Source organism: Humulus lupulus, chromosome 6, assembly GCF_963169125.1.
Source record: "Humulus lupulus chromosome 6, drHumLupu1.1, whole genome shotgun sequence".
NCBI lineage: Eukaryota > Viridiplantae > Streptophyta > Magnoliopsida > Rosales > Cannabaceae > Humulus > Humulus lupulus.
Window position 1 is genome coordinate 216538077 of NC_084798.1, and position 72089 is coordinate 216610165.

The 72089-nt window shown below is 33.9% G+C and overlaps 5 protein-coding genes and 3 non-coding genes across 13 annotated transcripts; 1 reads left to right on the forward strand and 7 right to left on the reverse strand.

The window, feature by feature from the left end:
- Window positions 1-6470: 6470 nt before the first annotated feature.
- Window positions 6471-6588, reverse strand: LOC133787214 (U5 spliceosomal RNA). Its single transcript, XR_009872248.1, has one exon. It is a non-coding gene; the product is annotated as a U5 spliceosomal RNA (small nuclear RNA).
- Window positions 6589-26761: 20173 nt separating this feature from the next.
- On the reverse strand, window positions 26762-26880 carry LOC133787213 (U5 spliceosomal RNA). Its single transcript, XR_009872247.1, has one exon. It is a non-coding gene; the product is annotated as a U5 spliceosomal RNA (small nuclear RNA).
- A 2543-nt stretch (window positions 26881-29423) lies between these two features.
- Window positions 29424-29542, reverse strand: LOC133787212 (U5 spliceosomal RNA). The gene has a single exon (XR_009872246.1). It is a non-coding gene; the product is annotated as a U5 spliceosomal RNA (small nuclear RNA).
- Window positions 29543-30701: 1159 nt separating this feature from the next.
- On the reverse strand, window positions 30702-33154 carry LOC133783265 (small ribosomal subunit protein uS10c). Of its 2 annotated transcripts, none has more exons than XM_062222828.1 (4): window positions 32842-33154; window positions 32227-32286; window positions 31361-31693; window positions 30702-31048 (listed from the first exon to the last, which is right to left on the reverse strand). In XM_062222828.1, exons 1-3 carry the CDS (start codon window positions 33076-33078, stop codon window positions 31382-31384), a joined length of 609 nt encoding a protein of 202 aa, XP_062078812.1. In that variant the 5' UTR covers window positions 33079-33154; the 3' UTR covers window positions 30702-31048; window positions 31361-31381. The 2 variants fall into 2 exon arrangements, with proteins under 2 accessions (XP_062078812.1, XP_062078811.1); XM_062222827.1 differs by having other exon boundaries at window positions 30702-31054.
- Window positions 33155-36132: 2978 nt separating this feature from the next.
- LOC133786058 (pectinesterase QRT1) lies at window positions 36133-38251 on the forward strand. Its single transcript, XM_062225273.1, has 5 exons — window positions 36133-36428; window positions 36521-36716; window positions 36891-37094; window positions 37251-37486; window positions 37597-38251. The coding sequence occupies exons 1-5, from the start codon at window positions 36133-36135 to the stop codon at window positions 37742-37744; spliced, it is 1080 nt and encodes a 359-aa protein (XP_062081257.1). The 3' UTR covers window positions 37745-38251.
- On the reverse strand, window positions 38027-42628 carry LOC133783267 (uncharacterized). The gene is made up of 7 exons (XM_062222829.1): window positions 42022-42628; window positions 41314-41724; window positions 40973-41061; window positions 40764-40886; window positions 39560-40342; window positions 39101-39314; window positions 38027-38998 (listed from the first exon to the last, which is right to left on the reverse strand). Exons 2-7 carry the CDS (start codon window positions 41606-41608, stop codon window positions 38409-38411), a joined length of 2094 nt encoding a protein of 697 aa, XP_062078813.1. The 5' UTR covers window positions 41609-41724; window positions 42022-42628; the 3' UTR covers window positions 38027-38408.
- Window positions 42629-49805: 7177 nt separating this feature from the next.
- Window positions 49806-55899, reverse strand: LOC133783269 (uncharacterized). Of its 5 annotated transcripts, XM_062222831.1 has the most exons (7): window positions 55747-55837; window positions 54487-54647; window positions 54236-54364; window positions 52391-52549; window positions 52071-52266; window positions 50567-51151; window positions 49806-50484 (listed from the first exon to the last, which is right to left on the reverse strand). In XM_062222831.1, exons 2-7 carry the CDS (start codon window positions 54501-54503, stop codon window positions 50293-50295), a joined length of 1278 nt encoding a protein of 425 aa, XP_062078815.1. In that variant the 5' UTR covers window positions 54504-54647; window positions 55747-55837; the 3' UTR covers window positions 49806-50292. The 5 variants fall into 5 exon arrangements, with proteins under 5 accessions (XP_062078815.1, XP_062078817.1, XP_062078818.1 ...); XM_062222833.1 differs by lacking the exons at window positions 54236-54364; window positions 54487-54647 and having other exon boundaries at window positions 55747-55899; XM_062222834.1 differs by lacking the exons at window positions 54236-54364; window positions 54487-54647; window positions 55747-55837 and adding an exon at window positions 54969-55196.
- A 7958-nt stretch (window positions 55900-63857) lies between these two features.
- LOC133783268 (receptor-like protein 7) lies at window positions 63858-67386 on the reverse strand. The gene is made up of 2 exons (XM_062222830.1): window positions 64220-67386; window positions 63858-64076 (listed from the first exon to the last, which is right to left on the reverse strand). The coding sequence occupies exon 1, from the start codon at window positions 67250-67252 to the stop codon at window positions 64268-64270; it is 2985 nt and encodes a 994-aa protein (XP_062078814.1). The 5' UTR covers window positions 67253-67386; the 3' UTR covers window positions 63858-64076; window positions 64220-64267.
- Window positions 67387-72089: the final 4703 nt, after the last annotated feature.

Consider the following 72089-nt stretch of genomic DNA (forward strand, 5'->3'; position numbering starts at 1 on the left):
CAGTCATAAGATCAATTCTTGGGTCATTAGTGATGCGATGAGTTCAGAGAAGTGGAGAAAGTGATCAAAGAGCTAAGAATAAAATATTATATTCGAATTTTTTTTAACCAAAATTGGGTATATAATACTATTTTGATCTATTTTATAAAACACATGGTCCAAATTGTTATTTAACAAAATATACAGATCGATCGCGTATTTGAGAAAAATATAAGGACCAAACCTTATTATTATTATTATTATTATTATTATTATTATTCAACCAATTATGTCTGTCATACAAAAACACAATTATTCAAGTTGAGTGAGTGAACACAATTCCTTTACTTAGAGCATAACCTTATAACTTGTCCAAGAGACATTCTTTTATAAAACTAATCAATCATAACAATTTCCACTCATATTTTTATATATATATTATTCTATGAAAATATACATGTCCACTTGTGTGATGTTACCTACAAAACCAATGGATCACATTGCTCAACCTCATAAATATATATATATATATATATTCAAATTTTTTAATATAGCATATTCTATAAAAGATATCCACTTTTTTATTAGCTCTAAGAATCACTCAAAAAAAATTTATACATTGCAATTGTTCTAGTTGGACAAGAGAATGTCTGTAAAATTATCTTTTTAGCCCTGACATTTATGGCCCTAGAATTCTATGTGTGCATACAATTATCTCACCCCCCCCTCTCAAACTCACCCTCCATTGGTAAAAAATTTCTACAAAACTTAGTGTTATTCAACTCTGTTATTTTTATATAAAAAAAATTATCAATAGTGTTTCTATATTCCCATCACACTTTGATTATTTTTGGTTAATTACAATTAGGAATTTAGGATGTAATCTTTTTTTTGAGACCGATCTCTGGCACATATTGTAAGTAATACATAGTATTATTTGTACAAATTTTATTTTTAAATTTCTTGAATGAAGAATAAAATTGAGGGAAAGAGGTTTTATTAATTATATTCTTTTAATAAATTATTTATATAAAAATCTCTATAGTTATATTTTATAAAGCATCACTACCTTGGTATTGATTGGTGCAATTAAGTATTGAGTTTCGTATTTTTTATTTTAAATTAAAATATGTAGATTCAATACTAAATTGTACCAAAAAAAGATTTGCCGTGTCAAGAGATATTAAGTACTATTAGTGTCTCTTAGTAATACTTTATTTTATATTACACCTCTATTTTTTTATAGGATTTATATTATTTTAGGTTCTTCTGTTTCCTTTTAATAATAGTTAGGATCCTCAATTTTCAACAATTACAAACAATACCTTCTATTTTGTAAATTGGTGTAAAATAGTATACTCATCTTAAATTTGGTCAATAATAAACTAAAAAATCTTCTGAATTTTCGTTGATGGTCTTTGGAGTGAAAGGAATTTGAGGGAGAAAAAAGATAAAAAGTGAGAAGAAAGATTCTAAATTGTTGAGCTGAGGGTATCAATTTTTTACTAATGTACAAAATAGATAGTCATGTTTGTAATTATTTAAAACAAAATACTACCAAAAATCTTACTTTTAATAAAAAAAATTGTGACTAAAAGAAAAAAAAAATTGTAAGAAAAGAACATCATTATTTCTATGTCATCACTAAAAAATTCGTGGCTAAAAGTATCAGTTACAAAAGTTATAATTTATTGTGACTAAATATGTTTTTAGTCACAATAAATTTTATCACTTTATATATTAGATTTAACTAAAACTACATTAGTGACAACTTTTGACTAAATGTTACTTTTTAGTCACAAGCAAATTTTTATGGTGACTAAAAGTGACTTTTAATTACAATTTTTTTATGTTGTACGTGACTAAAAAAATTTCACTAAGTGTAACGCCCGCATTTATCCAATAAAATCATATAATAAATTCAAGTGTTGAAAAATAATAATAAGCATTGCCCTCTTTATCAAAAAACAATGCAATAGGGTTATCTCTTAATTAAAAATAAATAAACAAAACTAAAAATCGTGTGTGCCCTTAGACCACCATCGGCTATATGATCCTCACTAATACACACACCGCTGGTTGGAATCAACTTGCACTCAATCGTCTAAGGTTCTACTTGGTTTGATCTGCATATATAAAACATAAGGAGTGAGTTTCTAAGTCAAGTAAGGAAATACATATAAACACATAAACATAACAATCACATAACTCCCAGCAAAAAGTTATCTAATAAGTCTTATATCACATACATATACATATTAAACATAATCATGCGAAAACATACAATAACCTTACTAGTACCAAAACTTAATCCAAAAAGTGAACCTAGGAAACCCAAGGATATCCTTACATACGTAATAACGAAACAAACAACTTATGAGGGTAGAGATAACCGTAATAGGCAAACCAGAGCCAATTTACCTCGCTTACAAGTCCCTCATGTTCCTGCATTGTTAGCCATACATATACCATACCATACCATACATATCACACTTACATATTCTAATGTAAAAATCTACCTAATTTCCTTACCTTGGAAGTGGAGATAAGAGAATGATTGTAATAAGATCCTTAGAACCACTCAGTCAAAGTACCCTTTAAATCATAAAATTTACATAAACTAACATTAGAGTCTAAACTAGCATATTTATATGTATATATATATATCTTAAATCGAACTCTACACCTTAATAATGATACCTTAACTTCGTGGATCAATACTCTAGTCTAGACTATGAATGAATCCCAAAACCTTGAATAATAATGCTGTCTCCCGAATGCCTTGATATAGTTTCATCCACTAGAAGCCTTAGGGTTTCAACTTTTGTGAAGCTAGGATTTCAACTTTTGTGAAGCTAGGGCTTCAACGTAGAAATGTGTTTTGCATGGGTGTGTGTTTCAGATTTGGAAGAGAATGGGACAAGTGCTAGGGTTCGAAAATATGATGAAGGCTCGGGGTGTAGTGTGTCTCGGCCAAGAAGACTAAAAGATGAAGAAAGAAGAGAGCGTTTATGCACCTAAGCTTGTTCGAAATGGTGAGTGAAATGGAAAGCCTTAAACTCTATTTAGAGGCTCCAAGCTCAGCCTCTACACCTAGTTTCTCTCCCCACATTTGTCAATCTCATTTCAAATTTTGAAAATTCCCTCCAAGCCTTCCCTTCTCTTATGTTTCAGCCAGCCCTAGTTTTGTTGCAATCAAATCCTCTATTTTCTCTTTTGATCCCACACACCCCTCACTAGTGTTCAAGACCAAGTCAAGTCCACTCAGTTGCCTGATTCTAGCCCTACACGCCACCTTGCCTAGTCTTTCTCTCAAGTTCAAACTTTCAATTTTATTCAAACTTCCCTCCATAAAGCCTACATACTAAAGCCTAAAAATTCAAATTTAAATCGTTCAAACTTAGCTTAAATCTCTCCCTTTTTCTCTCTATGACTCACGACTAGCTTAAGCTAACTCAAAAATCAAATTTTGTCTTCTTAAATCAATGCACACTTGTATTTCTAAGGTTTATTCACTTGACCACCAAATTTAAAAGCTATTTAATTTATTCTTATATGTGTGACATGTCTACTTATACTTATATTGTCTTAAATAATAGGCTCTTAGTCTAACTAATAAATTCCAAACTTATTATGGACTTAAATAAATTTCATAATTAATCATAACTTAGAAAATTGCCATACTTGAGCAATCATCTCATATCCACATTTAAAGTAGCGAAACAAAATAATTTTAGAAAATAGAATAATAACTTGGTTATTACACGAAGTGTTGACATTTTTTGTAGTAGAAGGTCCAAATTTGTATTATTTTAGGGACTATATTAACCCTATCAAGTGTTGCGTTTACTCACACGAACTATTCATTAACACAAGCGTTTGAATTTAAAATTCATTCTTCAACATGATTGTATGGAGGATCAAACCCTTGAACAAATAAAAACAAGACAAAAATGCTGTCATTTTTAATGTGTACATGTAATAGCTAAGTTAACGAGAATTGATAAGGGGTACCACTAGTGTCCAACATCACAAAGAGGTAGCATATCGTTATTGGTGAAATCCAATATCGAGTCTCATACAATTTAATTTAATAATTAACAAGGGTATCTCTAAACAATTAAAGGGTGATACATCTTAAAGTATTGGGCACCTTAATCCTAAGTTAACAAGCTAAAGTGTTTAACCTAACTAGTTGTTGACTACAAGGAGAACTAAGCAATGTTAATAGTTTCCTTTGAAAAAGTTGGACCATCCATTTTTCCAAGTGATGTGTGAGCATAAATGTCAGAAATGATATTTAATCCTCAAGTACTATTATAGCTTCGCTTAGGACAAGATGTGATAAAGTTTGTCTATATAGAAACACTAATTGGAAAACAGAATCTAACTTTGAGTGACACAAGGGAATTAGAAGCCGGGGACCCTTATATCACATTAAAATATATATATATATATATCCGTTATATTTATAATAAGATTTATTATATATTTGAAGCATATTAAAAAAACTTTCCTCCATTGAGGTCATTATAAGAAAGTGAACTTTTCTTAGGTATATACCCAAGCAATCAATGCAATCATTCCTTTGTAACACACTTTTAAGGTGAAGTTAAAATTTAATATAGCTTGATAGTGTGATTGAGAATCAACTTGAGGTCATAGCAACCTATCAATAAATATATATATATATTAATATACTAAGATTCCAAATACACTCTTTACTTGATTAGAGTCTAAGAACCATATTTTTAAAAGAATCTCAATTGGGGTTGTTTAGCTAATGGATTACATAATTATGGTGTCTAAACTATGTAATTTAGAGTCCATAATAATGACCTTGCAATATCTTCAAGTATCAAACTTTCAATAACCATATATATGTGACTACAAATTTGCTATTTTCCTCTTCCATGTAAAATAACTTAATAATTGAATTGTTTATGGAGTGAAAGTGTTCCCATTTCAATAGAGTCCATTGAAAATTTATTTTAAAAAAAATGCATGAAATCTTGGTGGGACAGCATGGGCATATGTTGTCATTTGTCAACTAATCAAGAATTTCACTCCACTACAGTCAAAAGATAAGATGCCATCAACCATAAAAATTAGACCAAAATGTGTAAAAGTGGTATAGGAAATTTAATAAAATAGTTAAAGAAAAGAAGAAAAAAAAACACTCAGCTTGTTTGTTACTTTTCTAGATTTCCCATATTTCTAACAATATACAGTACAGAAAGTATAAAATCAACTTTTTCTAGAAGCAATTCCCAAACATAACAAGAATTACTAGTAACTCAACTAGTCAATTGAGTCATTCTCAATTGGTTAGCACATCCCAACTTGGTCCACATCTCCATTATTGAAGAAGTCCTTGCTTGCATTATTCAAACAAACTCAAGCAATAAGGAGTAAGGTGTTACACTTCACTCTCAGAGACTAGATTTTTTGGCATGTGTTAGCTATCTCTACACTCAAGTACCATACAATAATTATAGGTGTCTCAAATAGTTCCTCTTTGTGTTTGTGTGAGGATTCCCATCCACCAATACTACAATTTTAAAAGTACCAACCAATGCATCACAGCTATAATGAAAGCAAAGGCCAAAAGTATCCGAAAATCTTATATGAAGTAATATTAGTCTTGTTTGGTCGAGATTTTGCTTTAGCTTTTAGCTTTCTTAATAAGTTTTTTCTGATAAAGTTAATTGGTTTAGATTCTTCAAAAATAACTTTTTAGAGCTAAAAGTCAAAATACATTAAAAACCCAATTAATTTCAAAGTTTTTTTGACTTTTTGGCACCAATTAACTTCGTAATCAATAGTAACTTAATTTAATGTGAATAGGATTAACACATAATATGGGCAACTAGTTAAGTCTATATGATATTATATGTGGGTCATGATAGGATGGACGTGGTAAACATTAAAATATGAAATTTCACATTGGATCAAGACACATTTCTTCATGAGCCGGTTAGACTCGTTGTAATAAGCTTTGGGGCCTAGAGTACCCTTATGTGCTTTGTGTGTAGATGGCTTGCAATTTTGGAGCTAATAGAGAGGGAGAGACGAGGGGGTCCATCGCCCTCTTATCTATATATTCTCCTCAACGACCATTCATGTACTCTAAACTTTACCATTATCTATCCTCATGTACTCTATTACAGGATTGAAATTGAAGATCGAAACTTTATAATTATCTATCCTCAACGACCATTCATATACTTTATTATAGGATAGTACTTTATTATAGGATTGAAGATCGAGGCGATACTCTATGAAGATCGGGTCAGATTAAAAAGGTTCAACATTTTGCAAAATATTATTTTTTTAGGTCACCTACCATAGCTCATGAGCCGCTGAGTATGACCGTTTAGAGCAAGAGTGGTTCACTATCACCTACTTGTACTCAAGCCTAAACTCCCAATCAACCACTAATATGAATTGAAGAACTACGTTACTAGAAACAATTTTGAACTACATTATAGAGATTTCTATGAAGAAATCTCTTTAAAAAAATATGCGTATGCCACTGGAAGTGACAAGCACACGGTATTCTTTAGTAAAAGGCGAAAGAATAGTTCGCTTTGTGCTTAACACATGGCTGCGTGAGTTTGAGTGGCGTAGTATTAGATATATTATAGGTAGTCTCTTGGAGAATTTCTTAAGCTCTTTCCAATGTGGGACAATACCCAATAGACTTGCCAAGCTAAGCTACTGTCTCTCTCTGATGATGATACCATACTACCGGTATAATCAATTGAACTTTATAATATAATAAGATCATTCACGCAATGGTTCTATTTTTGGTCTATGATCACATATTTTGTTCACTTAAAATCTTCAAATATTTAGAATTATATTCTTGGATTACATATATGGCCTCACATTAGCTCAATAAAGATAAGTTCTTCTATCTATTATTAGGTACTATAATCAATCTACAATATTCACTTTATTCCAAAATAAATATATATATATACATGGTAATTAAGAGTTAATTATAAGTTAGCATGCATTTTTTTTAGATCTCTATGAAAATAAGTTTTAGTCTCATTTATTCATTATAAATACAATTATAAATCATATTTAATTAGGGATATATTATGATAAATCCATTATTTAAAGCTTCTGCGTTCAACAAAGATGGCGGAAAGGTTATTCACCGGTGTTCACTGAGTTAGACCGGTAAGAACAAGACAAGAGCGGCGAACCTCTTCTCTCCTTTTCAACAATTTTTCATCGTTGTCTGCTTCTTTTGAAATATCTTGGTTCAGTGATCATTGTCGTTTGAGCTCTTGAAGTTTTTAAACATGTTATTGCTTCGAATGCTCTGCTTTGTATGGGAGTGGGGCACTTGACAGATACTAAAATGAATTGGGGAACAATATAAGAGGCAGACATGTTTTGAACAAAGAGAATGGTTTGAAAGGAAGATATGAAGTTGGGTTAATTATATGCATGGTTAGAAAGATTGATTCCACTTAAGTTTCCCGGGAAAATGAGAAAAGAAGGAATGTGGGAAAGTAGTATATAAAACAGAACATATTGATTGTTATATCAGAAATGAGTACTGATTTGCTTTGAGGATCAAGAAGCTAGAGTGAGCTATCTATAATCATAGTACTTAGTTTTCTTGGCCCCAAAACAGAATGAATAGTGGGTTAAGTAAAGAAAGAGTCACAACAAGCCAAACTATATGATTCCAATCACAATTCTATAAGATGAAAAAGCTAAGGAATATGATGAAACAAATAATAAATATTCAATTGAACTGAATAAGGTCTCTACGAATTTGTATAACATTGCATGTTAAGACATTGATATAATCAAAACATGTTATGATATGTTGTCATATTCATCACAAAGAAAATTAACAGAAATACAAGCATACATAAACTACAGCTGACATACTCTTTATGACATTTCCTCGATTAACAGGCAGTGTCGTGTTCACATACAAATGTTGCCTACAAAGACATCAAAAAGCAGAGAGATTTCTGAGAAGGTAGAACTGGTTTGTACAAACTTGTTCTTGTGGTCACCCTCGACAAAATAAACCGTTCTCCTTGTTTCAAGAAGACTTCCAGCACCTAACACTTCAAAGATCGATTCAAAAACTGTGAGGGAAGGCTAAAAACATGAACTGGGAATAGTAACATACATTAGAAGAAAGATACCATGCATGATGACAAACCAGAGCCACATTATCTTGCTTACGAATCCCTCATGTTCCTGCAACGTTAGCCATACATATACCATACCATACATAACACACTTACATATTCTAACATAAAAGATCTACCTAATTTCCTTACCTTGGAAATGGAGATAAGAGAATGATTGTGATAAGATCCTTAGAACCACACGCCCAAAGTACCCTTTAAATCATAAAATTTACATAAACTAACATTAGAGTCTAAACTAGCACATATATATATATATATATCTTAAATCGAACTCTACACCTTAATAATGATACCTTAACTTCGTGGATCAATACTCTAGTCTATACTATGAATGAATCCCAAACCCTTGAATAAACTATAGTTTCGGCCACTAGGAGCCTTAGGGTTTCAACTTTTGTGAAGCTAGGGTTTCAACGTAGAAATGTGTTTTGCAAGGGTGTGTGTTTCAGATTTGGAAGAGAATGGGACAAGAGCTAGGGTTAAAAAATATGATGAATGCTCGGGATGTAGAGTATCTCGGCTAAGAACAATAAAAGATGAAGAAAGAAGAGAGTGTTTATGCACCTAAGCTTGTTCAAAATGGTGAGAGAAAGGGAAAGTCTTAAGCACTATTTAGAGGTTCCAAGCTCAACCTCTACACCTAGTTTCTCTCCCCACATTTATCAATCTCATTTCAAATTTTGAAAATTCCCTCCAAGCCTTCCCTTATGTTTCGACCAGCCCTAGTTTTGTTGCAATCAAATCCTCTATTTTATCTTTTGATGCCACACACCCCTCACTAGTGTTCAAGACCAAGTCAAGTCCACTTAGTTGCTTGATTCTAGCTGTAACGCCCTGGTTACCCCAGAACAGTTACGATGAACGATGAACCGTGAATTTAACTCGCTACCCGAGTTCTTTGGTTAAAAATGTGCTTCTAGGTATTATTAACAGGTTAAGGTGGAAAATCGATCAAAAGGGAATGATATATTTTATTTAAAACATAAAAATGTTCATGGGCCCATAAAAACATTTACAAGTTATTTACAACTCAAAATGGGCATTACTGTTTAAACTTACAACCCGCCGACCTAAGTAGCAAAAATAGGGTAAACCCCCTAGTTCCTCTGAGAACTCCTTGGCCGTGGCAGTCAAATAGCCGCATATGTACACAGCACCACCTAAGCTCTCCACTCAAGGCTGGGTGAGCTTTTCTTTCCCTTTACCTGCACCACATAGCATCCATGAGCCAAAGTCCAGCAAGAAAACACAATAACGCATGAATATAATATCAACAATGATCATAATAATCATTCAGGACTTTCCGTCCAAAATAGAGGAGTGACAGTTGGAAAAGTCACTAAAGTGGGTTCTGCTTCCATTAGCCATGTGACGATAGGGTCACCTGGGCTTTACAAATAAGTGATCCTTTTACTAGCTTATCAAGATAGGTGCTCGATGAACTAGTCACCAATATAATCTACCACATGACCATAGAGTTACAACCATGGGATTTCGCTCCCTAGCCACGTGACAACCAGTCACCTAGGCCTTAGGCCCTGACTCTGAGTAACTAGTCCTAGACTAGTCAAACGCTTATAATTTTCATCGACCTTAGGGTCGGTCCAGCATTAATGCTCCTAGAGTTATTCAACGCTGATATCGATTAAAATATAATCTTTTATTGGCCCTGCGTTCATGACACTTATGCCGTTTCTGACTCCCAGGTCAGTAATACGCGACCAGTGCTGATTCTGAATAGTCAGTACCATACACAAGTAAACGGCATCTGCTAGCATTTGATATGCAATCCATGTCCACATTTAACAACCAACATGCCTCTATAACAACCACGCATGTCATATACACAGGGTGCAGCTTTCTTACCTCTGGTTCAAGCGAAAAATAGAACAAGAACGACTCCTGAAAACGATCAACATTTTGATTCCTTAGCTGTTACCTAATCATAACCAATTATAACCTCCATTAATGAAAATCAACAATGAAAGGGTCTTGACCTAAACCCCACTCTCGAGATCTCAAAACGTACCCACACGGTGAGTAGATTCGATCCCGGGCCTTAAGGATTGAAACCCTGAGCCAAAAACCCTTAAAAACACTCAAAACGGGATTCTGAAGGAACAGAGTAGCGTTTCAGCGCTACTCACTAGCACCCCAGCGCTCTTCTTAGAACCCCAAACCGCCCATCACAACCCTGGGTAGCGCTGTAGCTCCCCCTTGTGGGCGTTGTAGTGCTACACCGAGCCTGATCAGCCCCTGAAACCTCTTCCTTCGATTCCTTCAATTCCAACTCGATTCCAATGCTTCCAAACCTCATATTTGGTGCCAAATGAATCCAAAAACCATCCCCACAAGCCCTAAGCATCACAACCACAAGAACCCTAGCCAAAAACTCCCAACAAAACCAATCATCCAACCTAGAAATCTCAACTGAAAACCAAAGCTAAAACAGAGAAAACTAGGAATTTTAATGGCTAGAAACTTACATCAAGTTCAGATTATGATGCTCTTCAATGGTGGAACACACTCCCAAGCTCTCGAGACTTATTCCCCAAGCTTGATTCCCTAACTTAAGCTCAAAAATCCAAGAAGAAAATAGAGAAAACAGGTACGGGAGAAGTGCTTAAAAATGCTCTGTTTTTCCCTTCCTTCTACAGCCTTCAATGGCTTAATACTATCCTAGGGGTGAAAAGAAAAAAATACCCCTAGGTCAAATAAAGATTTCTAAAGGCTCCCAATGGAAAAATTGACATTTCCCACCTATTTCGTTAATCATAATTAACGCTCTCCAATTCCCTCTATTCTCAAAATACTCAAACACAAATAATTCATAACCTGCTACCCTTTAACTCCCGACAACACTCTAATCGTTAAAATCACCCCGAGCCCCGAACTTAAACCTGCTATGACTAAACCGCTAATCAATATTCAAAGATCGTCTCATGCTGAATAGCTCGAAAAAATCCACATTATAATGTGGTCTCAACAATATGTCACCAACATGCATACAAATATACAATTACGCCCTCAACGGGCCAAATTACCAAAACACCCATGTAATGAAATGTGGACCCACATGCATGCATTTAACATCATATTATAATATAATTCACATAAACAAGCATATAATCATTTAATGGCATAATTAAACAATTATGGCCCTCCCCGCCTACTAATCCAACCATTAAACCGCATTAGGGATTTCGAGGCATTACACTAGCCCTACATGCCACCTTGCCTAGTCTTTCTCTCAAGTTCAAACTTTCAATTTTATTAAATTAAGACTTTCCTCCATAAAGCCTACATACTAAAGCCTAGAAATTCAAATTTAAATCGTTCAAAATTAGCTTAAAACTCTGATAACAGGAGGAACTCAGAGTTAGGCTCTGCGGTCCGTGGTCCCCAACGGCATGATAATGCACGGGGACCCAACGACCAACGCAGGACATCCTCTAACGCTCGGGACGTTTCAGCCTGGGACGGAAATCGAGGGAACAATCGATCCCATCATGGCCAGTCACGATTCAGAGATGGCAATGGTTATGATGAAGCCGATTCCGGCAGAGGAAATTCCGGTCGGGGGAATGACGAAAGAGGTGGAGGTAGGAGCTAGCCACCTCAGGATGACCAACCCAACAGACGGGATACTGGGGGGCAGCCCAGGGAAAATAACGTCACCAACCAGCTCGGAGCTAGCGAGCAGCGGAGAAGAGACGAGGATTTGAGAGATGTGCTCAATGATCGCCGTGTGCGACATGGCGAGAACATCCCCCCAGCAACAGAGGCCACATCGATTCCTCTCGCGGTGCAGGCCCAGATGAATGCCCTCAACCAGGCAGTGCAACAGCTGGTCGGGGGAAGAACATCTTACATCGACCACGACAGGAGGAAAGGCACTCCTTTCGTCCAAAGAATAGCTATGGCAGAGACTCCTAGCAAGTTTAAAATTCCTACGCTTCCCAACTTTGATGGGTACGGTGACCCAGTATCTCACGTCAATAAGTTCGAGATACAAATGGACATTCAGAAAGTGTCCGAAGACGCTCGGTGCAGGATCTTTCCTACAACACTTTCTGATGCCGCACATGAGTGGTTTTTCAAGTTCCCTCCTGCAAGCATAGTTTCCTGGGAGATGTTCGTAAGGGAGTTTTACGGACAGTTCTACGCAGGTCGGGTGCATCCGACCGAGGCAAACCAGCTGGTTGAAATACGCCAGCAGGATGGAGAATCGCTTAAGGATTACATCCAGCGCTTTATGCGAGCAGCCACTGGAGCAAAAACGGTGGGGGACGAAGGCAAAATGATGGCCATAACCGCAGGGGTTAGGCGTCGCTCCCCCCTCTGGAAAAGCCTCCGAAAGGAAGGGGTTAGAGCAACCCAGGAATTCTTGGACCGGGCTGATCGTTACATCAAGCTCGAAGATGCCACTGCCGACGATGGAAAACACCCGAGCAAGGGTAAGAAGGCTACCGAGCCCGCCAAAGCTGCCAATGGGTCTAAACCTAACGGCAACGGCAAAGGCAACGGGAACGGCAATGGCAATGGCAAGAATGGTGGAAAACGGCCACACAATGAGCCTTCCACCTCTGACAATAAACGAGTCAAGGGTAATCGTTATGAACCTAGGTTCACTAACTATACTGCCCTTGTTGAGTCTTGGGGAGAGGTTTATCAAGCCACGAGTTCCAGTGTGCCCTATAAGAAGCCTGCCCCCATTCGAAAAGATATTTCGAAAAGAGACACTTCCAAGTTCTGTCGTTATCATAACGACTACGGACATGATACCAACGAATGCAACCAGCTGAAAGATGAGATCGAGTTCCTTATTAGACAAGGACACTTGAGAAGATACGTACGGGCCTCAGGAAATTCCCAACGAGAAGCTCCAGGTGGCAACGAGCAAGCGCCCACGCGCCAACGCTCGCCACCTTTGCAGCCTACCCCCATAACTGGCACATTGTTAACCATCTGTGGAGGCCCGCACCTCGCGGGAAACAGCGGAAAGGCCAGAGAATGATACGCTCGAACTCTGCGCCACAACCAGGACATCGAGATAATGACTGTGGAGGACCGTGCGCCAAAAAAGGCTCGATCAGAGGAGGGAGAGATAACCTTCTCTGATAGTGATGCCCAACATGTCCGGTTCCCACATTCCGATCCGCTGGTCGTGGATATCCAAATGGCCAACATGATGGTGAAGAGAGTGCTGGTCGATACAGGAAGTTCAGTGAATATCCTGTATAAATCTTCACTGGAACGCATGAAGTTGTCCGTGAAGGACCTGGAGCCTTGCAACCAGACGATATACGGCTTCTCTGGTGAGGGACTCACCCTCGCAGAATCAATCAAACTACCAGTGACGACAGGTACAGCGCTTGCTACCAGGACATTACTCGCTATTTTTATAGTAGTCGATTGTCCTTTGGCGTACAATGTCGTCATTGGGAGACCTATACTGGTTGATCTACGGGTCGTCACCTCTATGTGGCACTTGGCCGTAAAATTCCCGACAGACGCAGGAGTAGGATGCGTATTGGGAAACCAGAGGGAGGCCAGAGAATGCTACAACGCCTCAGTCGCGAAGGCAAAAAAAGGGATGTCAAAGAGCACTACCTTGGATAGGTTGCAGATGGCAATAGATACGCAAGCCCAATCTGGTGATGAAGTCACCAAATAGGGTGTTTCCCAAAGGGAGGATAGAGATCTAGATCCTCGCTTTGGGGATTTTGAAGAAAACATTGGACCCGTCGAGGACCTGGAAGAGGTCCAACTCGACGAAAAAGACCCGACTAGAATCGTAAAGGTCGGGAAAAACCTAGAACCAACCACGAAGCATGCACTGGTGGAATTTTTGCGGAGGAACCAGGAAGTTTTTGCCTGGTCGCACAAAGACATGGCTGGGATAGACCCTGCAGTTATCAGCCATGTCCTGAACTTAGACAAAACTTTTCCACCCGTGCAACAAAAAAGAAGGCTGCTCGATAAGGATCGATTGAAAGCCTTAAAAGAAGAAGTTGAAAGGTTAAAGGAGAATGGGTTCATCAGGGTGGCATTTTATCCATCGTGGGTCTCCAATCCAGTGCTGGTTCCTAAGCCTAATGGCAAATGGCGAACCTGTGTGGATTTTACAGACCTTAATAAAGCCTGCCCAAAGGACTGCTTCCCACTCCCCAGAATCGACCAGTTGGTCGATGCTACTGCAGGACACGAGATCCTCTCATTCATGGATGCATATTCAGGCTACAACCAGATTAGCATGCATCCCCCTGACGAGGATCACACCAGCTTTTGGACCGATACGGGCTTGTACTGCTATAAAGTAATGCCCTTCGGACTGAAAAACGCAGGTGCGACTTACCAACGGTTAGTTAACCACATGTTTAAGGAGTTGATCGGAGTGAACATGGAGGTATACATGGATGACATGCTGGTAAAGTCTAAAAAGGCAGAAGGACACGTGAAGGACTTACAGGAATGTTTCGACGTATTGAACAAGTAACAAATGAAACTGAATCCTCTTAAGTGTTCCTTCAGAGTCAGATCAGGGAAGTTTTTGGGGTTTATTGTTAATTCAAGAGGAATCGAGGCCAACCCCGACAAGATAAAAGCCCTGATCGATATGAAGTCGCCCGAAAAGATCAAGGATGTACTAAGTTTGACCGGGAGGATTGCAGCCCTAAATAGATTTATTTCAAAATCAACAAACAAATGTGTCCCTTTCTTTAATCTACTTAGGGGCAATAAGAAATTTGAATGGAAGGAATACTGCGAGCAAGCCTTCCAGGCTTTAAAAGCCCATATGGCGCAGCCTCCCGTTCTATCGAAGCCCATAGAAGGAGAAACTTTGTTTGTTTACCTGGCGATCACTGAAGTTGCTGCAAGTGCGGTACTAGTACGAGAGGAAGAAGGCGTACAAAAAGCAGTTTACTATGTAAGAAAAAGGCTAATCGGAGCAGAACAGAGGTATCCACCCATCGAAAGGTTAGCGTATTGCTTAATTTTGGCCTCTAGAAAACTACGTCCTTACTTCCAAGCCCATCCAATCATAGTTTTGACCGACCAGCCCCTTCGACAAGTCCTCCTGAAGCCGGAGGCGGCTGGGCGTCTGTTAAAATGGGCAGTCGAACTAGGGTAGTTCGATATCACATATTCACCGCGAGCAGCAGTGAAAGGATAAGTCTTGGCTGATCTCATTACGGAGTTCACCGAACTCCCAGATGACGAGCAATGCGAAAAACCTGATGCACCTGAACCTCATGATGAAGCTCCCTCATGGAAATTGTTTACAGATGGACCGTCAAACGAATCCCACGCAGGGGCAGGAGTGATATTGATAACGCCGGAAGGGCATCGATTTCACTGTGCCATCAGGTTTGACTTCGTAGCCTCGAACAATGAAGCAGAATACAAGACCCTCCTCACAGGATTGAGATTGGCAAAAGATATGAATATTAAAGTGCTCGATATTTATAGTGATTCACAACTGGTGGTGAATCAAGTTCTAGGGGAATATCAAGCGCGGGGTCTAAAAATGGGGGCCTACTTGAATAAAACTCGAGATCTATTGGCACAGTTCCAGAAGTATACTCTCCAGCAGATACCTTAAGACCTGAATTCAAATGTAGATGCCTTAGCCAAACTTGCAAGCTCAAAAGATGCTGACACTTTGAACATCGTGCCAGTAGAGAGATTGAGCGAGCCGAGCATCCGAGCATATGTGACTAGTATGGAAATCCGGATGGGAGATACCTGGATGGCACCATACTTGGAGTATCTTACCAGCGGTGCCCTGCCAAAAGATAGAAACAAAGCCAGAACTATTCAAAGGCAAGCCGCGAGATATATACTGGTCGATGGTATTTTGTACCGAAGAGGTTATTCCATGCCACTGCTCAGATGTGTCACGCCTGAGAAAGCTAAGGAACTGATGAAGGAGGTGCATGAGGGCTTCTGTGGAGATCATGCTGGGGGGAAAGTTTGGCGAAGAAGATCCTAAGGCAGGGCTATTTCTGGCCAACTATGAATTCCATTTCTGCAAGAAAGCAAATGCCCCGAATTCTTCGATGTGTTTAACGGCGTGAATAGTAGGCCAGGAGGGCCATACTTGCTTAATTGTGTTATTAATTGATAAAATGTGTGTATATGTTGATTATATTATGATATGATGTGAAATGCATACATGTGAGTCCATATTTTTAATTACAGGGGTGTGATGGTAATTTGGCCCGTTGAGGGTAAACTGTTTATTTGGATGCATGTTGGTGATGTATTGTTAAGGCCACATTATAATGTGGATTTGTTCGAGCTATTCAGCATGAGACGATCTTTAAGTGTTAAAGTAGCGGTTTAGTCATAACGGGATTAAGTTCGAGGCTCGGGGTGAGTCTCGGGATGTTTTAATGATTAAAACGTTGCCGGGAGTAAAAGGGTAACGGGATATGAATTATTGGTGTTTGGGAATTTTGAGAATAGCGGGAATTGGAGAGCGTTAATTATGATTAACGAAATAGGTGAAAGATGACGATTTTACCCTTGGGGGGACATTAAAAGCTTTAAATGACCTAGGGGTATTAAGGTCATTTTGCTTGGGTTATATATGTTTCAAGTGGCTGTAGAAGGATGTAGAACAAAAACAGAGCAGCTTCTTCACCTTCCCATACATCCATTTCTCTCTATCTTTCTTTGAGGGTTTTGGTCCCAAGTTGAGGTAGCAAGTTAGGAAATCAAAGCTTGGAGGTTGTGGACTTAGTTCATCATCTTAAGAGGATTCAAAACCAGTTGGAGGTAAGGAATTGTCTTTGAATTTCAAGTGTACTCTGTTTTTCTTTTATAGTTTTCAGCTCTAGATTTTGATGTGGAAAGTTGGAATCAAGGGAAGTTTTTGTGAGTGGTTGATTGGGTTTTGGTGAGGAGGTGATGTAGGTGAGGTTTAGGGGTTGAATTAGATGTTTTGGTAAGGTTTGGGATGTGTTTGGAAGGTTGGTTTCAAGAGGAATCGCAAGAATGGAGTTTCAGTGCAGCTGCTCGTCTGAAGCTGGCGCCCCAGCGCCAGCCCTAGCGCCCCAGCGCTACTCAGGGCAGAGAGCAGCCCTCTCTGTTTCTGGGACAGCGCCCCAGCGCTGGTGGGTGGCACCTAGGCGCTAGGCCAATTTCAGGAGGTGTTGATTTTAGGGTTCAGGATGGTTTTTAAGGTTCGGGGGTTGGTTCCTTTGCCCCTTTTGAGTAGTTTGAGAGTCCCGAGAGTGGGGGACTGGTCCCGGAGGTGTGATTTAGTTTGTGAACCATTCATTGATTTGTTTTATTAATGGTTTCTAATTGGTTATGATTAGGTAACTGCTAAGGAGTCTAAAGGTTGATCGTTCTCAGGGGTCGTTCTTTTAATCATTCTAGCTCGAACCAGAGGTAAGAAAAATGCACCCCAAGTGTGACATGCATGGATATTCATGAGGCATGTTGGTTGTGTTAATATGGACTTGGATTGAATAAAGAATGTTTAGCATATGTTGCTCACTTGCACATGGTACTGACTCGTTAGTCAGATTTGGCAAAGGTGTTAGTATCAACTGTGAAGTTGTGACTTATTAGTCAGGTTCGGCAGTGGTACTGGGAACTGGTCACGTTGAGCTGACTCATTAGTCAGGATGGCCTTAGCGTGTTAACGCAAGCCAACAAAGATTAGATCTAATCAATTACCAGCATTGAATGACTCAAAGAGCATTAATGCCAGACCAACCCCGAGGGTCGATGAATGAAATAAGCGCTTGGAGGCTAGTGGCTTACCTAGCAGCCACTCTCCCACTTGAAACAGTGACATGCTGGTCAGTCACTCAGTATGGTTTACCAGAACCTGTTGAAGGCTAGTGGCATACCTAGCAGCCACTCTTCCATTAGAGTTAGTGACTTGCTTGTCAATCACTCAGTATGGTTTACCAGAACCTGTTGAAGGCTAGTGGCTTACCTAGCAACCACTCTTCCATTTGAGTTAGTGACTTGCTTGTCAGTCACTCAGTATGGTTTATCAGAACCTCATGAGTTGTGTACTCTTTTGTTTGGAAGCTTTATGCTCAGTGTGATTATAATGATAATCATTTGATAATGTTATTGAAAAGTGTTATGTTTTCTTGCTGGGCTTTGGCTCATGGGTGCTGTGTGGTGCAGGTAAAGGGAAAGAAAAGCTCACCTAGCCTTGAGTGGGGAGCTGATGTGGTGATGTGTACATATGCGGCCGCTTGACCACCACGACCAAGGAGTTCTCAGAGGAACTAGGGGGTTTACCCTATTTTTGCCGCTTAGGTCGGCGGGATTGTAAATTTGAAATAGTAATGACCATTTTGTACTGAGAACAACTTGTAAACGTTTTGTTTAGCTCTACAGAGCAGTTTGTAGTAAAAATCTCCATTTCCTTTTTACTGGTTTCATACCTTAACCTATTAATTACACTTAGAGCACGTTTTTTACCAAAGGGCTCGAGTAACAAGTCAAATTTCCGGTCCACCGTTCACCGTAACTGTTCTGGGGCAACCAGGGTGTTACAGGCTATGTTACCTGTCGAGTTAGATCCCCCCTCACATCGACGCATTACATACGACCAGGATCAAAACAGTCAATTGATGATGGAGTCCCTAGACTCAATTGATGAAATACGAGAAAGAGCCCAACTCCGAGTAGCTGCATACCAGCAAAAGGTCGCTCGGTACTTTAATTCAAAAGTAAAAGAAAGAAAATTCAACGTCGGAGAGCTAGAGCTACGACGAGTTTTCTTGAATACCCGCAACCCCACTGCTGGAGTACTCAGACCAAACTGGGAAGGACCGTACCAAATCGAAGAAGTCCTTCACCCAGGCACCTACAAACTTGCACGCTTGAACGGAGATCTCGTTCCGCGTTATTAGAATGGAGAACACCTGCGCAAGTATTATCAGTGAACAGTCCTTTTTAAAGGACTGACTTGTATTAAATTTTACTTTTTTGCAAGTTTTGGAAAAAGGGTTAGCCACGTTGTATGGCTAATCGCTTATATATGTAAAATCCTTTTTTAGGATTCCTCGTAAAGACATGTTTAGTCCATTTTAATACGAGAATATAAGGGACTGTGCGCAGCCAGTCATTCTTGCCAACTTTTGTGAATTTATTTTTACAAGTATTTGTTCATTACGTGTGTTGTTTTGTTGTATTACAAGTGTCGAATTTCATACCGAACAGTAATGTTCGAACAGGTCGTGGTCAAGGCAAGTGACCAAGGACCTAAAGCTCCTCGATCACTTGGGGGGCATATAAGGTACATCGATAGCAAAGCATACCATGAGGTATGTAAACACATGAACAAAATAAGTGAAAGCATGCTACAGTACTTAGAACATTTTTCAAAATTTATGATTTTGTTAAATCAAGCCAAAGTATCATGCTAAGTTCGGTCATGCGAACAGGTATTATAATAGAAATACTATAATATCATTAAGGCAATCGTTTACACCGCGAGCATTAGTGCTCGGATGTAAATATGAAATTAAAAGGAAAAACCTTTACACCGTGAGCAGTACTGCTCGGATGTAATTGTTCAAACATAAGTAAAATAAGCTGCCCAGGCAGCAATAAAAGGAAATTGTCTTTACAAGTAGGCCCGTGGGCTGCAAAAATTGTGAAAGATAAAAAAAAATATATATATATAGTTATTTTGGAGCAGGAGGGTCCTTTGGAGCAGGAGCATTCTTGTCAGCTAGAGGATCAACCTTGGCACCAACAGCAGGGGTCTTAGCCTTGGCCTTCTCTTCTGCCTCCAGCCGAGCAGTGCATTGCGCCATTAGCGACTGTTGCAAATTCTCGGCTAGGTAGTCGATTCTAGCCCCCTGGTTGTGTTTCCAGAAATCATAAAAGCTTAGGAAGGTGGCTTCCTTATACTTATCCAGATTTCTGGCCCCATCCTCCTCAAGCTCTTGAATGCGCTCCTCAAGCTCCTGTACCCGCTCCCCGAGCCTCGTCACCTCACTTCTGCTGGCGGTCAGATCAAGAATGTACTGCTTACACTCTTGGGTATTGAGGACAACACTCTCCTTCCATTTTTTCCGCTCCTCGAGGGCTTTTTCTCGGGCCTCTTCACTCTCATGAAGCTCCCGGGTAAGAGTGGATTGGTCCTCGCATAGCTGCTCATTCAGCTTAGCCAACTCCTTGTTCTCCGCAAGCAGCTTATTGTTTTCCTCGAGCAGCTTTGTCTTCTCATCCTCAAGCACTTGCTTAGCCTGGGCAAGCCTGGAGTCAAAGTTCTTCTCTCGAGAGACCATTGCCCCAGCTCGACGCCAGCTAGCAGTTAAGGACAAAAACCCCTAAAGAAAGGAAGAAATGAAGTTTAGCATAAATGACAAAGCGGCAAACGACTACTTACACTGGCTATCTCGTTCAGTCCTCTGTTAATAATTTCGTTGAGGTCCATTGTGGCAGTGTCATTGATGGCGACCTGAGAGCGCTTGTGCTTGGAGAGCCGATATATTCTCCCCCTGGCCATGCCAACTATGTGGCTGGGCAGGGAGCCTTCACACAAATGGTCAGTGGTCTCTTTGTCTATGGCCTTCGAGGAGGACCGAGGATCAGCAGGAGTGGGAGTTTGCTGCTCGGGAGCAGGCGGCCGTGTTAAGTCCTCTTTGGAGGGGGCGTCGGTGGGAGCATCTTCTGTTCGGGCTTTCTTCGAAGGGGTCTTGCTACTTTCCCCTCGAGCCCTTTTGCCGTCCTTCTTCGGGACAGAAGCTTCGGCAGCAACTTGGTAGTGTGCAAAGAAGTCCCCGGAGTCCATGCCTGCACAAAGAATAACATTTCAAACAATGAGATTAAAGGATCGTAAAGAAACAGAAGTTAGAGTATAAGAGTTGCAAAAGTAAGGTACCCGAGCTACACTTACTGGTCGTAACATTATCTACAGAACTACCTAGTTCCTGGAATAAATTTGAATTTAAAGAAGGAGCGTTCCTAAAGTTTCCATCCCCATCAAATAGGTGGATGGGAATTGGCAAGTTATTTAAAAACGAGAATGGTGTACTGTATACATCCGACGAGTCGTCAGACTGTTCGGCAGGCTCGGCAGCCTTTTGTTTCCCCTTGCCCTTGGGGACCGACGGTTCTGCTACTCGGTGAGTAGCAGCAGGTTCCCTGATTGTAACCCCAGTTGGCCTCCTCCTAGGAGGAGGTGACTGAGGCTGCTGCTCGGGACCCTGCTCACGTCCCCCAGCATGGACACCACCCGCCGCAAGTTCACTGGTCGCAAGAGGGGAGCCCTTAAGGCCAGCCAACCTAAGGTTAGCCTCAGTGATCAAAATTTTTACACTCTTAGCAGCATTGGACATACTGGCTAAAAGTGCTGCCCTCGACTCCATTCCTGGAGTGGGGGTTGGGCGCAACCATGGACCTGGAATACAGTGGAACAGTAGAGTATTATGACAAGAAAAATTTAAAGGGCAAGAACTACTGGTCTAAGGCTCGTTATTCCCCTTACCTCCTCGGGTGAATGCCAGGTTGTCCGCAGCAATGTCAGGTGTGAGAAAGTACTCCAGATGATACTTCCCCACATTGGAGATATGGGTGGTCTCGGATAAGAAGGTGCGTCCGGTCTCTTGATGGCAAAAATGGAAGAACCCCGTACCGTCTTGGTTGGGGTTGGACTTGAGGTCAAATAGATAATTGACCTCATGAGGGGAGGGGGCTGGCCATTTTATGAGTTTGTAAAGGATATAGAGCGCGGTCAGCATCCTATATCCGTTCGGGGTAATCTGAAAAGGGGCCACCCCGAAGTAATTAACCACCCCTTGAAAAAATGAATGCAGAGGCAGGGTGGCGCCTGCCTCAAGGTGGTATCTCGACCATGCGCTATAAGCCCCCCCTGGTAGGTTTGCTCGCTGGTCGACGGTAGGTCTGACTAGGGTCACCCCCGTCAGATTATACTTAGTTAAATAATTGGAAACCATTCGAATGGTCACCGTGCTCGGAGATACCACGTGCCACTCGATAACCGGCTGGTTGGCATGACGAGGACGGGCACGTGCCTGAACTTCGGTCTCGGGAGGAAATTCCCCTCGACCACTGGTCGAGGGGGCATCAGCAGGAGGCTGACTTTGAGAAGGATTGCGTCTTTTTCTGGCCTTGGTTTTTGTTCTGGCCATTTTCTGGATAGGAGCGGGTGGAGGATTTGGGTTAAAGCGTGAAAATGGGATTTCTAGAATCAATGTGGATGGATTCTCTTCGCCTTCAAGCAGCTGGGCTAAGAGTTCGTCCTCGATAGGTCTCTCTCCCCCCCAAGGGTCTTGCATATGAACTGCAAACAGACAATGGAGGAGATAAGACACAATCCGCGAAGTAGTGTGGGGAAGCTAGGATAACGTTGCTCGTGCCTAAATAGCCAGCAGCATCCTAATCCTACGCTGACTTCAACGTGGGTAAATCAAAAAAGGAAAGAAAATCGTTTTCTGAAAAGAACCTTTTTCAACTCCTAAAGGGCGGGAAAAAAATTTCAGTTTTTTCGTCTAGCTTAAAGGTTGAATCTTTCAACAACCTAACGTCCCAGATCAGAAACTCTATCTATCAAAGTATTGATCTAACCCATACAAGGTATAAAGACGCACTTCTACAGAATATTAGGTGGTTTCTACCAAAAACCCTAAAAACCCTATTCAAGAACGCAGGCACATCAGAGTGGAAAAATAGCATGCATGGCGTAATACAGAACTTAAAGGAACAAAGTTCTTACCTGGGCAAATTGAAGATTCGAAGGAAAGTGAAAACTTGAATCGAAAGACCTACGACACGACGTCGGATTGGTTTTCGAAGCTCTGAACACTGGTGTGAGTTCTTGAAGATTTTAGCAAAGTTGATGGGTAAAAATTTCTTGAAAGAGAAGAAAAACCTACTTATAAAGAGCGAAGGGACAGCCAAAAGGCGGTAATCATCACTTCCCACTTTCGAAACGTGGGGAAGTGGACAAGCCGTCAAAATTGCCTTTTTGGAAACTGAAAAGGCTTGATTAGACATAATTATGTCACGATTTCCAAGAACACACGGGGGTTCTGACAAACATCGTGGGGATATGAACGGTTGTTCCCTTAAGTTTCTTCATTGCTGGTCGCAACAAACAAACTTGGGGGGGGGGGGGGGGGGCAAATGTTATCCAAAAAATTAGAAGTTAATGACATGGAAAGCATTAATTACACGTGGCTGACACCTGGAAGAATTTGTGTTCGACTATCGACCAGGAAAGCATCCTGTATCAGACGATCAGTTTTCCATACGACCAGCCTGGAAATACGCACATTATACGCGGAAAAGATCTTGAGCAGTTATGATAGAATCCGAGATTTTCTCCCATGATTTCCTGAATATCCGATTGTTTAGGAAATAATATCTGTAACAATTAATGTAAATTTTCTCTGAGCTTATAAATAGAAAAGGAGGGCTCAGGGAAAAAGGATCCCGATCCAAATCTGATTTTTTGTATCTTGGGCTTTGAGATTAGAGAAAAACACACTAGACTACTTGTATTTTTCATCAGAGGTTAGTGAAACTCATTGAACCCTAGTTCTTTAATCACTCCTTTGAATCTCAATCTAATAACAATCTAAGTGGACGTAGGTCATTACCAGATCCTGGGGCCGAACTACTATAAAACATCGTGTTCTTATTATTTTCGTCATTACGTTCTTTTCAACGCATTCATACACGTCAAGCATATTTTGACTCCGTGTCAGTTGCCCAAATTTAGGATCAAAAAAGGTAGCATACCGTTATTAGTGAAATCCAATATCGAGTCTCATACAATTTAATTTAAAAATTAACAAGGGTATTGCTAAACAATCAGTGGCTGATACATCTTAAAGTGTTGGCCACCTTACTCCTAAGTTAACAAGCTAAAGTGTTTAACCTTACTAGTAGTTGAGTACAAGGAGAACTAAGCAATGTTAATAGTTTCCTTTGAAAAAGTTGGACCATCCATTTTTCCAAGTGATGTGTGAGCATAAATGTCAGAAATGATATTTAATCCTCAAGTACTATTATAGCTTCGATTAGGACAAGATGTGATAAAGTTTGTCTATATAGAAACTCTAATTGGAAAACAGAATCTAACTTTGAGTGACACAAGGGAATTAGAAGCCGAGGACCCATATATTACATTAAAATATATATATATATATCCATTATATTTATAATAAGATTTATTATATATATATTAGAAGCATATTAACTTTTCCCTCAATTATATTAAAAAAAAAAAAACTTTCCTCCATTGAGGTCATTATAAGAAAGTGAACTTTTCTTAGGTATATACCCAAGCAATCAATGCAATCATTCCTTTGTAACACACTTTTAAGGTGAAGTTAAAACTTAATATAGCTTGATAGTGTGATTGAGAATCAACTTGATATATTAATATATTAAGATTCCAAATACACTCTTTACTTGATTAATGTCTAAGAACCATGTTTTTTAAAGAATCTCAATTGGGGTTGTTTAGCTAATGGATTACATAATTATGGTGTCTAAACTATGTAATTTAGAGTTCATAATAATGACCTTATAGCCTTCAAAAAAGAAAGCAATATCTTCAAGTATCAAACTTTCAATAACCATATATATGTGACTACAAATTTGCTATTTTCCTCTTCCATGTAAAATAACTTAATAATTGAATTGTTTATTGAGTGAAAGTGTTCCAATTTCAATAGAGTCCATTGAAAATCTATATTAAAAAAATGCATGAAATCTTGATGGGACAGCATGGGCATATGTTGTCATTTGTCAACTAATCAAGAATTTCACTCCACTACAGTCAAAAGATAAGATACCATCAACCATAAAAATCAAACCATTTAATAAAATAGTAAAAAAAAACTATGTACACATCTTGAAATTAAAAAAAAAAAAACTCTCGGCTTGTTTGTTACTTTTCTAGATTTCCTATCTTTCAAACAATATACAGTACAGAAGGTATTAAATCAACTTTTTCTAGAAGCAATTCCCAAATATAACAAGAATTACTAGTCAATTGAAGTCAATCTCAATTCGTTAGCACATCCCTAACTTGGTCCACATCTCCATTATTGAATTGCTTGTATTATCCAAACACACTCAAGCAATAGAAATTAGAAGTAAGGGCAGCAAAACAACAAATATAGTATTAAAAAGATAAAATTAAATCCAACTCAATTCTATTTTCTTTTTTTGTCATTATGCTGTAAAGTTATAGTACCCCACTAAATATAACGAGTTACTGTAGCAACGACAAAAACAAAAAATAATATTATTTTGTTTTTTGTATTAGTATTTAATAATAAATATATATATCTATATTATTTTATATATAAAATAAAATAATAAAATAATAAATAATATATTTTTTAGTGTAATTTTTGGTGTTGTGGTTGGAATGGAAAAAATATGGTGCTAAAATTCTTTAGTTTTGATTTTAGTGCAACACTATATATGATGTTATGAGTTGGAGATGGCCTAAAGTGTTACACTCCATTCTCACATACTAGATTTTTTGGCTTGTGTTAGATGTCTCTACACTCAAGTACCATACAATAATTATAGGTGTCTGAAATAGTTCCTCTTTGTGTTTGTGTGAGGATTCCCATCCACCAATACTACAATTTTAAAAGTATCATCCAATGCATCACAGCTATAATGAAAGTGAAGGCCAAAAGTATCCAAAAATCTTATATGAAGTAATATAAGTCATGTTTGGCCGAGATTTCGCTTTAGTTTTTAGCTTTCTTAATAAGTTCTTTCTGATAAAACTAATTAGTTTAGCTTCTTATAAAATAACTTTTTAGAGCTAAAAGTCAAAATATATTAAAAACCCAACTAATTTTAAAAGTGTTTTTGGAACTTTAAAAGCCTAACCAATCAACCTCATAATCGTTAGCAACTTAATTTAATGTCAATAGGATTAACACATACTATGGGCAACTAGTTAAGTCTATATGGTATTATATGTGGGCCATGATAGGATGGACGATAAGTGGTAAACATTAAAATACGGGATTTCACATTGGATCAAGACACATTTCTTCATGAGCCGATTTGACTCGTTGTAATAAGCTTTGGGGCCTAGAGCACCCTTACGTGTTTTGTATGTAGATGGCTTGCAATTTTGGAGCTAACAGAGAGGGAGAGATGAGGGGGTTCACTGCCATCTTATCTATATATTCTCCTCAACGACCATTCATGTACTCTATTATAGGATTGAAGATCGAAACTTCACTATTATCTATATATTCTCCCCAACGACCATTCATGTACTTTATTATATAATTGAAGATCGAAACTTCACCGTGCCCTAAATAGAGGCGGGTCAGGCCTCAGCTTAGGGTGCCAATTAAAAAAGGTTCAACATTTTGCAAAATATATATTTTTTTTAGGTCATAGCTCATTAGCCGCTGAGTTTGACCGGTTAGAGCAAGACAAGAGCAAGAGTGGTTCACTATCACCTACTGGTACTCAAGCCCAAACTCCCAATCAAATCAACCAACTTGTACTCAAGCCTAAACTTCCAATCAAATCAACAATGAATTGAAGAACTACGTTACTAGAAACAATTTTGAAATAAATTATAGAGATTTCTATGAAAGAAATCTCTTTAAAAAAATATGCGTATGCCACTGGAAGTGACAAGCACACGGTATTCTTTAGTAAAAGGCGAAAGAATAGTTCGCTTTGTGCTTAACACATGGCTGCGTGAGTTAGAGAGGTGTAGTATTAGATATATTATAGGTAGTCTCTTGGAGAATTTCTTAAGCTCTTTCCAATGTGGGACAATACCCAATAGACTGCCCAAACTAAGCTACTCTTTCTCTCTTTCTGATGATACCATACTACCAGTAGACTCAATTGAACTTTACAATATAAGATCATTCTCTACCTGCCTATGATCACATGTTTTGTTCACTTAAAATCTTCAAATATTTAGAACTATATTCTTGGATTACATATATTGCCTCACATTAGTTCAATAAAGATAAGTTCTTCTATGTATTATTGGGTACTATAATCAATCTACAACATTCACTTTATTCCAAAATAAAAAAGAAATATATATACATGGTAATTAAGAGTTAATTATAAGTTAGCTATGAAAATAAGATTTAGTCTCATTTATTCATTATAAATACAATTATAAATCATATTTAATTAGGGATATATTATGATCAATCCATTATTTAAAGCTTCTGCGTTTAACAAAGATGGCGGAAAGGTTATTCACCGGCGTTTGCTGAGTTTGACCGGTAAGAACAAGACAAGGGCGGCGAACCTCTTCTCTCCTATTCTACTATTTTTCATCGTCGTCTGCTTCTTTTGAAACATCTTGGTTCAGTGACCATTGTCGTTTGAGCTCTTGAAGTTTTTAAACATGTTATTGCTATGTATGGGAGTGGGGAACTTGACAGATACTAAAATGAATTGGGGAACAATATAAGAAGCAGACATGTTTTGAACAAAGAGAAAGGTTTGAAAGGAAGATATGAAGTTGGGTTAATTATATGCGTGGTTAGAAAGATTGATTCCACTTAAGTTTCCCGGGAAAATGAGATTTGATGTGGGAAAGTAGTATGTAAAACAGAACATATTAATTGTTATATCAGAAATGAGTACTGATTTGCTTTGAGGATCAAGAAGCTAGAGTGAGCTATCTATAATCATGGTAGTTAGTTTTCTTGGCCCCAAAACAGAATGAATGGTGGGTTAAGTAAAGAAAGATTCACAACAAGCCAAACTATATGATTCCAATCACAATTCTACAAGATGAAAAAGCTAAGGAATATGATGAAACAAATAATATTCAATTGAACTGAATAAGGTCTCTACGAATTTGTATAACAAGACATGTTAAAGCAGTAAAAATAATATTATTTTGTTTTTTGTATTAGTATTTAATAATAAATATATATCTATATTATTTTATATATAAAATAAAATAATAAAATAATAAATAATATATTTTTTAGTGTATTTTTTGGTGTTGTGGTTGGAATGGAAAAAATATGGTGCTAAAATTCTTTAGTTTTGATTTTGGTGCAACACTATATATGATGTTATGAGTTGGAGATGGCCTAAAGTGTTACACTCCATTCTCACATACTAGATTTTTTGGCTTGTGTTAGATGTCTCTACACTCAAGTATCATAAAATAATTATAGGTGTCTGAAATAATTCCTCTTTGTGTTTGTGTGAGGATTCCCATCCACCAATACTACAATTTTAAAAGTATCATCCAATGCATCACAGCTATAATGAAAGTGAAGGCCAAAAGTATCCAAAAATCTTATATGAACTAATATAAGTCATGTTTGGCCGAAATTTCGCTTTAACTTTTAGCTTTCTTAATAATTTCTTTCTGATAAAACTAATTGGTTTAGCTTCTTATAAAATAACTTTTTAGAGCTAAAAGTCAAAATATATTAAAAACCCAACTAATTTTAAAAGTGTTTTTGGAACTTTAAAAGCCTAACCAATCAACCTCATAATCGTTAGCAACTTAATTTAATGTCAATAGGATTATGGGCAACTAGTTAAGTCTATATGGTATTATATGTGGGTCATGATAGGATGGACGATAAGTGGTAAACATTAAAATACGGGATTTCACATTGGATCAAGACACATTTCTTCATGAGCCGATTTGACTTGTTGTAATAAGCTTTGGGGCCTAGAGCACCCTTATGTGTTTTGTGTGTAGATGGCTTGCAATTTTGGAGCTAACAGGGAGGGAGAGATGAGGGGGTTCGTCGCCATATTATCTATATATTCTCCTCAACGACCATTCATGTATTCTATTATAGGATTGAAGATCGAAACTTCACCATTATTTATATATTCTCCTCAACGACCATTCATGTGCTCTATTATATGATAGAAGATCGAAACTTTACCGTACCCTAAATAGAGGCGGGTTATTTATATATTCTCCTCAACGACCATTCATGTGCTCTATTATATGATAGAAGATCAAAACTTTACCGTACCCTAAATAGAGGCGGGTCAGGCCTCAGCTTAGGGTGCCAATTAAAAAAGGTTCAACATTTTGCAAAATATTTTTTCTTTTTAGGTCGGTTAGAGCAAGACAAGAGCAAGAGTGGTTCACTATCATCTACTAGTACTCAAGCCCAAACTCCCAATCAAATCAACCAACTTGTAACAAGCCTACACTCCCAATCAAATCAACCAATATTATGAATTGAGCAACTACGTTACTAGAAACAATTTTGAAATAAATTATAGAGATTTCTAGTAAAGAAATCTCTTTAAAAAAATATGCGTATGCCACTGGAAGTGACAAGCACACGGTATTCTTTAGTAAAAGGCGAAAGAATAGTTCGCTTTGTGCTTAACACATGGCTGCGTGAGTTTGAGTGGCGTAGTATTAGATATATTATAGGTAGTCTCATGGAGAATTTCTTAAGCTCTTTCCAATGTGGGACAATACCCAATAGACTGCCCAAGCTAAGCTACTCTCTCTCTCTTTCTGATGATACCATACTACCAGTATAATCAATTGAACTTTATAATATAAGATCATTCTCTACCTGTCTATGATCACATGTTTTGTTCACTTAAAATCTTCAAATATTTAGATTTATATTTTTGGATTACATATATTGCCTCACATTAGTTCAATAAAGATAAGTTCTTCTATCTATTATCAGGTACTATAATCAATCTACAATATTCACTTTATTCCACAATAAAATATATATATATATACATGGTAATTAAGAGTTAATTATAAGTTAGCATGCATTTTTTTTTAGATCTCTATGAAAATAAGATTTAGTCTCATTTATTCATTATAAATACAATTATAAATCATATTTAATTAGGGATATATTATGATAAATCCATTATTTAAAGCTTCTACGTTTAACAAAGATGGCGGTAAGGTTATTCACCGGTGTTTGCTGAGTTTGACTAGTAAGAACATGACAAGAGCGGCGAACCTCTTCTCTCCTTTTCAACTATTTTTCATCGTCGTCTGCTTCTTTGGAAACATCTTGGTTCAGTGACCATTGTCGTTTGAGTGAGCTCTTGAAGTTTTTAAACATGTTATTGCTTCGAATGCTCTGCTATCTATGGGAGTGGGGTACTAGACAGATACTAAAATGAATTGGGGAACAATATAAGAACCAGACATGTTTTGAACAAAGAGAGAAAGGTTTGAAAGGAAGATAAGAAGTTGGGTTAATTATATGCATGGTTAGAAAGATTGATTCCAGTTAAGTTTCCCGGGAAAATGAGATTTGATGTCACTAAAGAAGTGAGAAAAGAAGGAATGTGGGAAAGTAGTATGTAAAACAGAACATATTAATTGTTATATCAGAAATGAGTACTGATTTGCTTTGAGGATCAAGAAGCTAGAGTGAGCTATCTATAGTCATGGTAGTTAGTTTTCTTGGCCCCAAAACAGAATGAATAGTAGGTTAAGTAATAAAGAAAGATTCACAACAAGCCAAACTATATGATTCCAATCACAATTCTATAAGATGAAAAAGCTAAGGAATATGATGAAACAAATAAAATTCAATTGAACTGAATAAGGTCTCTACGAATTTGTATAACATTGCATGTTAAGACATTGATATAATCAAAACATGTTATGATATGTTGTCATATTCATCACAAAGAAAATTAACAGAAATACAAGCATACATAAACTACTGCTGACATACTCTTTATGACATTTCCTCGATTAACAGGCAGTGTCGTGTTCACATACAAATGTTGCCTACAAAGACATCAAAAAGCAGAGAGATTTCTGAGAAAGTAGAACTGGTTTGTACAAACTTGTTCTTGCGGTCACCCCTCGACAAAATAAACCGTTCTCCATGTTTCGAGAAGACTTCCAGCACCTAACACTTCAAACATCGATTCAAAAACTGTGAGGGAAGGCTAAAAACATGAACTGGGAATAGTAACATACATTAGAAGAACGATACCATGCATGATGACAAGAACATCAGGTAAACTACATAGACAAAAATTAGAAAATCAATGGTAAATAATTATTTTATGTGGGGAGTATTAATTAAGATTTTATTTCAATTTAATTGCTTGATGGTAAAGTGATACTAAGAAAAGAGAGGAAATTTAAACAAGACAAATAAATAATCACACAGCAAGTAGAAAGAACAGAAGCATTGTTTTAGATCATGATATTTTACCTAGCCAGTAGCTCTGATTCATCATAGCTTGACCTCGACATCAACCCCAGCAGGAAGATCAAGTTGCATCAAAGAATCTATTGTTTGTGCAGTTGGGTAAAGAATATCAATGAGGCGCTGATGAGTACGTATTTCAAAATGGAATCTTGCATCCTTGTGAACGTGAGGGGATTTTAGAACACAGTAGATCCGCTTTTTGGTTGGTAAGGGCACAGGACCCACAGTTTTTGCATTTGAATTTCTTGCAGCATCCATTATCTGCTTGCAAGAGTCCTCTATCAAAGGCACCCAATAAGACCTAAGTTTAATCCTAATTTTTTGCTTTGGCGCAGCCTGCAACATGGACACTTGAATTATAATCCACATTTTAGTTTCAAACGCATGCTTATGATGTTTTAATGTTTCAAAAATGGACAGAGTCAACCCCCTCCCTCTTCATTTCACGCTCATTAGAAAAGACACATTCAATCTAATCTAAAAAGTCAACATGCTTTAGTTCCTAATTGGCTTCTTCAGACATTCCAAATTTTCTTGGAAAGACAAGATTTGGTGTTAATTGGGCACTACCATCATCTTAAAATGAAATGATAAACTTACAATGATACTATTTACCAGTCTATGCACTACCATCATCTTGTCTGATATACACACACATAATTGTATTGTAATATTTCAACCTATATGATTAACAAATTCAGATTTCGCCATAGAATCAGGAGTTGAGGTGAGAAAAAATTTCAAATATAAAAAGTTTTGTTATCTTATCTCTGCAGTGTCAGTAATTCATTTCAAGTTATGAATCTGTTTCATATGAAAGTTTGTGGTTATTCTCTTCCAAGTAGCAGTAAACAAATGAGAAAAAATACCTTGTCAGCATCAGCACCAATGCTGATTGACGAAGTACTGGGAATCTCAGAACCTCCAACCTGAAAAAACACCACCAATTAACATTAGAGATTAACATAACCAAACTATCACAATACTCAGCTTCAGATTACAACTCAAGAAATGCACTCAATCTTGCTCTGTCTCAGAATAGATTAATGGATATAAACAAAACCAGCTCATGTATCTACCTTAGCTTCAGTTTATAACTCAGAAAGTGCACTCAATTTTTCAGAATAGATCAATGAATAAAACCAAAACCAACCCATATATCTATGTCAGATTCAATTTATCCTAAAATAGACTCATTTTTCAAATTTTTAGTCATAAATTTCTCAATCAAACGATATACTATATGACTTTCAAAACTAAATGAAAAATGTACAATTTGCAGGGACAAGTTCAACTGACCAAAACGAAAATTGAACCCAATTTTCTACAGTTCAGTATCCTGAACATAATACCCATAAACCCTAATCATCCTACATTCAATAAAAAGAAAAAACTTCCCCACATTTTCCCAGTATCCAAACAGAGGACAATCCAATTCACTGAGAAAACCAAAAAACAAAATAGGAAAGATATACAATACAAACCTCGAGGGTCTCAGAGCCAGACTCATCTAAAGTTTCTGGAGGGGGCTCCAACACTTCAGGAGCAGCATAAACCCTAGTCGAGGACTGTGAAGGTTTTACAGTTCTGAGCTTAGCGGAGCAATTTGCAAAGTGCAAAGAGAAAGGAGAAAGCTTTGGCTTATAACAAGAAGACGATGGGGAAGAATTGGAGAGAGAAAGAGAAGGGATTAAGGTTGCAGATACTGAAGAAACCGCCATTGAAATTTCGTTTCAAGCTCAGCTCAGAAAGTGAAGAGAGACTCTTCTCTTCTCTTCTCCAACCTATGCTATGAGCTCTGTAGAATTATCCATATATTTTTTTATTTAATTTTATTTTTCTACAAAAATTAAAAAATAGTATTGGGCTGGACCGTGGATTGAGAGTCTAGGCCCATTGGACTGTTTTCATAATGGGCCAAGAGCCATTTTACGGTCAAGCCCGATAATATAGGACCGAAGTTTTATTATTTTCAAAACTGACATTTTTATTTTATTTTACAAAAGTAGACCTTTTGGAAAAATTATAAGATATGTGATAAATGCACTCTATTTTACATTTTTCTACTCATGACACAAGAGTTTTATTGATAGTTTATAATTTTTTTTTTAATTTTTTATATATGTGATAGATAAATATTTAAGTTTTTCTTTTTTAGTGATGAATTCAACGTGGTTAGCCAACCAGTAGTAATGGATCATTGTTTTAAAAAGTTTAGGTAGATTCACTGCAAAAAAAAAAAAAAAACTTAAGTATTTATCTGTCAGACTTACAAAATATTAGATTGTTTCACTGTTAATATGCTGAAAATATATGGGTATATAAATTGATCAATTATGAGTAATTTTTTATATTTTACGTGTATTTTTTTGGGGTGAAATTTCAATTTAGAAACATAATTTCTCTAAGTTTCGTTATTTCAATTCATTGTAGTTATATAATTAAAAAAAACATTTTAGTAATATATTTCGACCAAAATTTGATCATTTTCATATTGTATGGATGCTTTTTCTTATGAGATCACTAAATAAGGAAAATAAACCAACTACTAAAACAACTCCAACTTTTTTTGCCAACAAATAAAAAAGCTCCCTAGGAAAGAAATCGTTTTTTGGCAAACAAAATTTTGTATTGTATTAATCAAATTGTATATTTGTATCATATTATTCCAAATTAAATTCGAGAAAATTAAAAAGTATATCTATTTGTACAAACAAAACCAAAATGTTGGGCTAATTTGTAGAGATTGGTACATAAAATACTAATTTTTACTAAAAAAATTACGTTTTTACGGTTAATTTTTTTTTTAATTTACGGTTTTAAGGAAATTCTTACAATTTTGCCTTCTTTTTTGTTTTATTATTTTCAAGTTATTTTTAGGTTTTTTTTGTTGTTGTTGATGTTTAGTTAATATGGTAAGTTGTTTTTAAGTAGTTTTTTAGTTATTTTTCTTAAAAACTGTATTTTCGTAATTATGAAACTTTGAAAATAGTATTTTTTAAAACATAAGTGCGTATTTTTTAAGGAAAAAAAAATAGAAATCATAAAAAAAATTTTAAAAAAATGTGTATTTAAGAAAAAAAATCTTTAATTTTTAAGCAAATATCAACACAACAATTAATTACATGCCCACTTGACCATATTAATCTCTTTATTCTATATGTATAGAAGAAGAACCAACAAGCTTCAAATGAATTAAACTAGAACTAATTGTGTATTTATTATTAATGCTTTAATTAGTATATATATATATATTAAACTTAAATAGTGGAGTTTAGTGGTTGCTTTGGTGGTGCATATATAAAGCATTTTCTTCTTTGTACATTACAACAAAAGAATCTAACCCCCTTATATAGTAACAAAGCTAATTGGAATAACTAATATGATCACATCTTTTTGTCTTAATTTGTTATAATCATAAAAAATGACCTAATATGTTTTTGTCTTTAAGTAATTGGGATCATGTCAAAACACACCCTACAACCCAAACTATGCTACTTTAATTCATAGCTAGGGTCATGAAAGTGAAATTTTGGAATATAATGATCACATACTCATATATATATATATATATATATATATAACCCATTATTGAATAAATAAAACCAACTCATGAAAAGAAACTGATTTCTCTTTCAAAAAGTTCACCTTTTTTCTTTTTAACTAACCACTTCTCCCATGATCTTATTAAAACTTTCTTAAACTCCCGCCACCATTTTAACTATGATTTTTCTCATTTTCAAACATTTATTTCATATATATATATACATATGTTTGTGTAACTCCTCTTATAATAACTTGAGATAATTAAAGATTACCCTTTTAATTTGGTTAACTGCTCTCTTTATCTTCCAAATTAAAAAAATTTAGTCTTTAAAACATTTTCATATATACACTCCAACTTTCAACCATTTCAGCTTTATATTTACTATTCCTTCACATCTCCTTGTAACCAAATATCAACATCATCACCGGTTTATTAATTTTCATATAAACCAAACAAACCAAACTGACAATCTATATCATTAAAAAAAATCAAATTTTTATATCTATATATATATAATAATATTATGTAGATATAACTACTCTTTAGTTTTGATAGCTCTTGTTTCAACTTCTCTTCTTAAACTCCCACCCACCATTTTTTTAACCATAATATATACGTGACTAAATATATGCATATACATATATATATATGACTTTTCAGTTTATTGACTTCATACATACATACATTATACACACACACATATATATATAACTTTAATTACAGTTTGTATAACTCTTTTCTTCCCACGTTTACAGTAAATAAGAACTAAAAATCTATAGCAGTTTTTTTTAATTTATGGGTCAAGAAGTGCTAAGCTTCATGACTAAACCAAGTCTCTTTGTATTCTTTTCAAACCTTCTCATAACTATATACATACACATATACATATATATATATATGTGTGTGTGTATATTACTATATATAACGTCTCTTCTCTTAGATAATAACTACTCTCTTTCACTCTTTAGCTCTTTTCTCAAGTTTTGGTGATCTTAAAGAAACTTCTGCACAAACACACACATGACAACCACGCTCCTCTTCTCCTTCATTTAATATCACCTCACAACTCTCATATACACACATTTTGATTGATCATATACACATATATATATATATATATATTCTTTAATCATTATTAATTACTCAGATATCGTTTCTTTGACTTTCCGTTTACACGAACAAACCAGAGAAAACACCTTCATCGTCATCATCAAGGCAGATCATCATTATGGAGTTCTTCTTTGCTTTTGGTGTCGTTTTGGTAACTGTTCTGTGTCGTTTCGAAGTGGGGTTCTCTTTGGAAGAAGCCAATAAGAACTACATTGGGTGGGATGATTTCGAGGTTGATGTTCAGAAAATGGGGTTGGCCAAAGGAGATGATGATCAGTACGGTAATGGCACCAGAGTTATTGTTGTTGATAAGAGTGGTAAGGGTGATTCTTTGACTGTTCAAGGAGCTGTTGACTTGGTTCCACAATTCAACTCTCTAAGAGTTAAGATTTTCATTCTTCCTGGAATTTACAGGTCTGCTTGATTCTTTTTTTTTCTCTCCATTGTTGTGGATTATTAGTCTGAAAATGTGTATTGGGTTCTTGATAAGTTTCTTTAATTTGCAGAGAAAAAGTGTTGATACCAAGCACTAAGCCATACATATCATTCATTGGGAACCAATCTCGAACATCTGATACAGTGATTAGTTGGAATGATAAGGCTTCTGATAAAGACAAAAATGGGTTTCAATTGGGAACATATAACTCAGCTTCAGTAGCCATTGAATCTGATTACTTTTGTGCTACTGGTATTACTTTTGAGGTAAATTTTAATCTAATCTTTTATAACCCCATTTTGAAAATGGAAAGTTTGATGTGACAAAAGGAAGAACTGAAATTACCAAACATGAAGGTATGGGAAATTGAAGCAATGGTTAATGATATGGATCATCATTAAATTGGTGATACGACATGTCGTTTTTTGTTGTTGTTGCAGAATACTGTTGTTGCTGACCCTGCAGGATATGGAATGCAAGCAGTGGCATTAAGAATTGCAGGTGATAAAGCTGTGTTTTATAAAGTAAGGATCTTGGGGACTCAAGATACTCTTTTGGATGACACTGGATCACACTACTTTTACAAATCTTACATTCAGGGTAGTGTTGATTTCATCTTTGGCACAGCTAGATCTCTCTACAAGGTACAAAATCATGTCAAACTTTACATGGGAATTTTGATCATGAAGTGTTGTGTTAAGTCAAACTTGATCTGGGCATTTCTGTTTCTTGATGATAAATTGATAGCAAAGACAACACATAACAATGGTGTCTGACAAAATTTGGTTCTGTACAAATAGGATTGTGTTCTACACTCAACAGCAACTTATGGTGGAGCAGTTGCAGCACACCACAGAGATTCACCACAAGAAAACACAGGCTTCTCTTTTGTAAACTGCATAGTTACAGGAACTGGAGATATATACTTGGGAAGAGCTTGGGGAGACTATTCAAGGATCATATATGCATATTGCTATTTTAGCAAGATTGTAACTTCTTCAGGATGGAGTGACTGGAATCTTCCATCAAGACAAAAGTACATACATATATATATATATATATATATATAAATATATTATCTCATCATCATTTCAAAACTCTTTTGTAGATTAACAGTACTAACAGATACAGTGAAAATTTTTGTAGGACTGCTGAGTTTGGAGAATATCACTGCAGGGGTGCTGGAGCAGATCAAAAAGGTCGAGTTCCATGGATGAAATCCTTCAGTGATGAGCAGATTAAGCCTTACATAAGCACAAACTACATAGATGGACAACAATGGCTTAATATGTAGTTCTACATCTCTTCACTTACCACTGTTTCATACCACTTTTTCTCTGATTCATTACATGAAGAGCTAACAGATCCACAAGGCATTCTCAAGAAAAAATATATAATACTAGTAACCTTTTCAATTGTTCTTTAGTTTTATAGAGAAACTGACAAATATAGCTATACACGTGTAATTCTTGCTCTTTACTGATTACAATTTTCTTACAATGTGAGGATCATCAACCAGTGGTTGTCAAAGTGTAGTGTGTTTGTGCAAGGTTTTGGTAGTTTTAAAGAAGCAAAATAGAGAACACAAATGATCTGATATCATTATAGATTTCAAATTTTTTTTACACATGATACAAAACAAGCACAGGGTGAGTCATTTCATGGTGTAACATGAAATCAGACTTTTGACTCATTTTATGGAGCTCCTAATTGAAGGTATCTAAACTCTACTGCAATTAGTAAAAATCAGAAAGGTAATAAAAATCCTAATTCCGTGACTGTACACCTACAAAAGCCCCCACCAATTCGAATGAATGGAATGAGTTTTCCCCCCAAAGACTTTGTAACTATTTACAGAGACACTAACTAATAAGGGAAAAAAAAACCACTCTTAACAATTGACAAAAAAACAATAACAGTACATAACACTAAAAGCGTACCAACTCATGTTAGACATCTTATCCCGCTTCTTCCATCATTTCTACTTCTTTACTGCTCTTTTGCTCAGAAGTTTCAAGCTCCTTTGTGTTCACTTTTCCATCATCATCGTCGGCATTGTCATCATCATTGGAATTGTCATTACCATCTTTATCATCATTGCCATCGATATCATCATTTCCATCTTTCTCATCATTGCCATCGCCTTTGAAACTGTCTGCATTATCACAACTGTTGTCAGCATCCACTCCATCATCCTCTTTAACATTGTCTCTCAGTGATGGTGACTTCTCAACCTCACAATTGACACAGTCCATATCTTTAGGAGGGTCATCAGAACTAGTAGATGTAGTCAAGTTGAGATTTTGATTTTCCTCTTCAGTGATGATGCATTTAGTGCTGGCAGGATCTTCAAAAGTAGAAGCTAAACCACCGGAATTGATGTCTTTGTGAATAGTTGACGACGTGGAAGGCCTTGACCCAGAACTAGAAACCATGGATATGGCTGAAACTATGTCAGGCTTCGTCTCAATGTTAATCCACTGATCCCCCAACCAATCTCTGGATGTTCTTAGGTCCTTTTTGTGTAAGTTCAAGACCAAGCTTTCACCTAATATCAATATCACCACACAAATGATAACATATTATAACAAAGAAATAATATAAAGCTATTGAGGAAAGGCAATCAAAGTTCATCGTTGAATAATCATACCAGGAAAGAAAATTTGCACATAATCACCACAGCTACCTAATCCAGTTATAACTCCTTCCCACCAACCATCGCTCCACCATGCGTCAATTGCAGCTCCTACATCGAGGGAAAGCTCTGTCTTTTCTTTGGTAGGGGTTGGTCGTATTGTCGGACGGCCTGGATGCCTCATGCCAAGTTTATCAGGCATTGCCAGTTTAAAAGATGGGATCCACTCCTGCAATTTCAGGAAAATTGTGAATGGCTTAAAGTTAGGCTACTCTTTTTTAATGATAAGAGGGTCCCCTTTGTTTAAATGATAAGAAGCTTTAGTTAAGGATCAAATCATGAAAGAAATCAATGACCGGGAAAATTGGCCCAAAAGTCGTACAAAATGAAAAAGAAACTCTATGAAACACGAAAGCCTACCCTAAGCAGTGATGATTAGAAACCTTCAATGAAAAAAAAAAAAGTAAGCAATACCTCAAGATTGCCAGATCCATCCTCATCTTGCAAATCATCATATTGGACTTTCATCTGCTTTTTTGATACCTGCAGGACTGTACACCTGAACCAGCATCCTCGGATGCCACTATCTTGGCATAACAATTCTATCTTGTCATCAACCTTAAACAGTTGGGTCAACCAAGGCTGAGATCTAAAATGCTTCAGTGAAAATAGTTCACTCCCAGATGAACCAAAGCATGAGTTCCGACAAGGGCCATCTCTCATTGAACCGCAATTTTTAGATGACTTTTTGGCTCTTGAATGATCTGTACTGCTTCTAGTCCTCTTAGTTCCCAGCTTTACATTTTCACCATTGCCTGTGTCATCATCTTCTTCCGCAGACTCGGGCTGAAGGAAGAAATCCGGACCGAGACAAGAGAGAATCGGCTGATCAAAATAACCTCGCAATTTACTCAAATCAAAGGACTTTGTTCTGTTACTTTTGAACTGCCTATAGCACATATGTACTTTGACTAAGAAAGCTTGAGGGATCGCAGCTGTGCATTTTTCATAATGTTCGCGAGTTAAGACTGTAGCAAGACCATCTACACACTCAGCACTAATGACTTGCGCATATGGTGTGATAAAAACTTCTTTTGGGTGAGGATTTCGTATTGGAATCACCCCCTTGACTTCCTGATTATGGTGAAACCACCTCACTTTGACCTTTTTTTGACCCCTCTTGTCTTCATACATATCTTCCAGATAAGCAATGTAGTGATTCTCCCCCTTCGCCATAACAAAGACAAAAGAATGAATCTGCATATCAAGAAAACGAAACAACATTAGAGAAGTAATGTAAATAAAGAATTATACTTAACAAACATGTTTCTTCCACACAAATGATATGAAGCACAAGAGTAAAATAAGGGGAACGTTTCCATATCTCTTTCTTGTGACTAAAATGCAATTTTTTTTCCTTTTATCTCCTCATCCAACCTCTGATCAAACTTGAAATGCTGCTCTATTTTATCATCATCAATATTTGAGATTACAACACATGTAGAAAACCAACTCGTCTTTTGAATTCTAGAATTCCCAGTAAGAAAAGTTGTGTTATTGTCTTTCTAATACATTTTCTACAAAATTAAAATAGTTTGAGATTAACTAACAGATAAGGAGATTTATGCTTAACACCTCAACTCAGTACTATGTTCCTCTTTAATAGTTAGATTCGTACCGATACTGTAATCCCGTTCCTACAGAATGCCGAATAATGCTTGAGCTGCTTACCACACGCCCATGGACTTCCTGACCAAACAATATCCGAACTTCGTCCCCTGAAACTCTTTGCAATACGGCCCTAATACACATTTATCAGGTGTCAAATATGCATTGAAACATAGCTAGGAGTGGCATAATCCTAATCCAAAATAAAATAAAACACACCTTGCCATCTGAAGCGTGATTATGATTAATTCCATTAATTGGGTATTCAGGAAACCCCAATGCTTGTGTTGAATCATGTGTAGGTGATTCTGTATTCAAAGAGGTATCAAATGTTATGTCACAGATACATATATATACATATTTACATGTGTGAAATCAATAGGGTTAGATGTAGTTGTACACTTGTATAATTTCATCTACTACTCAGCTACATTAACCATATCATATCCCACTAAGAGTAAAGAATGAAAAAAATAATGTTGAATCTGAATCTAGAAAGGAGATAGTCTAAATCACCATGCTTGAAAGGAAAACAAAAACCATATGGGCCAAGAACATACCAGATCTATCTCCATGAAGATGCTGCTTGGAGAGCATAGAAGTGAGCCAATCTACAACTTCTCTTCTTGATCTCCATTTGAAACCAGCATGAATGGAACTTCCCTTTCCATAAACTTGCAAAAACTCCTCAGCAATGACATAAAACATGTGCCTAACACTTCTTTCAGTGCCCACAACAGCTAGAGTGGATTCTCCAGTAGAATCCTTTAAGAAATAATGAACCACTCGGTTTCCCCTCTCCTGAGAAACAAATTGTTCTTTCCATTCCACAAAACAGGGACCATTTCCAGACATTTTGACAAGGATTTAACAAAAGCACCAAGAAAACCCACTTGAAATTCTAATTAACTAGCTAAGCCATGCCCCCAATAAAGATGGCAAAGGGTCCAGAACCTCAGGGACTTAGCAACCTAAAAAATGGAAATCAAGGTAAAGTCAGGACAAAAAGCATCAATCTTTCCATAATGGAACATCATCAGCTATTATTTTTTCTACCCAAAGAGAAAAAGCTCAAACAAAGAAAAGCCAGGCATATAATAAAATGAACAAGAATCAATAAAAGTCTAAGGTTTGGGCATATAAGGGCAGATCAGAAAGCCCAAACTTTATAGCTAAAGATGCCCCCCCAGAACAAATTGTCAAAATGCTCAAGAACAAAATCCCAACTATGCAATTGCCTTTGGAAAAGAAATCAAAAGACTTTTTACCATTTAATCAAAGCACAGCTTCAGGACCATTAACTCTCAGCCGATGAACTTCAGAACCTAAACGAATTTTTGGCTCAAACTTGAAAAGAACTCCAACAAACAAGAACAGGGTAGGTGAAAAAGAATCAAAAGAGCCTATAAAGAGCTGTGCTTTGTAGGTGAAAAGACAGATCAGAAACCCATCAGCCAAGAGAACTGAGTCTTCCCTTGATTGTCCCAACAGAAGCAAAGAAATGGTCTTGGCCGGCTGTTTTCTAGAGAATCAGCCAAGAAAACCAAATGGGCATCTCAGTTTCAACCGATTAGACAAGTTTAAGCAGAAGAAGAGAAAGCTTGAGAGGGTTTTGGGAGAGAAGAAGAGAAGAGGTGATGGCAGAGTTAATGGGCTTTGAAGAGAGAGAGATGAGGAGAGAAGACATTGTATTTACTTGGGTGGGTACAAGGGAGAGTAGAGAAAGAGAGAGAGAAAAGTAGGAGAAGTTGAGGTGAGAGAAGGTGAAAGATGAAAACTTGAAATGGCCATGGAACATGGGAAGTGAGATGGGAGAGAGAGACAGAGTTGCAGAGCTGACAATGGTGGAGAGGGATGAACAGAAGAATAGTTGAACAAACAATAAAGGTTAAAAATTATTTGTTTAATATTAATCACTATCATTTCTTTAATTAATTTAATCTTTTGTCAAATAAAATCAAATGGGCCTGGATCTATGGGCCACGTCTTTGTCAGTTTTACACTCTTCATTTTTTTGTTTTGAAATTTACCACTTTTATTTATCTTGTCAGAAAAAATTTGTTATAAAGTTCTCTTTTTTATTTTCTTTTCCATCTATAAGAATCTAAGCTTTATGTTTAGAATTTGGATTTTAGTGAGAAAAAAAAAGGAATTTCAAAATATTTTTTTTTGCTTGATTTAAAAAATGATAAAAAAAAAATTCTTCTAATTTGAGATAGTTTTTTAACATTTAGAATATTTATAGATATATTTACAAAGATAAAATTTTCAAAAAAAAATTGTAAGATTTTAGGACATAAAATTAATCTATTTCTTCTTTTAAATAAAAAAAAAAACTGAATATATTAAGAATGGTTGCGTTTGGTAACACTTAAAAAAATTAATTTTTTATTTAATTAATTAAAAATTTGACAATTAAACATAAAATGTGTTTGGTAACTCTATTTTTTTTTTTTAAATTTAAACAGTTTTTTATTTTTTTTTTCTTATCTTCTTCAAATCAACACCTCATATTGTTAAATAAAAAATAAAAATAAAAGTTATCAAATACGTTTATTATTTTTTGTTTTTAAAAACAAAAAACAAAAATAGTTACCAAACATATTTTTATTTTTGTATTTAAAAAATTCAAAAACGAAAATTTTACCAAACACAACCAATAAATTCGGTATATGCTTTGTATCATACACAAAATTATATTGTTCTTTTGAAAACAAATTGTACTTTTGAAAAAAAAAAAAACAAGTTGGGTATTTAAAAAAACATTTTTAATCTCAATAAAAGGAATAAAAAATAGCATTTGTAGTTTATTTTTTTATTTCTTAATTCGGTGGGCGAAAAAAATCTTAAAAAGCCAATATTATATAATAAAATTTGGGAAGATCGCAATATCTTAAAATTTTAACTAAATTGATATGGTCATTTAAATATTAATTGATGTAAATTAAAAGCATTAAATAATATATGGCAAATGAATCAAATATTTTCTTGAGACAATTTGTTAGGATTAGTAGTACTAGTATATTATCTCTTTGAATTTACCATAGACTAGTGTAAATCATATTATAAGTGTGCAAAAAAATTAATATTATATCATTTAAATATTTTACCATATAAATATGAGCTTTGTTATGATCAATCATGTGTACAACGTCCATTGAAGTAAACAATAGAAAAAAAAAATTGCATAATTATACATTGCTTATAAAGAAAGAAAGAAAAAATAGTTTCATAAACTTTTATTTTGTTTACTTGAAAAAAAAAATGCTTTCTTTTGAGTAATCAATTGCAGCCAAGTCAACTGGTAACAAAGGAAATCTTATTTTAAGATAAAAATAAATGCCAACATCATAATTTACAACAATTTCTAATCTGGATAGAAAATGAAGTAGAGGGACCACAAATTTTTTTTTTTGGGCCAATGGAATATTTTTTTTGTGTATGTGGTTTAGATGAAACCTCAAGGAATAAGAAAATAATTGAAAAAGATAGGGAAAATACTCTTCATTCATTGTCCAATCTCCATGGGACGGGCCGGCCCAAGCAAATTTAGGGTTGTAGGCGAACACAAAAAATGAAGTTTTTTCTTTTAAGTTTTTTTTTTCCTTTCAAATTTTAATATTAATATAATTTGATGCATATTTTATGTTGGATATTTTTTTTACCTATAAAACTTAGATAGACTTGCAAGGAATATATCATTTTTCAGCCAATTATTTTTCTATGAATAGTAAATTTTGACATTTGAAACAAAATAATCTAACACTAACAATGAGAATTTTAAAACAGAGATAAACAATCTATTATAATTTAATCATTTTGTTTATCATTTTTTTATATTCCATTTTCTTTAGAAGGTGTTTGTTTTGAGTAGTTGAGTTGTATTGGAAAGTGTAAAGGGACTTAGGATGGAGGTAATATTAAACTCTTGTATACAAAATGGTTCACTTTACTCTTAAAATATATGTGGGGCTCACACAAATTATTAACTTTACCCCCTTAAGATTTGAACCAAACATAAAAAATGATTTAAATTCTCATTCCCACTTTTATTTTACCCCATACCAAACACCCCCTTATTGTTTTGTCTTTCTCTTATTATTATTTTTATTATATTATTTTCTATATATTTTTACTTAATTTTACACTAATCATTTATTAGTATACATTAATCTTATATAAAATTTAATGTATATATATATATATATATAAAAGGTGAGACATCTTATGTTCAGAAGTTTTAGGCAACGGTCTCACCTGCCCTTAAGGTGAGGCCAGCACTGCCATGAAATGAGCCATATAACTTGTAAAGAAAATCAAAGCATTTTACCAAACAGTCAACAAAAGAGTACATCTTTATTCTTAAAGCTGCTCTTCTTCACCATTAAAGTCAATGCTCAATATCAAAACTTTAATTAGTTTATTTAATCTTCTCTTCTTAGTCTTTCTTACTTTAGATAAATTAATCGTTTGATATACTTATACATAATCTAAACCATTTAAAAAAAAATTGACTTTAAGATCCACTTTAGTATTTCTTAATAATTATTGTGACTATCAGTTTTTCACAATTCATTTCAGTAAGTTTTTCTATTTGTAATTGTCAAGTATACCATTTATCATCAAAGGAATGAGAGAGGCACATATATATACTTACAACTATGATTATATATATATATTTGAGAATTTACTCATTTGGTACCCTATATTTTTGCAAAATATCATTTTGGTACAATTTGTTTTCAATAATGTTCATATGGTATCATGTATTTTAAAATTATACATATTTGATACCTGTACGCCCTAAATTTCCACGGGATATTAGCGAGCTAGAAATGTGCATAATCATATCTGTCACGTGGAAGCCACCTACCCGGAGCTGATGATACAAGTCTCTACCTCTTTAGCTCGAGATAGCCAAAGGTTTAGTAAGAATACTTAGGCATCGAGTCAGCAGTGTAGACACCACGAGCTAAGATTACATCAAGCTCGAGGTACGACCAGGAGTTGACGCCTCCGACCCTTTATAAAGTCAATCACGCAATGTAAACGTGCATATATCAGACATCACGTGTCTACTCCATTCCTGAATTCTCGGACACACAGCATAAACGTGCGTGTTCAGGCACCCCACGACTGATTTGGGCCATGCGGCCCATTATCCCCTTACCTATTAATTAGACCACACTTCATTGTCAGGTTTTAAGAATTAATCATGAATGTCACATAAGTGACATGATGGGTAAGAAGGTCACGGGATGACCTCCTTTGCCAACACCCAGGTGTCCTCTTCCTATAAATATGGAAACCCTGGAAGTTGCAAATGGTTTGTTTCTAATTTGTAAAGAAATACCCTGTAAGGAATATCAGAGATATATCAATAATATTGGCTAGTGGACTAGAATGATTTTAACCTTCGAACCACCTAAAAAAGTATTCGAGTTATAATCTTCTTTTGAGATCATTCATCTATTACGGTTCATCATTTAACACTAATTCATCTCCTTATTCATATAATTATCTGTTGCCGAAAAACCGCGTCAACAATACCCTAGACTCAGATTTGATAGATAAAATTTTGTCAATATGATCAAACTGTCGTCAATTATATGTAATTAAGTAATTAAATTTAAATTTGGAACTTACATAATTGACAGTAGTTTGATTAAATTGGTAAAATTTTATTAATTAAATTTGAGTTTAGAGTACCAAATATGTACGATTTTAAAATACAGGGTACATATGAGCATTATTGAAAACAGAGGGTACCAAAATGTTACTTTACAAAAACACAAAGTACCAAATGATTACCTACCCTATATATATATATATTTATATCAAAACATTGACTTTAAAAACCATGGTTGTTTCATAGGTCCTTTAACCTTGGTCTATTTTTATTAAGAGAGTGATTTTGTCCTTTTTTTTTTTTTTTAATCATGTTATACTATAAATTTTATCTTGTGTATGTAATTAAAATTTAAGTGTATATATATAGGGTATTGCTCAGGTGGAGACGGTAAAAACGTCTACACCGGTTGAGACCTTTTTTTTCCACCATTTGATCAAATGAACGGCTTTGATATTCATTAAGCTATATAAATATATATCTCAACTTCAATCAATCAATCTCTCTTATATATAACATAGCTACACAACTTCAACTACAATCAATCAATATCTCTTATATATAATATAACCATTTTTTATGTACATCGATAAAACTCGATGCCCAACTCGATAGGTCCTTAAAAATCATGATTTTCAAGAAAAAAATCATCTGCCTCGATAGGACTCGACAGAACTCGATAGGTCTCGATGCAAATCGATGCAATTGATAGAAATTGCATAACTTTTCACTCGGGTGTCCGTTTGAGGTGATTTTTTTTTTTGAATTTGGGTATTTGTTTGAGATCTACATGTCTAATATGTTTACACATGCATTTGGGAAGTTGAAAACTTGAAAACACACCAAAGTTAAAAAAAAAACCATTATATTTCCAAAGTTTGGTATGTTTTCAAACTTTTAACTTCCCAAATGTGTGTTTACATATCCCAAACGTGTAGATCTCAAGAAAATACCCAAATTAAAAAAAAAATCACCTCAAACGGACACCCGAGTGAAAAGTTATGAAATTTCTATCAATTGCATCGAGACCTATCGAGTTCTGTCGAGTCCTATCGAGGCAGATGGTTTTTTTTTTTTAAATCATGATTTTTAAGAACCTATCGAGCTGGGCATCGAGGTACATCGAGTTCTATCGATGTACATAAAAAAGGGTTATATTATATATAAGAGATATTGATTGATTGTAGTTGAAGTTGTGTAGCTATGTTATATATAAGAGAAATTGATTGATTAAAGTTGACATATATATATATATAGCTTAATGAATATCAAAGCCGTTCATTTGATCAAATGGTGGAAAAGAAAGGTCTCCACCGATGCAGACGTTTTTACAGTCTCCACCTGAGAAATTGTATATATATATATATATATATATATCAAAACATTGACTTTAAAAGCCATGGTTGTTTAGGTCATTTAACTTTGGTTTATTTTTGTTAAGAGAGTGATTTTGTCCTTTTTAAAAAAAAATCATGTTATTCAAAACATTGACTTTAAAAGCCATGGTTGTTTAACTTTGGTTTATTTTTGTTAAGAGAGTGATTTTGTCCTTTTTAAAAAAAATCATGTTATTCAAAACATTGACTTTAAAAGCCATGGTTGTTTCTTAGGTCATTTAACTTTGGTTTGATTTTGTCCTTTTTATTAAAAAATAATCCAATTATACTAAAAATTTTATATTTTGTATATAAATTAAAATTTAATATACTCTGATTTAGTTTGATGTCCTTAGATACTTTCAATGATGAACAACAGAACGATTATTCTAATTATTAATTTAACAATTATAAAGTCAATTATAAATTTTATCTTATATATGTAAATTAAAATTTAATATACTCTAATTTAGTTTGACGTAGTTAAACTTCTAATTAACAAAAGAGCTATCATTCAAGTGTAAATGTGGGTCGGCCCGGCCCGGCCCATATTTTCGTGCCTCCGATATATTCAGACTGGGTCGGGCCTGACCCATATTATTTTTGTGTCAGGCTGGGCCAGCCCAATTTTTAAAGAGTAGGCCCACCATGAGCCACTTTATTTTTGCCAAAAATTGTGAGGATGGAGAATTGAACCCTCCACCTCCTCTTTAACTATCAATGAACTTACCACCAAACAAAATGCATTTATTTGTTTAAATTATAATTTTAGATATTTTTATATACTTTTTAACAATATTTTACACAAAATTATATCAAAGATAATTATTATAATTTTAATACCTGCTAATAAATGCTAAAAAATTTAACTCAAATCTTAAAATAAATTAATATAATTATAAAAATATAAACATTGAGAAAATAAGACTTCTATTATCATTTTAATTTATTAATAATTGACAAATAAAAATTTATTATGATTATTAATGTCAAAATATCGGGCTTTTTATCGTGTCGTACTTTCGGGCTAGTTTGTTTGTACTTTCGTGTCGTGCCTTCGGGCTTGTCGTGCCGTGTCGTGCTCAGGCCCATGTCATGTCATGCAGTGCCAATTTTCAATTCGTGTCGTGCCTGGCCCAGACCCATATTTTTCGTGCCGTGTCGTGCTCGTGCCTCCTGGGCTCGTACCGATTTCGTGCCGTGCTAGAAAGCCCGGCCCGTATTTACAACTCTAATTCTAATTATTGACTCAACAATTATAAAGTCCATAGGATACATTCTTTATAGCTATTCAAAATCTACTCCCTCACTTAACAATCATCACAATATTTTCAAGAAATAATAATAATAAAATTAAAAAAATAATAATAATATAAATTAAGACACCTGCATTGCATGGTCATTTGACTCATTTCCCATAAAAACAGTGGAAATAGACTAAACTAAATCAGGCGCACGTGAGCTACTTGGTTGATGATACAATTGAATTGCTTGCAAGCTTTGATATGGCCAAATAACATAATAATGATAAATCCAAAAAAATATCTAATATTAAGAGGTTTTTATTGAAATAAATATATATGGGACCAAATCATATTATATAATAAGTCATTATAAATGTGGTGGGTATTAGTGATGAATCTGATGACCCCATTAAGTGATTGATGCTATGTCATCAACAGACACAGAATTAAATTGGGTGTACTGAGCAAGTAAACTCATTATATTATCTGCCAATAACCCAAAAAACCCAATTTTTTTGCTATCTGGAAATTTAATATTTAGGGGAAATAAACATTCAAGTTCTTAAGTTTCGAAAGTTCTTAAGTCTTTTTTTTGGGACAATTTTTGTATTTTTCTATATATTATATACCTCCATTTTTTCATAATAAATTGTATAAAAAAATTATGAAATTTGTGAAAAAATAAATAATAAGGAACTAACTGCTACTATTTATAGAACTTAAGTACTTGATAGTTTTTTTTAAGGGCTGAATTGTCAAACATGAAAAAACTCATTATGCATTTATACTAAATAAAAAATAAAAATTAGAATACCCATCTAGTCTTACAATATTTAAACACCATAAAATTTTAATAATTGCCATATAGGTACCCATTCTTGGACTCGAATAGAGGGACTCGAACTATTCGAGCTACTTCTTTAGAGTGATTAAGCAAACTTTGCCAAAACAAAACAAAACCAGATGCAGTGTCATCTGTTCTTGGCTGCTTTTACAGCAGTACAAAAACATATTTCAGCTAACAGTTAAAAGAGCAGAGAAAATGATGTCCTAGTGGATATGAAAACTGAGGATCCATACAAATTTTGCAGCCCTTTGCTTAACTTGCTCAACAATATTTCTTTACATTATATTCACAAGTAATAGAATGATGCTCCCAGAAAGAAAGAGAAGCCCCTTACCAAAAAAGTGTTCTATCGAATGGAAAGCCACCCCTATGGAGACTATAAGGTACACCAACTTGGAAAACTACGGTTTTAAGGACCGAAAAAGAGAAGGGACTTTACCATTTTAGGTGCCCAGGTTAGGTGGTTGGGATGCCACAGGTGGACCATGTGAGTATCTCCACTGACTACATGCACAACATTTATCCAACTTCACACTATTTTCCAAAGTACACAAGTTACAGGACCAAACTTTGTATTTGTTACTCATGTCCCTTGGCTTTGGTGTCCCACATACCTCACATATTGGAGCCAATGGCTGCATTTATCAACAAATGTATTAGGTGGTAGACCAGATAATTGTGGACCAAAGCATAAAGTGAAACTATGAAAATACTTACTGGATTCAACAAAGTGCATGTTTCACATCCCCACATAGTAGTTTCCTGTGTGTTATGTTCTGAATCACGATCAGAGTTGAACCCTGAAGGTGATAAATCAATAAAATTAGATTGTGAGTGGCCATTAGGAGGATGAGCTGGGGAAAAGTTACTGGATTCGCGGCTTCTTTTTCGAGATATTGAGTCTGAGGCGTAAGCACTAGAAGTGCTATGAACCTTTGAGATTCCTGCAGTTTGCTTGACATGTGAAAGGTCCTCTGGTTTATCAGAGCTACTTTCTCCACACTCAGAAGCGTCACAAGACACAGATCCACACCAAATGTCATCCTGTAATCTCCTTTCTGCAGCCATAGCAGCAGCTTGTACTGGACTAAGCGCAACCATAATTGTGCTATCTCCACCAAGACGCTTTGGTCCAGACGGTAGAAGAGAATTCATACGGCTTCTCTTTTCTGCAGCAGATAGTGCAGTTGAACGAAGTGAAGAAAGAGATGGTTGGCGGGTAAACCCACCCAAACGCCTCCCGGGAAGATCAAACCCCTGGCCCGTGCCAGATATTCCCTTAGACATTAGGTCCTCACATTCCTGTAATATCATGAAATTCCCCAAATCATTACATAAAAGAAAATGAACACACAAAATCATTAGAGATGAAATTCTCCAACCCAAACCTGGTTGACTGAACTCCCCTCTGAAAAGCTGGTAAACAGGGTATAAGGAATTCATAACCAAGTTGGAAAGACAAACATATCAGTTCCCCCATTTCCCAATACTATTGCAAAAAATTACACTAAAGAACAAAGCCTAATTATTGCAAACATATACAGAACGGAGAGCGCACAGAAATGATGACAACAGAAGTTGATACTGATAATCCACGAGTTCGAGAGCTTGGTCTCTCCTTCAACTCAGATTACGCCAAAATCCCCAATGCCCATCACAACCCTGTCTACATAGTACAATTCTCACCATCTCTTTCCTCCCAACCCTACCGATTCTCACCCATTCCCACACCTCCTAACAACTAGAATCCAATAAAAGCTTAAGAACTCTAAATAGAATATTTTTTCAAATCTGTAATGAACAATAATATCCTGAACACCCAGAATTAAAGCCCACCAACTGATATCCTCGTATCTAACAGAAAATCTAATAAAAAAATACAGCTGTTCAATATAAGAAATATATACAAATGATCACTTAGTGTAAACATAGTCATAGCAAAGTCAACTACATCTGAAGTAACATCCAACATTTTACCAAGGCATTAAATTAAGTTCCCGGCGTTCATAGTCATCAACCTTAAAAGACAATATTTCAACACATTGCATACATTTAGCAAAATTTTGACATTATATATACTATTTAAAATAAAACAATAGGACAGGAATAAGCCACCACCCAAAAAATGAAAAGGTAACAAAAGCAACATTCAAATTTCAGGGTTGCAGTAGCATTACCAACAACTAAGGATAATGAGAGCCATGTATACAGACATATATACCTTTCTAAGTTCATCCCAAAGATTGTAGAAGTTGGCATTATGAGGGCCATGAGCATTGTGGCAAAGCTCATGAAGCATGGTATCAAGAATTTGATAAAAGGGGAAAAATTCCCAGTCTTTATTTGGCCTTCGAAGCCTCAACTTTACTTGAATACCTCCTCCTACATTCAGTCCCAGAAGAGATGGATTTTTGGGGCTGCCAATTATACCATATATAAAACCCAAGGAAATCAGTTTGTTATTGAAATTGAAAGAATGTGACTAGTTGCAAAAATTAGTTTATGGGAGAACCTACAAATCAGAGAAAAATAACATTGTACCAGAACTCAGTAAGAAGCTTGACACGCCATTTGTGGTTACGCATAATGGGTTGGACCTGTTTGGCAACATTCTCAAGAATCTTCCTTGCTTCTTCCTCCCCTGGCTTTTTCAAGGCTTTGATTTCCCAAACCTTGTGAAGATCACCCACATTCATTGCTCTGAATACCAAAAGATAATTTTAAAAATAAAAAATCCACACTTTCCTTCAAACCAAAATAAAATAAAGCATCACAGAGAGATGAAAATTGAAAAAAAAAATGGTATTTTGAACCTAAATCAAGATCAATGCAGTAAAGAGTTTAGACTGTGTTCTTTGTCTAACTTCACTTACTTTTGCCTCTTTTGCTTTTAGACACCAAAATTCGATCACATAAATTAAAAGAGCCAACTTTTATGTCTTTTTTAAAAAGGTTAATTGCACAAATGTAATTTGACCACTTAAGGTATTACAATTACTCAATTAGTGCTTACTATTTTAATTTTGACATTTACTCATTACAGAAGTGGTGATATAGTTAGAAAGCCATATCATGTGAGTATTCTTGACATTAGGGAAATGAACTAGAGCACTCACATAAGGTGGTGAGCTACTCTATCCTCTAAAACACCTCACAAAAATCACATAAAACCACTTTCTTTTTCTATAAAAATCAAATAAAAAGTTAGAACTTCCAATAACACAGAGCCTAGCAAATAACCAGGCTGCCACATAGCAGAAAAGAGACATTTCAATGTAGAAATAAATTGTTTCTTTTGCAAAGAACACACTGACCTGGAGATATAAATTGATAAGGCATTCTTTTCTATAACACTTCAATAACATTCACACGAGCCTAAGAAAAATATATATTTGATTCTTTAATGTTGCACAGTTCTACCAGATTCGCAAATTAGAATAAAACAAATGGTTGGGAACCCCAGGACATGTCTAGTATAGGTGAGCATCTAATTTTGCAATTCCATCATTAAGTACAATTATTAATCAAATGATAAATATATATATATATATAAAACATTATAATATGCCAAAAATATATTCATGCTTATACGTGAGCTAGCTAATAATATATAAAAAAGAAGCACTAGAAATTAAGACATATATTAGTGGAGAAAATTATCTATAAATATTCTAAGGTTGGTAGGACATCATATATATATTACTAAATTTAATTCAAAAATCAAATCTCATGAAAATATTATGTGTATATATAAATTTGTATAAATAAACATAAACTAGCAAAACACCACACAAAAACAAAATTAATTATCAAACATGTGAAGCTTAGTTTGGGAAATTCATCAAACATATTGGCTGCATATAAATAATTCAAAATATAAACAGAGCATAGATTCTTAATCAGCTCATAATCCATTAAAGAAGCATTCAAGACCATAAATAATCAATGACTGAAAATCAATGTGATGTTTACTTGAGGAATTTCATTAATCAAGCAAATGGACTGCAATACTGTTATGAATTCCCTGCTAAATAAAACAATCCAGAACCAATACTAACAAACAGAGAACAACACAGAGCAGAAATGGGAAATGTGCATTAATGGGGACCTGGGTTGTTCGAGAGCCCAGCCTCTCCAATTACAATGTACACTTCTTGTCTACATAAACCAGAAAACAATTTGATACTTATACTAATCCCTACTGCCTTACTGTGTACTCACTCACATTTAATTCCAGCTAACATAACTAACTCTGTAACACCCATAACAGCCCCAATTCTGTACTGCTTCCCCACACTAAGTCCCCTTAGACCCCTTAGATAGTCTAGAGTAAACATACATCAAAGGAGGCCTATCAAATACATTATTCAAAACTCTTTCACATACCTGACTACAAGATAAGCTTTCTGTGGTTCAAAATGGTATGGAATTGGTGCAAAATGGAGTGTATCGTGGGGGAAGAAGATGCTAGTTAGGGCTATGGATTGAGTTTGGGTAACTGTGTCGAGAGTGCAGCTGATGGTGGCGAAGATGGAGTGTTAAAGGATAAAAAGAAGACACTAAATTCTACAAATTTCAGCAAACAAGTAAGCAGATAAAAAGAAGACACTAAATTCTACAAATTTCAGTATTTTCACCTGTCTAACTCAATCATCCAAGCTTAGTCATCACGTTGGACCTTAATTTAATGATCAACTTCCCACCCCATTTAGCTACATGATCTTAATCTCATGATCGAATTCCAACCCCATCTGCCTATATGATACGGATCTTTTGATCAGTTTCAGACCCCATTTACCTATATGATCATAGAATCAACTTCAGCAAATAAGCAAGCAGATAAAAGAAGATCCTCAAAAGTAACAGACTTCAGAATTTTGTCTCTATCTAGCTCAAAATCTTCCAAATTAGATATTTTAATACAATAATTATATGAATCAACCCTAAAAAGTAAACTAAATGCAACGATGCTTATTGTTTAAGGATTCAATTTTTGACCATGAAGGAAATTTTTCCCGAAATCTCATAATTTTGACCCTATTTGAATCCAAGCCGTTACAAAATGTGTATCATCTAAGTCGTTCATATTAGAAAACTTAAGCAAAATTAAAGAACGGACCAGGGCCAGCATCTCGAGCTACGGTGCCAATAGAGGCGCCGACACTGAGAAGAACAATCACCGGAATTTGTACGGACGGAGACATCCGAATAAGGGTTAACGATCTTGACTCATAGAGCCGACGACCAAAAATGTGAGAAACATGAGGACGAGGATGAGGATGACGAGGTCGAAGAGTAGCTGATCCGAGATTTTGGCTTCAGACAAATTTCTTATATTTATATACAATATTATATTTTGAACCACTTTGATTGAAAATCAATGTGATGTTTACTTGAGGAATTTCATCAATCAAGCAAATGGACTGCTATACATTAATCAAAACTCTTTTACATACCTGACTACAAGATAAGTTTTATAAAACCTAGTCTGTTTTCATCCAAGAAAGCAAAGTACAATATCAGAATATAGAAATCAAGTTTCATAATTTGAGATTATCTATACATTTATACATAGACAGAGAGACATGGTCTGATCATCTTCAATATATACAATACAACCATCACACGTTTCCCAAACTACCCCAATAGCCATACATACATGGGTATGGTTAATAGTTTGGAGGACTATCAACAAAATCAAAAGAGAAAACACAACAAAACAAAACAACCTCAATCTCAAATAAAATCCTCACAACATATATCAAGCACATAACACAGAATCAATCTTATAAGTCATAAGGTATATATGACCGCAAAAGAAGCAGAGAGAGAGAGTATTGCGAGGTGGATGGTGTGATATAGAGAAATTGAAATGGGAGAATATGACGACACCCTACCCTAGGCCGAGATGGACCGACGGCGGAGACTGCCGGCGGGTACGGTGGCGCGGTAGTCGGAGAGCGACGGCAGGCAGGTGATCTCAGAAGAGGAAAAGAAGCCCGAACAAAGAGGGAGGGAGGGAGGGAGGGTGGTTTTGAAATTGAATTTTGGATTGTAATTATTTGCAGAAAAAAGACCCCAACATATCCTCTCTTTTGCATTTGGATCCCTAAACTCCATATGTTGACATTTAAATCCTTATCTTTTTATTCTTCATTCCAATTTCTATTCTTCCACTTTCACCATTAAATGCCTCATCTGTAATATCAAAATCAAAATCTCAGTTTTCTTTGAAAATTTTATTTATGTAGAACACATCAATTTTTTTTCTTCATTATATAAAACTTTGTCACCTATAGAAATAAATAAATTATATCAATGACTCAACTCAACTAAACTCACCAACAGCTAAAGTTGATGTAAATACAGAAAAATTGTTTGGTGAGTTCCTTCTCAAGTGGGACCCACCTCAAGAAAATTGTTTACGTTTTTTTTTTGTTATATTGTTAATAGGCACTTTGCCTAATTCTACTTGATATAGCATAGCCATGTTAATGTCATTTAATATAGTCTCACATGTTTTAATTTTACAATAAAGTATATGTCACGAATATTAATTTGCATCAATAACAGTATCACACGTGATATTTGGCACCATAAGATGTCTAGCTAATATTAATGCTCTTTATATATAAGGAAATTTGTGACAAACCCTCATATTTTTAAGCGTTTGTAACACTTATCCCCAATCAAAAAATTTGGTGGCAAAACCACATTCTGTTAATGTTTTGTTGCAGCTATTAGGTTTAGTCATTAAGTGCATACTTTTATTGTGGTGAAACTTCTTGTTCTTTAAAATTTTGGTGGCAAAAATATTCTCACTTAAAATTTAATTAATTAAAAAAAATTATAATGAAAGTCTTATTGATTAATTTTAAAATTAACAATAAATAAATTTAAATACTGATTTAAAACTAAACTAAAATTTTAAACAATTATTTTTATAATAAAAAAAAACAATTATTTATCGACACTAGAAAAAATGAAGGTGAAGAAAAAAAATAAAGAAATATACTTTTTAATTATCATAAAATTCATTGCACATATTTTTAATTTAATTTTAAATTAGTCTTTAAATTGATTTATTTCTAAATTTAAAATTAATCAATAAGAAAATTATATTTTATTTTATTTTTTAATTAATTAAATTTTAAGTGATGGCACTTTTGCCACCAAACTTTTAAAGAAGAGGGAGTTTTCCTGCTTGTTGACGTCGTTTTTTGTCAGTTTAATTATGTAGAGCAATTAAACAGTTATTAAAGAAAAAAATAAAAGAAATAGATTTTTTATGTGGTTCAGCAGTTAAAATATGCCTATGTCCACGAGTTACTTTTATTATAGTTTGTGTTAAAGCTTCAAGAAAAAATAATTTCCACATAATGTTTCTTAGTGTCCCAATTGCGCATGAATACAAATGACTTAATCCAGGCTATTTATAGACCTGGTTATAAGAATATATTCCCACAAATTTAGGGAAGTTACAAGATAATATTCAAATTTAAATTCAAATGAATATATGAATAATACAAATTAAATGCATTATTACATAAAATATCCCTTAAAAATAGGGTTATAACTATACACGGTTTTAACCAATCCCACATAAATAGGGATCCCCTAACAACATATCCATGTATCACTTTAGCGCATTCGAGCCTGATCACTGCTTCAACACACTTTCGAGACCACCCAAAGCCTTGAGCTCACCATTCCAGTTATCGCCACCACCTTGCTTATTTCGTCGTTCGAACTCATCTCTTGGAGGAGACTGACACTTTCGAACCTACAACTCATGCTCGAGTGCTAATGACGTAGCTAGAGAATCTCGTGACAATTTGTACAAGTATAATACTAATACTTGTTAATCATGAGCTTACTCTTTACGAGCCTACATTTCAAGACTGTTTATTTATTCTCGAAATTTTGGTATATAACACCGCAATAATATATGTCTTTGCTGGCACTTAATGACCAAACCTAACAGCTGCAACAAAACATTAACGGAAATGAGTTTTGCGACCAATTTTTTTTATTAGGGGTATAAGTGTTACAAACCCTAAAGAATAAGGAGTTTTGCAAAAGAGATGTAAAACTTGTTAAACAAGCTAGTGCAACCACCAATTTAGGGAAACAAGACATAAATATACTCTACTCCTTTGGAGACCACGGTTCTATTTGGCTAAGTTTTTTCAAGTTATATTTTTAGCTTTTGGGATTAAAAAATTTCTTTTAAGGTGTTTGGGTACAAATAAAAAATTATTTATTAATTTAAAGAATCTTTTTGGAAAAGTTAGGGCTCCTTATATTCTCCCAAAATAATTTTTGACAAGCTATTTTTAAATTAGAATTATTTTCATAAGTTATTCATAAAATATATATTTTAAAATGAATTTTTCGTTAAAAAAATCCTTATACAATAATTATCCAAATAAAATAAATTAAGTCAAAGTTTTTACTAATCTCATAAGCAAACATCATCAACATTGTCCTTGTTGGGTTTTATGCCCTTAATAAAACCATATTTCTTATGTAACACGTTATTATTATCAATAAAAGAAGTAGAAATCATTTTGTTTATTCAATTGCATTGTTCGCTTGTTTTATTACATGTTTATTCAATTAATACAAACATTCATAAAATCCTGAACATATGGATAGTTACAATTATGGTGACTAGGTCACAGTGGATTATAGTTGTAATTATATGTTCAAAAAGAACGAGTCCTAGATTAGATCAGTGCATTGGATTTTCACTGATTAGGAAATCTACGATATGATCTGCTTACACATTAGGAGTGTGATGTCTTGTCCAAGGCATTGACCAAGTAGATATGATCGGATGTATTTGGTTACATCGGACTAGGACCGATATTGATTATTGATTGATAAATAAGTATCGTTGTTATCGAATCTAATCAATATCACAACGTTGACCATAGGTTAAGTCGATCTTAATTCTGAATGATAATATTCTGCTAATTATATTATTTAAATCTTTTGACTTGTTCGTTACCAGCTTACCCTACGGTCTAGCCCATACTTACATCTTAGAGATTTAGTAATGAAATTGAGTGGGAGTATTATTCATAGATATGAAATCTATAACTTCTGTATGAGAAGTGAAAAGATGATTTCCTTAATTGCTTTGTTCAAAAGGTTAAATGATTGAGATCTCATTTCTTGATTAAGTTCACGGAAATATCATTTATAAGGAACTTAGTGGGAGTTAAGGATAAAATACTGATGAGGGGTAAAATGGTAATTTTCACCCAGCTTGTTAGTAAGTCATCAATAGAGGATTAACTAACTGTAATGGTTATAACAATGGATAACGTATTTATGGTTTGGAAAATACGTTCTATGAATTCAAGAGTTCAATTCCAAGTCTATAGTGGAGTCACAAGGAATTAATAAGGTAGTGAAATTATTCGTAAATAAATTCACGGTAACTTATTGGAGCTTGATTTCATGGATCCATGGTCCCCGCATCACCTTTGAGTAAATCATCTAGAATGTATCAATTAATTGATTTAATTATCAATTAGGATTTTTTAAAGTTAACTAGGTCAATTTTGGAAAATTTATAGAGATATGAAATTTAGAGAATAAAAGAGAATCTTTGGGTAAATTTATTAATATTGATAAATTTGTGTCAATATAAATAAATAAAAATTAAATCAAGTTTCAAATTATAATTAGTTAATTTGAATAAGGATTTAGTTAATTAATTAAAATAAATAAATAAAGAGAAGTTTACATAAATATGAGAAAAATATATATAGTTTTTAAATTTATGGGAAAAAAAATAATTGTACAAAATATGGTAAGTTTTGGAAAAAAAGTTTAAAATATGGTAAATAAATTACCATAAACTTAATTTTCTTATTTTTTTTTCTTCTCTTCTCTCCTCACGATCTCTCTCTCTTCTCATTTCTTTCTTTCTCTTCCTCAATTCAATGGCCGTCTCAGATTTCTTCTGGCGTTGCTACCTCCACTACCGCCTCCGACGACGACGACGAAGAACTGATTTTCTTCTTCTTCTTCTTCTTCTTCTTCTTTCTTTCTTTCTTTCTTCTTTTTCTTCGTCTTCTTTCTTTCTTCTTCTTATTCTTCTTCTTCTTCTTCTTCTTATTTGGTCTTTCTTATTCTTCTTTTTCTTTCTTCAAATCTAGTTTTCTTCTTTTTCACATCTGATTTTGAACTTCATATTTGATTTTTCTGGGTTTTTTTTTTCTAAACCTGTTTAAGTAACCAGGTACTTGACTTCATATTTGATTTTTCTGGGTTTTTTTTTTCTAAATCTTTTTAAGTAACCAGGTACTTGATTTCATATTTGATTTGATTTATGAAATGTACTTAAGAAAAGTTGACTGCTATTATTTAGTGTAGACTAGGGTAGTATAAGAAGCTAGGTAGTTGAATATTTTAGGGTACTTTTAATATATGAAAGCTTAGTTAGCTCATTAGTTTTTTTGGTTGAAAAGGGCAAAAGTTGTCAAAAGGTTCTTCTCTGTGATGTTTAGATCAACAGGTTTAGCAGCCAAACATTCATCAAATAAGGTTATAACATAAATATTTATGTGTTTATTGATTATTTAAAGAAATAGAACTAGAACGTTTGCTCAAAAAATGTATCGATAGGTTTACAAAATTTATTTAGAATACAAGTACAAGAAATAAAAAAACAAGCAAACAAAACTTTTGATTTTTCTGGGTTTTTTTTTTCCAAATCTGTTTAAGTAACCAGGTACTATGACGCCTGAATCATTTTATTCATATCAGATTTTTTTTAGACCTAGGTGTAACCAGTTACAGTAGCGATTAATTTAGCTTTTTTTGTTTAGATTTGATTTTGTTTTCACACCTGACTAAGTAACCAGGTATCATAGCAATTGGTTATTTTTTTTAGATTTGATTTTTTTTTCAAACCTCGCTGTAACCAGTTACGATTATGATTAGTTTAGATTTTTTGTTTGAATCTTATTTTTTTTCCAAGACTAGCTAAGTAATCGTTTACCATTGCAACTGTCTCTGTTTTTTTTTTTCCAGACCTAGTTGTAACCAGTTACCTTCAAGATCAATTTAGTTTATTTTTTTTCATATCAGTTTTTTTTTTCCAAATCTGTTTAAGTAACCAGGTACCATGACGCCTGATTCATTTTATTCATATTTGATTTTTTTAAGACCTATGAGTAACCAGTTACGATAACGATTAATTTAGATTCTTTTGTTTAGATTTGATTTTTTTTTACACTTTACTAAGTAACCAGGTACCATAGCAATTGGTTTTTTTTTTAGATTTGATTTTTTTTTTCAAAACTCGCTGTAACCAGTTACCATATCTTCCTACTAAGCTTTGAGCCTCTCAGCCATTTTTTTTCCCCTCATTCTTCAGTAGTTTAATTCATCCCCCATCCTCTTCACAAAACCTCCATTAAAATTCATTTCTTTTTACTCAGTTCAATATATACATATATTTTTTCCACAGATAGATCTAATCTAATCTTAGCTAGATGTTACTAACAACCAAAACCAGTAGCTGAAGATGTCTCCAGTACTCAGTGAAATTCTTCTTTCTGGGTATATGATAAGCTCCAGCCCCAGATCTAGCCTTGCCCTTCGCCAACCTCCCCAGATTTTTGCATTGCGAGCATCACGATACCATGACCATGCCTGAGCGACGGAGATCGACATCTGCCTTGGAGCTTGCTGCAATATTGACGATGCAAGAAGAAGAAAAAGAAGAAGAAGAAGAAGAAGAAGAAGAAGAGGAGGAAAAGGCGTACAAGAAAGAAACGTGGAAAAGGAATCACAAATTGATTTTCATTTTAGGCTTTAAGTTTAATTAAAACGTGATGCAGATAAAAATGTGATAGAGAGTATATGTACTCAAGTACCTGCATGCATACTGGGAATTGATTTTCTTACAAATTTAAAAAATAATAATAATAATAATAATAATACGTAAAAGGATTGAAAAGCCATCACAAAAATTCACATAAATGCATAATAAAAAACTACTGAATTAAAATTTTCTTACAAAAATGTTTACCAAAATAATAAAAAAAAAAATAATAATAAAAAAGACAGAAATTCCCTCACAAAAATGCCCATATAGAATAAATAAACTTATACAAAATAATATGGGATACAGAACAAATATTTTGATAAATATGGGAAAACAAAACCCATAAAAAAGGAAAACAACAAAAAAAGCCATAAAAAATGCACACACAAAAAAAAGCCATATATATCAAATTTTATTAAATTTTCCCATATTTCATGTAAATTCTTCATAAATAAAATGTTTTGAATTTAGGCCCAATTGGGATTTAAATTCAAAATAAAAGTATTGGGCCCAAGTCCATTTGTGGGAGCCCAAGGCTTTTATCTTTTTGTTTATTATTTTAATTAATTCAAAATTTAAATTTAAATAAAGCCCATTAAGTTGTCTATATAAGGAATATGATATCTAGGGTTTTCATAAGTCAGTCTCAGTTGATTCATTGGGTAAGTGAAAACCTAGACACTCTAATCCTTTCTTAGCCACTTTCTCTTCTTTTTTTCTAGATCTCTATCTCATGTGTTGAGAACCAGCCCACACTAGTTCTAGATTGATCAAAGGCTTGGTGAGGAAGACTGTGTTGCTAATCTAGTTCAATCTCTTGATAATACTCTGCTACAGAAATGAATCAAGAGTTAGAGAGATTGAAGAAAGGAGTTGTTCCAGTTCCGCTACGTATTCGTAAGTTTCTACATCATTGTGTTTATGTTAATTTACGAATCTAATGTTCATATGTATGTCGTGTTATTCTATGTTTCTATTATGTGTTTGGAAAAATAATAGGAAGCATGCATCTAGATTTAAATTTCAAGATCCTACAACCCTATCTTCCTGTACAACATTAGAACATATACAAAAAATGCATTAGTGGATCGATCAAGTTTGGTTATAACAAATACAAAAAATAATAAATTTAAAATAGGAATATTTGTGGTGAAGTTACTCAATTTATTATGTTTGCGTCGTCGTTAACATCCTAGTTTTTACATCAATTTTTATTTTATTTTTTGTAATTTTAGGGTTTAATGTAGTTAAACTATTGTTGAATATATTTTAGTTTGCAATTTTGTTTGAAATAAGTTTAAAATATTTAATAAAGTAATTTATTTTTTTGTGTTTTTTTATATTATTTTAACTATTTTTAAAGCCAAAATTCATTTTTTTAATTTTAAAAACCATTTACATTAAAAAAAAATTAAAAAAATATGAGTTAGACTAATTAGAAAGTGACTATGTATCTCGTTCTTTGTAAAATGAGCATTTATTTTACGACATTAATCTGCAGATATTTCGATTATTATTCATCATAATCTTCCAATCAAATATATAGGTACAAGACCTTTTTAGAGTAAAGTCATATAAGTAGTGTTTTATCACATAAAATCATTCTTACACGTAATAAGTCTTAACATATTATTTTAAACATACAATTATATCACAAAATTAAATAATTTTATTAATTTTTAATAAAATTTATACTTTTAAAGTATCTTCACTGCCAATAATAATTATTTCTAAGTTATATATATTTTTAAAAATTTTAGGGTTTATTTAGTTGAACTATTGATAAATATATTTTAGATTTTATTTTTGTTTAAAATAAGTTTATAAATTCTTAACAAAGTATTTTTTTGTCTTTTTATTTTGTTTATTTAATTCTAATTATTGAATTGTTCCCAATGTTTGTTTTATCTAATTTTTAAAATTAAAATGTGTTTTTAATTCATTTTAACATTTTAAAAACTATTTAATATTTTTATTTAAATTTATCACTTAAATCAATTATAAAGTGGCACGTGTCAGCCTAGTAAGCATTTAACTAACTATAACAAATGAGGTAGAGATAGCCGCACCATTTTAGCAACTTGAATATTTATTTTCCCTTAAAAAAATTAATTTTTTAGAAATATTAAGTATTTATACCATCATTTCTTCTACTAAATATAATAACAAGGGAACCAATTTTAAATATAACAATACATAAAATAACACCTAGCTTACAAAAAGGAAATAAAATATTATCTATTTTCACCCAAAATGAAAGCATATCTATAGGAAAACAAGACTTAAAAAACAAAAGATAAGGTGAAATCCCACGCAGTAGTCTAGGGAGACCATGAGCATGCTTGTAAACAGAGGCAAACCTCTCCAACATTGTTCCATCTTTCGATACATCATTAGAACATACAAAGAAAAGAAAAAAGAAGGCATTAGTGGATCGATAAAGTTTGGTTAACACAAAAATAAAAAGTAAGTAATTTGAAATGTAAAGATATTTCCATCTTAATTTTTATTTCTAAGCTTACCAAAAGTCACCACTTTGCTTGATCATATGAGCCAACTAAATCGGCATTCTAGCATGATCTTCTTAAATGAGCATTTCTTTTGCGACGTTGTTCTTGTCTTTGTTGTTGCCCTCCTCTAAACTTTTTACTCAACCAATAATCAAACCTTCCATTGTAAAGCACCATGTATCCCACTGATATTCCGATTATTAATCCACATCCATATCCCATCATCACAATCTTCCAATCAAATATACCATGACAGCTGATATGTTTCTCACCATAATCATTTTTTGGTTGTACCTCACCATTTTTACATGATTTAGACACAGGAAGCCCACATAATTCCAAGTTTCCAATATATAAATCTTTGTTGAATGTTTCAAATTGGTTTCCACGAGGTATTGGTCCCACTAATTTATTGTATGAAAGGTTTAAGTACGAAAGTTGTGTCAAGTCTCTCATTTGACTAGGAATCTCTCCAACCAGCTCATTTGAAGAGAGATCTAACCATTCAAGGTTACTCAAACTAATCAATGACGTTGGAATGGATCCATTTAGTTTATTTTTATTGAAGTTGAGCCCTTTAAGTGATTTCAACTTTCCAATCGACTTTGGAATCTCTCCTTCAAAGTTGTTTCTAGAAAAATCGATTGTTACGAAAATACTTAAGATTTTTTCTAGCACACGCTCAAAACCTTTCATTACCACAATTACAGAATCTTGGTAACGAATTTCTCCAATGTGTGTCAAGTTACCGATTGTATGTTCACCCATCATAGCCGTGAAACTTTCGAAATGCTTTGTTGGTAAGCGACCATTGAAATCATTGTCAGAGAGATCTATGATTTGCAACTTGCGGAAGGGATGTTTAACCTTAGGCGCTCCTATGGAACCATGGAATCTGTTGGATTTGAAGACAAGAACTTGAAGCATTGGAAGTTGTTCCAACCAATGAGGAAATGTATCATTTATCTTGTTAGTGCCCACATCTAAAACTTCCAAGTTTTGGCATTTGCGCAAAGAGCGTGGTAGGGAACCTTCTAGATGATTGCCACTAAAATGCAGGCTTCTCAAATCAGTTAAATTTTCAAACATATCATGAGGGATTTCTCCACTAAAATTATTCATATGCAGATCCAATACAGAGAGAGAGGAGTTATTTCCAAGGCATGAGGGAATTCCTCCATGAATACTGTTGTTAGATAAATCAAGGATAGTCAAATTATTCAAATTGCAATATGTAGATGGTATCTCTCCAAATAGATGATTATTTGAGATGAAAAACATTATCAGTGAAGGTGGAACAATTGGAAGACGTCCTTGAATTATGTTAGAGCGAAGATCCAAATAATTTAAGTGTTTAAATGGAATTTGCTCTACATTTGTCAAAAAGTTGTGAGAAATGTTCAAATCAGACAACGAACTTGTTCCATTATTCCATAGCCATTCAGGAATTCTGCCGTGAATTTGATTGTGGGAAAGTTGTAGGCTTTGTAGGTTTTCCATGCTTTTAAGAAAATGTGGAAATGCACTAATATTGCAGGAGGCCAAACTCAAATATCGAAGTCGAGGAAAAGGATTATTTTTTGGAAAGTTATTCGAGTGCACAATGAATTTGTTAAAAGAAAGGTCAAGACTCCAAAGATTTTTTAACATTGAAAGCTTGCTTAACTCCACAACACCATCCAAATCATTGTATGAGAGATCTAGCCATTGAAGCTTATCTAGTTGAAAGATTGAGTTTGGAATCTCACCATTTAGTTTATTGGAATCTAACATTAGGTCTTCAACAAATTTTGACTGAAATTCTTTAATTGGGCCAGTAAGGTTATTATAAGACAAGTATAAACGACGTAAAAATGGAATGGAATATATCCAAGAAGGTATTGGTCCACTGAACAAGTTATCAGATAAGGCGAGGGATTCTAACTGTTTAGGTAGTGGGCTTTGGGTGGAGTTTGTTTTTGGAAGTTCCGGAATCTTACCAACGAAATTGTTTCCAGAAAGACCCAAATAGATGAAGTTGTGAAGATTGAGATAATGCAACGGGAATTGGCCCCCAAAATTGTTGTAATTGAGGCCTAAAGAAGTGAGTTGTACTAATTGAGTGAGGTTAGTCAACATTATAGGATATGATGATCCTACAAAACTACAATTATGAAGATACAAACTCTGCAAAGACTTGGCACTTGTACACAAGTATGGTAAATCAATAGAGATTTTGGTGCTGGAAAGTGATAAGTACCCGAGTGGACTGCTCCAATTGAATGTAGGCGTGGAACCAATAAGATCATAGTTGTCCCATAAACTGAGGTTTTGGAGGTTTGGTAAGCGAAAGACCTTTTCTGGAAATTTCCCTTGCAATCCACAGGATTCGAGATAAAGAAACATCAAAGAAGATGATACATTCATGAACGAGCTAACTACGTCAACATTAGACATGTTGACAAAAGACAAAGAAAGTTCCTTGAGATTGGTGAAGTTTTGAAGCATTCTTTTCAAGACATAAGTCTCCAGAATAATATCATTTATAGAAAGGGTGAGATAAGTCATTTTAGAGAGGTGAGATATTTCGATAGGTACATAGCCAGAGAAATTTGCAGCATCAAAGCTTAGCCTTTTCAAGTTGGCAAAACTGCCAAACTCAGATGGAATTGGAGAGCCATAGAAATCATTATAGTCAAGGATTAAAGCTTGGAGATGGCCTAGTGAGAAAATGGTACTGTTGGAGGGAAAAGAGCCTTCAAGAAAGCTATGACTCAAATTAAGGCCAATGACATGACCTGAAATAGGATCACACAACACTCCATCCCATGAACAACAATCTGTATCATTCTTCCAAGATACTGTTTTTGGATTATACATGATAATATTGAACCAGATGTTGAACATATTTGGATTAATGGAAAATGAGTTGGTGAATTGGAGCAAAGCATAGCTCTCAGCAGAATGACACAAGGGAGAAGGCAAAGGAGAAGATGAAGATGAAGATGAATGGGTTAGAGAATGAGAAAGAAGAAGTACAACCCAAAGGAGAAACCAGTTTTCCATCTTAGGATAGCAATGAAATAAAGTTGTTTGGTGGTGGGATGAATATAATTTGATGTATAGTTGAGTCTATTTATATATAAATAGCTCTGGTTGAATAATGTCAACACTATAAGAGCAGTCAAAGCTACACATTTTATAAATAAATGAATAAAGCATGATTCATTTAATAAAGTGGTCTCAGCATGACAATTAATTATATATATTTATTACTGAAACAAAAATCAAAGAGTAGTTTCTTATAAAATATATACTACTGAGATATTGATTATACATAAATAAATAAGAGAATTATTATAGTTTAACAATATTATTATTTGATTATATTCTTTTGTTAAATAAAATTTGGTGCTTGCTAATTGAAAATGCACTTCTATTACAAGAGAATTTGCGTAGGAGATCATGAGAAGTGAATACTATGAAGTACTTTTTTTCTGTCCAATTTTCAAATGGTTAATAATTATGAATCATATATAATACTTTTTAATCACTACAAATACCTAAAAGAATTTCCTTTGATTAACTGGTCTCCCACTAATAAGTATATATATTTAAGTTAACTATTAATGTGTGGGACATTGACTGTGCAAAAAAACAAAAAAAAACCCATGGAACATTGATTCAAAGTCTTTCAAGTAAAACAAAAGTTATTAGTGATGATTAATTGGGACGTAACATGACTTAACATCAATTATATGAATATGAATAGTCTTAATTTGTATTTTGGGTTGGAAAATTCTTGTGGTGCAAATGTAACATATGAATCTATCATCCAATCCAATATTCAATACTTAGCAAGTTCACAGTAGTTGGAAAATTACACCATTCTTATCATATACCTATGGTTAATGTTTGAGCAAATAAAATTAATAAATACATATATAGAAACTAACGTACGTAATATATATACATATATGTATTTTTTTTTAAAAATACTTTAAATAAATAAAGTATTATTAACATCTTCTCCCAAAAAGTATCACAATACTTTAATGAGGAATTGATTATTCATCAAATAAATAGAATATACTGAGATATTGATTATTATCTTTCGAAATAAACTCATTATTTCAGACCAATTATTTATATGCTCATCATCATATTCATCAATTGAATCCAAATTAGAAATTAAGTTCACATCTTAATAATTGTCAAACATTTTACCCAATCAAAAACTAACATTGTTATCAGATAGCTTTGTCAAGTAATTGAAAATAGTATACAAGTGAATTTTCTTATTTTCATTCCAATTACATTAACTTAATTAACTAATATAACAAAGATGATTACATATTCTTATATATGCAGCCATCTGCCTTGTCTTTTATGGTCTCTAAAGTTTAGGATTAAATAATGAGGAGTACTAAAGAGACTCTCTTATACACTCTATTTTGCTTTATCTTATTAATTGAGTTATATATATAATCATTTAAACTATATTTATATATATACTAGGTAATAGAACTGCACTTCTCACGGTTATTTAGAATATTTCATTATATTTTTCAAAAGAATTTTTTAACAGAGTAAATTTCGGCTAAAATACTTAATATTTTTTAAATGTTGTACTTTTATAACCAACATTTTTATTCAACGGTAAATATACTCAATGTCTTTAAAATGTAGCACTTTTATACTCAATTTTTTTTTGCGGTAAATATACTCAATATTTTTAAAATGTTGTACTTTTATACCTATTTTTTTTATTATTTTGATAAATAATAAGAAAGTGAAAGAAAAATATAGAGTTTTAATTATATTTTAAATTTTAAATTATTTTTACTTTCTTATTCTTTCTTGAAATAATAAAAAAAAAAATCATTTAAGATTTTAAAATTAATCAATATAATTAAAACTTATATTTTTTCTTCCTATGATTGATACTACTAATAATTCTTGTGATACAGACTTAATGTAATGAATCTGACATCCATATGATTTTAAATATTTTAAATTAATTTATTTTTAGTAATATTCTTTGTAATTCATAATGTGTTATTTGTTTCTAAAAAGAATTTTTTGTGTTTCACATTAACCTTTGCATCTTTTGTTGTTGCGGGAATATCATCTAAAATTACAATCTAGAAAACATTTATTTACTATAATGAAAACAAATCACAAATCAAAAGAATACCATTAGTAATATCGTATTTTCACAAGCTTAGTAAAATATCAAATAAGAGAAAATACAATTATAAATATTGATGATTGATGATAATAATTATAATATTTTGTAAAACTATTCATTTTTTAATAAAAAAATAATTATAATATAATAAGAAAAATAGATAGATAGAGAACCGAAAACTATTACATAATTTTTAATTATTTTTTTTAGTATTTTTCAATGATTAAGTAGTTAAGATATTTAAGCTAAATAAATTTTTAATTAAATTAATATATATATATTGATATTTTTAATTGTTAAGATATTTTAGAAAATAGAAAATGAATAAAAAAAAATAGATTAAATGAGAAAATAAAAAGAGTGTTTTGAATAGTTTTTAGATTGCCACATAATCTCCTTGAATCTCTTATATATATATGTATATGTATATATATATATTATAAAAAGAATTTTCTGTGCTTCACATCAACCTCCACTTCTTTTATTGCTGCGGTAATGTCTACTAAAATTACAATCTAAAAAATATTTATTTACTATGGTGAAAATAAATCACAAATCCAAAAAATATCATTAGTAATTTATATATAATATCATATTGTCACAAACTTAATAAAATATCAAATGAGAGAAAAATATAATTATTAATATTAATAATTAATGATAATAATTATAATATTTTGTAAAACTGTTCAGGAATAAAAAACATAATTATAATATAATAAAAAATAGATATATAGAAATCAATTTCTATACACGTTAATGTGAATTAATTAATTAATTCTTGGGCTTTTCTTTATCTTTTTAATTCTTTTAACTTATACAATTTTTCTTAAGAGAATTTTTCAAAAATATGGCTTTTATACCATTAATGTGCAAACATATGGGAGTTATACTTTTCTTAATTTGTATGAGAAATTTATTAAAGAAAAAGTTAAAGTATAGGAAACACAATTAGTAACTAACTAAAATATGGAAATGTCACATTTTTTTATCCTAGTTATGTTTTCTTTAATTTTGAAGGTAATTTTATTTTATTTTTTTAAATTTTTCCATCATTTTTTTTTTCTTCCATTTTTTCCTTTTTCTTTTTTTTTTTCTACTAATTTTTTCCTACATCTTTTTTTCTTTCCATTTTTTCTTTATTCTTCTTCTTTTTTTCATTTTTATTCTTTTATCTATTTTTTTTTCATATTTTTTTAGTTTTTTTTCATTCTATTTTTTCTTCATTTTTGTATTTATTATTTTCTCCTTCCATTTTTTTTTCTTTTTTCACATATGAGCTTTTTTTTTCTACCAATTTTTTCATTCATCTTTTTTTTTTCTTTTCATTTTTCCATTATTTTTCTTTTTCTTCTTCTTTTCATTCTTATTTATTCATCTTTTTTTTTTCATTCATCATTTCTTTTGTTTTTTTTTCATTTTTGTACTTATTCTTTTCTCATTCTATTTTTTTTTTCACACATATATTTTAACATTACATAACTATTCTACTATTTTTTTTATTTATTATCTTTTATTATTGTAATTTTTTTTATAGTTTTTTCCACTATATATAAAAAAAATTCAAATCAATTTTTTTAGCATTTTCTTTTTACTGTAACACTTATAGGAATACCAAAATTTGGAAAGAAAACTAATAAAAATATGAAAACGTGAATGGGTAACTGGTTACCTTCACATTCTTTGTGTGTATATTTCTGAGGGTAACTAGTTACTTTCATGTTCTGGTGTGTGTATATTTATGGTTTCTTTATGGTAACTAGTTACTTATGTTACTAAAATCATAGTTACTTCTTCTTCCTTTTTTATTGAAGTGTTCTTCCATTTTTTTTCTTCAAATTTGATGTTTCTTTTCATATTTAATATGATTAACTCGCCACCCCTCTTAGGTAACTGGTTACCCCTCTTATGACAGAAAGTTACTCATCTCAGGATAATTGGTTGCCCCTCCTAGTGCATGTTATTTAACCTAGCTCTAGGATTTTTTTTTAAGATCAATCAAGTAACTGGTTACCCTACCCAAGATTTGAAAAAAAAAACGTACAATCTTAAAAAAAACATGTTTATAATAAATAAATAATAATTTTAAAAACAATTCATATTATAAAAAAAATTTTGCAAAACAACCAAAGAAAAATTTAATATAAAAAAAAAATAACCTAAAAAAAATAATCAAATTACAAACATACCCTTCCAATTTTGATTAAGAGTAAAACTATGGCATACACCAACTTTTATACAAAAATATGGGAAAATAAACCTATAAAAGTGAAAATTCATAAAAAAAGCCATAGATTAACTTTTTTTGAAAAAAAATTATATTTTTGCACACTCTATTAAAAATCTCATATAAAATGTAATTTCCTCTTTTCTCAAATCTAAAAAACAACACAAAATCAAAGTTAATTAATTTTTTTTAACTAAAATAATGTTACACTTGAGACCATAAAAATAATTAATTTAAATTGAATTTATGTACACAATTAAAACCTTAAAATGTATAAATTTGAGCATTAATCAATAGGGTAAACAAAATTAGTGACAAAAGACTAACCGTTGAAGTTTTCTTTGGAAGAAGAATGTTGAAAATACTCTTTGCAGAAGGAATAATTATATCATTCAAATGCGATTGAAAAATGGGATCATTCGAAAGGAAAAACTAAAAAAAAATAGCACAAGTTTTAAAATTTGGAGAAGAATCAGAGTGATAAC

Bases quoted from the DNA above. Each gene is read 5' to 3' on its own strand.
- LOC133783265 (XM_062222828.1), bottom strand. From the start codon at position 33,078: ATGGCGGTTTCTTCAGTATCTGCAACCTTAATCCCTTCTCTTTCTCTC. The intron at 32,287-32,841 runs GTTTGTATTGTA...GTGTTTTTTCAG, and splicing joins CTGGCTCTGAGACCCTCGAG to GTTGGAGGTTCTGAGATTCC. The intron at 31,694-32,226 runs GTATTTTTTCTC...TCCATGTTGCAG, and splicing joins TTGGTGCTGATGCTGACAAG to GCTGCGCCAAAGCAAAAAAT.
- LOC133786058 (XM_062225273.1), top strand. From the start codon at position 36,133: ATGGAGTTCTTCTTTGCTTTTGGTGTCGTTTTGGTAACTGTTCTGTGT. The intron at 36,717-36,890 runs GTAAATTTTAAT...TTGTTGTTGCAG, and splicing joins CTACTGGTATTACTTTTGAG to AATACTGTTGTTGCTGACCC. The intron at 37,095-37,250 runs GTACAAAATCAT...CTGTACAAATAG, and splicing joins CAGCTAGATCTCTCTACAAG to GATTGTGTTCTACACTCAAC.
- LOC133783267 (XM_062222829.1), bottom strand. From the start codon at position 41,608: ATGTCTGGAAATGGTCCCTGTTTTGTGGAATGGAAAGAACAATTTGTT. The intron at 41,062-41,313 runs GTATGTTCTTGG...CTTTGAATACAG, and splicing joins TCTTCATGGAGATAGATCTG to AATCACCTACACATGATTCA. The intron at 39,315-39,559 runs GTATTGCTTACT...CTGAAATTGCAG, and splicing joins ATGGATCTGGCAATCTTGAG to GAGTGGATCCCATCTTTTAA.
- LOC133783269 (XM_062222831.1), bottom strand. The intron at 52,267-52,390 runs GTACAATGTTAT...TATAATTGGCAG, and splicing joins AAGCTTCTTACTGAGTTCTG to CCCCAAAAATCCATCTCTTC. The intron at 50,485-50,566 runs GTAAGTATTTTC...TGATAAATGCAG, and splicing joins CATGCACTTTGTTGAATCCA to CCATTGGCTCCAATATGTGA.
- LOC133783268 (XM_062222830.1), bottom strand. From the start codon at position 67,252: ATGGAAAACTGGTTTCTCCTTTGGGTTGTACTTCTTCTTTCTCATTCT.